The sequence below is a fragment of the Gossypium hirsutum genome, chromosome D02, assembly GCF_007990345.1.
Source record: "Gossypium hirsutum isolate 1008001.06 chromosome D02, Gossypium_hirsutum_v2.1, whole genome shotgun sequence".
In the NCBI taxonomy this organism is placed as follows: domain Eukaryota; kingdom Viridiplantae; phylum Streptophyta; class Magnoliopsida; order Malvales; family Malvaceae; genus Gossypium; species Gossypium hirsutum.
Window position 1 is genome coordinate 55,785,732 of NC_053438.1, and position 72,089 is coordinate 55,857,820.

At 33.0% G+C, this 72,089-nt stretch overlaps 1 protein-coding gene across 1 annotated transcript; it reads right to left on the bottom strand.

Moving 5' to 3' along the window:
• Window positions 1–20,114: 20,114 nt before the first annotated feature.
• LOC107908276 (uncharacterized) lies at window positions 20,115–23,518 on the bottom strand. Its single transcript, XM_016835503.2, has 6 exons — window positions 23,338–23,518; window positions 22,700–22,818; window positions 21,968–22,213; window positions 21,157–21,249; window positions 20,605–20,673; window positions 20,115–20,435 (listed from the first exon to the last, which is right to left on the bottom strand). The coding sequence occupies exons 1-6, from the start codon at window positions 23,516–23,518 to the stop codon at window positions 20,298–20,300; spliced, it is 846 nt and encodes a 281-aa protein (XP_016690992.2). The 3' UTR covers window positions 20,115–20,297.
• Window positions 23,519–72,089: the final 48,571 nt, after the last annotated feature.

Sequence of the window (72,089 nt, forward strand, 5' to 3'; positions counted from 1 at the left end):
GGGTAAAAAATTAATTAAGGATTAAAGTAAGAAAAGGTAGAAATTAAAATAGTGTATTAAAAAATGTCAAATTGTACTTGTTTATCAAGTTGTCAAAAATTCTAAATTTTTTTTTCCATATTGAAATATTAAATTTCAAAACATAAAAATCAATTAAATAAATAGTTGAAATTTTTTATCCCTTAATAATATTAACCGATTTCTTACTGTATTATTGAAATTAGTTGTCTACAAAACTTAATTTTCTTTTTATTACATAATCTCTAATATTTCATACTAAGCTAAAAGGAAAAATAATCATTGCAATTAATTAAAATATTAATTGCTTAATTAATTAAATTAATTGCTTTTTTTTGGTAAGGAAGTGATGAAAAATTTGGGGTTTTATTTGACATGAAATACAAAATTAATTAATTTAATTAATTGTAAGAATTTTTTTTTGCTTTTAGCTTAGTATGAAAGACTCGAGATCATATAATCAAAAGAAATTTGGGTTTCATGTACAATTATTAAAAATGATTTATTTGAGTTTATTTCAATTTGGAAACATAAAATAAAATTTTAAGATTTAAAGGAGACTAAATTAATTAATTTAATTAACTTCAATATTATAGTAACAAATTAGTTGAAACTATTAAGGGATAAAAAATTTTCAATACCTTATTTAATTGATTTTGATTTTTTGAAATTTAAAATTTCAATATTGAAAAAGAAAATAAATTTAGAACTTTCTGCAATGGGGTAAACAAGTACAATATGACAATTTTGAAAGCATTATTTTAGTTTTTACCGTTTTTTCACTTTAATCTTTAATTTTTTTTACCCTGATCAATATTTAAAAAATATTTGGGTGACCAAAATGAAAGCAACCTAAAAGTTGAGAGACTAAAATGAAAACGTGAACATGATGTGGCATGTACAAATTAACTGCATTAAAAATTTAATGGTTAAGTAATTAAAATGAAAGTACCCTAAAATTAAGTGAACTTATAAAATTGACTATTATCCATTAAAAACTACTTAATAAATGTACATGTTAGGGATAAACCCAATTAAGCAACAAACGATTAAAATAACAAAGAAATTGAAAAGATCGAACACAAATATTTTATGTGGAAAAATCCCTTCGAAGAGGATAAAAAACCATGAGTAAAGATAATTTCACTATAACGGAAAAAACAAAGAGTACAAAGATGTAGATAAAAAACTAAACCCCAAAACTCGAAATAAGAACCCTCAAAACATAAACACAAAATTCTCTGAAAGCTTGTAAAAGCTAATTCCTAAATGTATAATGGGTTTAATCTTTCTAGGGTAGAAAAGTGTCTTATTTATAAGCTAAATTTGTAGGTCAAAAATACTAAAAATAATCTACACTAATCAAAGTTTGACTAAAACAAATACCTAGAATTTAATTAGGAGAAGAAAATTGAGAAAATTGTTTCTACTTCTCCCCTATTTTCGTCGTCGCGACGCCGCTCTTTATTTGTGCCTAAATTTGATCGAAATGTAAGGCGCACTCCACAAATCCCCACCTTGACTCGTATTTTCATAATGCCTTCTTTTCCAAATCCCGTAATGAGCCTATCTCGAACTATGCAGGATATTAACTAAGTCAAAGTTGTGTTTGAACTTTGAAGCTGAAAGACTTCTAGTCTTCGACTTCTGCACTGCCAAATCAAAACTGATCCAAGTTTGATTTTCACGAACGCAATGCCCTATTTTTTCAAAATCTGCACCTAAAAGAGAACCTCTTTTATACAAAATGTGTTAGAAAATCAATTTTGAAAAACGCATCGAGAAAAAAATTAGGGAAAAACTAAATATTTTAAAAAAAATTCCAAAATAAGAACTTGGTTGTGATATCTAAAGTAATAAACACTTAATCAAAACTGTACCTTTTCGATTCATCTAGGATGAACGCTTCAACCGAGTAGTCTTCTCCACTAGCCTCAAGCTCACATCTGCCGAGTGTAAGCTTGCTTCGAATTAGAAAATTTTTCACAAAAATTACCAGTAGGGTAATTTCATAATTTCTCTAAACTTTTGTGCCAAGTTGTAGATAAGAAAAATATCTCTAGAAATTTTCTGAAATAAGTTCTTTAGAAAATTTTCTCTCTACAACTTTCTCATGAATTTAAGTATGTGTCAAATAATGACCCATGACTCTCTTTATATAAGGAGAGTTTAAAGAGTTCAATTATGATTAATGTTAATCACTTTAATATTAAATTAGTATAATACTTATAAAGATAAATATTAGATTAAATTTAATATTAAATCTTATTAAATTAGTAGAATATTTATCTACAAGATAAACATTAAATTAAATTTAATATTATAATCACTTTAATATTAAATTAATAAAATATTATTAAGATAAATATTAAATTTAATTTAATATTAAATCTATTAAAATAATATTATTTTTGGAATAGTTAATTTGAAATCAAATTCTATAGTAGAGTCTTAATAAAAGTGTACTTCTTCCACTGCTCAACCACAGAAGACCTACTGTCGCCGACCATTTGTCGGTAACCAGAATGCCACCGTGGTAGCTACTGGCACCCCAAGCTGGCTCGGTTGCTATCGGTTCGGCCTGGGCCAGTGACAACACAATCGGTCCGATCTAGTCATCGGTTGGAATGTTGGCCCAGTTTCACATTCTAGGCCCAATTCGACTAGTTTTGGGGTATTGGTCTCGATTTTGGGCTCCTAGGCCCAATTTATGATATTAGGTCCAATTTTCAAGTTCAATTACCCAGTGGGCCAATTTCTTACTTGAAAATTAATTTCCAAAAATATCATATTAAATTTAATTAATTTGATTAATTTAATTTTACTTGATCAAAATTAATTTTCCCAAAAATCACTTAGATTTTCCAAATTAATTTTTCAAAAAAATTCTTTAATCAAATTCTCTAGTTGAACAATTCTTATGATTGCCCAATTTAATTCCATATCGAATAAATTGACTCAATTAAATTATTTCCAAAGTCGTAGAATTTTCTTTTGATTCAAATGCAGTTCGATCGAGCTTTTGTTGAGCTAGCGGAGGTACCAATCAGACTATATAGTTAGGCTTTAGTAATTGCAATTATGTCTAGAAGCATTGTTCCTATAATTTGTAATTACTTAATCATGGAGTCAACCCACAAGAAGTACCATGATTGAAAACTCCTTATTGTATACTTTTTATGAAAGCAATTCATCTAACTATTTCGTCCAATGACCTCGTTATGTGTGTCTACCCTAATAAGATATTATCGATTCCTTTAAGTTAAATTCGTTCACTCAATACAATCATATTTTATCTCATTGTCGTCATTGTGTTTTCTTAATGATTAATATAATAATTCTCAACTAATGTTTGTGATAAATTGCTTGTGTGAGAACAAGAAACTTGTGACCACGTTCCATATTTATCATTCCACACAATGCCAATAAGAGGATATCGTTAATTCTTTAATTGAGCTATGAAATCCACTATTACTAGTAAAGCTATGCCATACACAAGTCATGTACCCAACATATCGGCTATCGACTCGATCATTTTTAGAGTATAAGCCTTCACTTATATCAAAGCACATGAGTTACATACGCATGGTCAGTGACTAACTCAGGAATTAGGTAAACACACCATAAATTTCACAAGTTGATTAATTTAAAAACGAATTTATAATTAACTCATCTTGGGTCTAGTCCAATGTATCATTCTGCCAATGAATACATCTATATATCTATATATGGAGTCAACTGCTCTAATAGCCAAGACTAACCATCTCCTCAATTAGAATTGTAAACAACATAATAATCATTCTTAATATTTGAATCAAATGCTCACTTTAAATCTTTTACAAGATTACTGACTCGTTTAGATTATCTACTGAAGTAAGTTATCTTTCTCATAATGTAAACATTTTTTACAGTGTTATTTATCATCAGTTTGAATTTAGACAATCAATGAGCTAATATTTGCTTTTCACAATTTTGCTATACTTGCAAAATATGAAAAACAAAAATAAAAAAGACGTAACAATGAAATGTGAAATTTATTTATTCATCGTTCAAATAAATGGAAAATAATTACATGTTTACTACAATATGAGCACATTTCCTAACAAAATGGTCATACCTTTTTCCCTCCTATGACCAAGTTACCTCCGCTTCAAACGAGTCGACTTTGACTCCTTAACAGACGAAGGGCGTTTTGTTACACCGGTCACCTTGATCCTTCTAGAACATAAAGACTGTCAATCCTTTTACCTTTCATCAAAATAAGAGCCCCATGAGATACTTTAATGTCACTTTATTCGATGTTAATTCTACAACCCTTCGAGTCTAAATTTATTAAGGAGATGAGATTTCTCTTTAAATCAAGTACACACCTGACGTCTGACAATATCTTTATTGTCTCGTCGTGCATCCTGATCTGAACAGTACCAATACCTATTACATTACTAGGTGAACCATTTACCATACGCACAACTCCACCTTCAATTGAACTGTGTGGAGAACCAGTCCCTATTGGGACACATGTGGAAATAACACTCCAAATCTAGAATCCACTCGGATGTAAGCTCGGACATCAATAAGAAATCATCACCCTTGTCATCAACCTAATTAGCACCAACTAAATCTTTCTCGTTGCTCTTAGCAGCCTTTTTATTCCACAGTTTGTAACAATCTACCTTGATGTAACCTAACTTCTTACAATAACGACATATCTTGTCTCGCTTTCTTAATGCTACCAAAACTGAGGCTTGCTTATATGACTTGCTATCCAAACCAAACTCATTGTCGAGTTTGTCTTTGCTCAACAAATGACCATTTACATCCTCGAACGACAGATTATTTATGCCACAAATCAGGGTCTTCTGCAAGACTTGTATGAAAACGGTAAAGAGTACAATAATAGCATAACCTAATATTTGTTGTCAATTTGAACCTTAACATTCTTTAATCATTTAAAAAAAGTAATAAATTGACTAATGTGACCTTTAAGGTGTTCACCTTCGTTCATGCAGAATGTGTACAATCGATGTTTCAACACCAATCAATTAGCCAAAGACTTTGTCGTGTAAAAGGGTTTCTAACCTTTTCCATAGGGTGTATATCATTTTCTCCATTAACAACTCCTACAATAAATTATTCATAAGGTACAACTGAATTACAGATAGGGTAGCTTTTCCCATTTTGATTGTTCCATATCCGCGGGCTTCTTCCCTATAACGACCTTTTTTAGACCATTCTGGATCAGTATTACCGTCATTCGAACTTGCCATAGATCGAAATTTGTGATACCATCGAACTTTTCAATGTCAAACCTTATTATTGCCATCTCTGAACGGGTTGAATGAGGAAATTGAACTAGCTTTGATGCCAATTAGTTGGGGATAAACCCGATTAAGCAACAAACAAGTAAAATAAAAGAAATTGAAAAGATCAAACACAAATATTTTACCTGGAAAATCCCTTCGAAGAGGATAAAAAACCACGAGTAAAGATAATTTTATTATAACGAAAAAAAAGAAGAGTACAAAGATGGAGATAAAAAAAACTAAACCTCAAAACCTGAAATAAGAACCCTCAAAACGTAAACACAAAAGTCTCTGAAAGCTTGTAAAAGCTAATACCTAAATGTGTAATGAGTTTATCTTTCTAGGGTAGAAAAGTGCCTATTTATAGGCTAAATAATATTAAATATAATGTACACTAGTCAGAGTTCGACTGAAATAAATACTTAGAGTTTAACCAGGAGAAAAAAACCGAGAAAATTGTATGATACGTCGCCATGTCGCGACGTCGTTTATGCTTCTCCCCTATTTTCGTCGATGCGACGTCGCTCTCTATTTGTGCCTAAATTTAACCGAAATGCGAGACATACTCCACAATACATATATTTATCATCCAATGAAGATTTAAAACTTTTCCGCACTTCAAACATTACACCAAACAACATTAAGATTTATTTATTTTCGAAGGTAACAACATTAAGATTTATGAATCTTAAAATTACATATAATTTTCATATAAATTTGATATATATAATTTTCATATAATTTTCATATAAATTTTAATTCAAATACAAATATTTATATCAAATTTTGATTTCGATTAATTTATATTCATAAAAAATTACTTTTGATTCAATAATATACATTAAAGGTAATAAACAACTTATTAAAAAAATTCAACTATTTATATATTAAATAAATATAATTGTTTGATCAAATTTTAACTATATAAAAATCAAATTAAAATAAAATATTTATATATGAAATTGGATCAAACCAATGTTTATTAAATAAAAATTTTATATGTAATTTTATATTCATCTTAATTTAAAATAATTATTCTTTATAGGAAGAAGCCTGAAATCATTATATAATAATAATGAGGAGTTAAAAATCACCCAATTTAATTGGACTATATCGTTTTAAAAAGAAATTTGCATTATGGTGATTCTAATCTAATCATACACTAATAGTGTATACAATTCATTCGTTTATATATAATATTTAAGTTTATTTATTATCTCATTTTATGATAGTTTAACAAAGATAGACGTGAAAGAAATGCTTTACCATGTAGACAGGGTAATAATAATAATAATAATAATAATGTAGGGGACAGGTTAATATTTAAGCAAGGGAATTCAGGGTGAGAAACGGTGTTAGGCAGTCTACGCGGTTCCTTCAAGGGGTTAGGCAGGTAGGTAGGTAGGCAGGCAGGCAGCAAATTCCCAATGAAATAATATCAAATTCTAACATTCTGCGCCTAGCTAATTTATGGCTCCTCCTATTTTCCTACCCCTATATTTGCATATCAAAGTTGGGTCAGGTCTAGAGGTGTACATAGGTCGAGCTGGACCCGACGGCCTGCCCGAAATATGAGAGGGTTCGGGTAAAAATATAGGCCCGAAATATGGACTTGGACAAAAAATAAGGCCTGTTTAGAAAACGGGCCAGACATCGGGAAATTTTTTTTAGCCAGGGCCCGGCCCGAAAATATCTTAAATATATATATTTTTTATTTTTAAAATATACTAGTTTTAGTTTTATTTTAAGTTTTAAGTTACAAAATGTTAGATTTTGTTACAACAATTAATACAATTAACAATTAATAATTTTACTAACAAAATGTTAGTAACAATTAATAATTAATAATTTGATATAATTTGACAATTTTAGTAACAATTAATACAATTAACAATTAATAATTTTACTAACAAAATGTTAGATTTTACAAAATGTTGACTAGTACAAAAAATATAATTTGATATAATTTTAAAAACAATTAATTTTAATAACAATTAATTTTAATTTTAATAAAAATATAATTTTAATTTTAATTTTAATTAAAAAATGGCTCGGGTTCCATATTTTTTCCCCGGGTCGGGCTTGGACAATATATCAAACCCATATTTTGGGCCTGGGTCTAGGAAGCAGGCTGAAAAAAATTTTGGGCCCAGCCCGACCCGGCCCATGGACAGTCAGGTCCTTAACCGACTTTCATTAGATTTACCATTGTTCAGCAATGTTTTTGATTGTCCAAAAGTTTTATAGTGAATTATCGGCTTCTTTTTTTCATATATATATATATGAAATAAAAATATTAATTAATTAGTGAAATAGATTTGGAGCATTCAACTTAAAAGTAAATGAGCTCAAATGAAAATTGGGAAAACATCATAAATAGTCCTCATATATTATCAAACTTCCATAATAACTAATTTTAGTTAGTTTCAATTGTTTTTTTTTTCAGTTTCAATACAATATTAATAGTTTTCAAGCCAAGAATTTGGTGAGAACCACAAGTAAATATGATATTTATTTTATTAATTTCTTCTTTTTTTTAAAGAATTTATCTTGAAAATTTGATAAATTATGAGGGACCATTTATGATATTATTTACTTTTAGTTCAAAGCAGGGAAACAAGCTGTTCTTACGCTCACCTAAAATAAAGGAATAATATAAAAAATGGTCCCTTATAATTTTATTACAATTTCAAGATAAGTTTTTTAAAAGAAGAAATTAATTAAATTAATGCCATATTTGCTTGTAGTTCCCACCAAAGTCTTGGCTTGAAACTAGGAAAAAGAAACAATTGGAACTAACTAAAATTAGTTATTATGGAAATTTGACAAAATAGGGGGCTCTTTATAATATTTGCCCGATTTTCATTTGAGCCCCAATATATAGAAGATGGCAGCTGGAGATGCCGACTTTGAAGTTGGGTTCTCCGGGTGCGGATTTCAACTATTTCAGTAATTAATCTACAATCCCATCTATTTTACTAATTAATCTTTTTATTTCATATATATGGAGAAAAAAGTTGTGAAATATCCCTATTATCATTAGGAAATGGGAGACAGTATTTAAATTCCTACAACTTAATCTGCACATCTCCTTGTTTGGATCCAACTTGGAAAAGTTCCATTTGAGTTATCTAGAGCTCTAGGGTTGAGCTACATTGCTATTGAACTTGGCAAGTCTTTGTACATGGACAGAATTACTGCCAATAAACAAAGGCTAGATTTGCCATGAGTGTGGTGTCCCCTCAAAATGCACCAAGTGAAAGGTTTTGGTCACACTCTCAAGAACTGCCTATGCTAACTTGAATTAAGCTTCTGCAGGCTAGACAAACACTTTGCTGATTGACAGTTATTATAATACTACTGTGAGGCAAGCAATGGAAGGATTTGGATGCTTTGCAAAAAGATTCGAATCCTATTGTTTTAGTGAAAACAAATCAATGTATCACATGTCACCTGAACCGGAATAATTCATCCATTTTCCTTTTATTAGCAGTGTGTTGGGGAAAATGATAGATTTTGCAGGAGGCCCCTTTGCTCTCACTTACAATTTATTGCTAGCATTGCCTACGAGAATGTAGGGATTTGAACAAGTGACTTCAATGTGGTGGCTAGACTATAGTGGCTTTCAAGGTAGCACTTCAGACATTAAATGCGAGTCTAATTGATCATGTCAGCTTGCTTGAAAACTCGAACATGTTCTAATTAATGGTATTAAAGCCATCTTATTAAGGGAACTATTATTGAGAGAATTTTTTTTTCATGGATTCAGAAATCACTTTCACTGCACTTGCACCACCTATTTTCAATGGAGAAGGCTATTATAATGACCCAAAAGTCAGTGGTGGAGGAAACGGTGATTTCGAAACCTCGTTCTCCGATGATTGAGTCAGTAAATGTTATTAATTAAAATTTACTTGTGAATTAAAGTATTATATTGAATTTATGTCTGATGAATTTGTTAATTGGATAGTTAGTTAAAGTACAAGTGTTTTGACCCTAAAGTTAGTGGTATTAGAAACTGAGGTATCGAGACCTCATTTCCGTAAATCGAGCCAGTAAATATTTTTATTAAATATTCAAGGAGTTATTATAAAGGTGAATTGAATTTTGAATAAATATTTTTCTGAATTAGTGACTAATTAATGTATAAGAACTAAATTGTAAAAGTGGTAAAAGTTAATCACTATAGATTTTTAATTAATTAATTGGACCCTTGTAATTATGATAAACGGTAGTGGAGATGAGCTAACACACTAATTTGGCTAATTATACATAAGGATTAATTAATCAATGTTTAACAATATTTATTCATAATTAAATAAGTTAAACTTAGTATAAAAGTTAAAAATAATAGAAAAAGTAAAACATTACCTCCCATTGTCTTCAACCTCACGAGCTAAAGAAGAAAAATTTAGGTTTTAGCTTTTGAAATTTCAACATTAATTAGGTAAGCTCAATTTAGTCATTTTCTTCTATTTTTTTATGTTTTTGAGGTCCTAAGAGCTTGATTTAGCTAATTCGTGTGTCCATTTGTAAAATTGTTAAAGTTTTCAAAAATTACCATTGTTGATTTCTTGAATTTATTGGTGTTAAATGATTGTATTTTAAGCTTAGATATGAAAAATGACTAATTAGTAAAGTGAAAATTGTTAGTTTTGAACATAGGGACTAAAGTGTAAATATTTCAAAATTGGCCTAAAACTTATATAATTATAGATAATAGAGGGCTGTAGAAGAATTAAATTGAGATTGATTTTGAAATCGATGCTCAAAATTGAAAGTTTTGGTAATTTCGGTTTTTGGGACTAAATTGAATAAAATGTAAAATTTTAGGGGAATTCAAATAATAAAATAGAGATGATATATGCTTGTAATAGGATGAAATAAGAGGATTGGAATTGATAAATTACAATGAATTATTGAATAGATAAAAAAATTGGACCAAATCGAAGATAATAAGGAAATGGAAAGATTTGCTAATTAGTCCCTAAAGAGTTGTTTGTTGTTGTTTTTACTAGGTAAATTCATATGGTATGGTTGTATATAAATTTATCTCTCTCTATATATTTAAATTATGAATTTTTGTATGTTTAATAGTAATTTGAATTGTTTGCAATTTGGTACAAAAGGTGAGATATGAACTAAATTGTAAAAAAAAATTAACCGATAATTTGAACATGATGAATTGCAATATGAAATGTTAATGAATTAATAGTTTATTATGACTAAGCAAATCATAATGGTATGAATTAGACTGATTACCAAGATAGAGGTTTGAATTGAATAGAATTGAAAATAGTGTAATTTAATGAAATTATAGAATTGACCTTGAATTGGTTTGAAATAGGAAATGCTATGTGATAAACTGATGATTTGAGATATGAATTGAATTTTTTAAATGCAAATTCAACAATGTGACGATTGAATAAAAGGTTACCCTATTAACTGTTCGGGCAAAGTCGAATATAGTTGGCATGCCATAGGATAGTCGAGTATGGGTTACTTTGACTACAAGTCGATGAGTGTTGGAAACATTTATACTTCACTTATACCGATGAGGCACTAGGTGCCAAACACATTGATGAGCGTTAGGCGCAAACTATTTAATTCGGCATTGTCCGATAAGGCATTGTGTGCCAAACTAGTGTGATTGGTTGGATCTGTGTATCCATTCGAGTCCGAGTCAGGTTAATAAGGATATAAAATGTAAATTGGATAAATGATATTAGAATTTAATTGATATTATGATTTGATAATTTATATACACATTGTGATATACGAATATTGATAACATGTGAAAGATCATACAAACCGGTTATACGAGCTCGAAGGGCTGATATGGAAATGTGACGAACTAATGAATTAAATTCAAAATTCAAATAATGAAATGAAATAGTGAATGAAATTATATTGAAATTGGATGTATTGTTGATAATAGATAAAAAAATGATATGGAATTGAATAAATGTTGGTTATTAGTGATTAAGGATGTTATATGCTTGATTTATTATAATATGTGATATATATTGATACCCACCTTGTTGATATGTGATTGTCATGTTTAGGCAAAACCATAAAGCTAGTATTTTACCTAATTAAGATGTAATTTTAGGTAAGTTGTTGTTTATATACTTGTGAACTTACTAAGAATTCGATATGCTTATCCCGTTGTTTCTCTTTTCTTTGTAGATCGCTAACTTGCGGAATGTGTCTAGCAGATCGTTGAGGGGCTCACACTATCTTGTTAATGATTCGGTAGTCTTTCTATTATTTAAACTCATTTTTATGGCACATACATAGGGTTAATATATGTGTTTGTTTTGAATATGGTTTTGATTTGAACATTATGAATGATTACCTTTGGAATTGTAATGGTTATATGGAAATGCATATATGATAGTAATGTGTATGGTGATGGCATGAAATGTGTAACAACCTTTGGATTTGAACATTATGAATGCTTACCTTTGGAATTGCTGTGAATTGTATGATACACATTTCAATATGATGAGATGATCTTAAATTGCATTCAATGGTAAATTTGAGCATGATTAGGCATGATAACATTATGGTATGGTATGGTGATGGCATGAAATGTGTAACAGCCTGATTTCAGTAGTGTAAAAGATAGTGGTTTCGTGACCACAAACCCGACGAGTAAGCCCGTATTAATTATTATTTAATTCGTATGAGTCAATAATAATTGATATTGAGTTTTGACTTGGTGGAAGTGAGTTAATTGATTAAATAATTAAATGTACGTGGTTGTTCCGAAAGTTAAGTGGTTTCGGAAAATGAGATATTAAGACCTCGCTTTTGAAAACCGAGACTGTAAGTATTTTTTAAAAATATTTATGGAGATATTATTTTGTTATGTGAAAGTTCGATTTAGCAATTTTATTGTTTAGACAGTTGATTAGTTGATTAATTAAAAAGGACTAAATTGTTAAAGTCGTGAAGATTAATTTCTATTGAATTATAATGATTAAATGGATTAATTAACTTGAGTGGAAGGTTTTTTATGGAAATTGTACCAGTCCTATTTAGCATGGACAGTTACGGCATGAAATATGTTAAAATTTTATGTTTAATTGAAGGGCAAACTTTTAATTAAATAAATAAAACTTAAATAAATAAAATAAAAATAAGGCATCATCTTCTTTAATGTTTCTTACCACCGAAAATGGAATTTGGAAAAACCATTAAAGACCTTGAGTTTCGACAATGGCAATTCCTTTTGCATGGTATGAATTTTTAGCCTGTTTTTTTTATAATTTTTATATTTTTAATATCGTTGTAACTAGGTTCAACTAACCCATACCTTCATTTTTGAAACTGTTAAAGATTTTGGATTTTACCATTAATGAATTTTAGTTGTTCTTGATGTTAAATGGTTTAGTTGTTGATTAAGATTATTTTGTAAAGTGATTTTTGTTAGTTTTAACTAAAGGATTCAATTGTTAAAATATTAAAATTGATAGGGAATTCTTGTGAATTTGGAATACTTATGAGTTTTAGTTGTACAAATAAAAATTATGTTAACATGAGAAATTAATAATTTTGATAAATTTGGAATTTAAGGTTTAGGGACTAAATTGTGATAAATGTAAAAGTTTAGGGAAAATGTGTAAATAATAAAAATTAAGGGTCATATGCATAAAATAAGTTTTAATATGTATTTTAATTTTATATATTGAATTTAATCATTATATAGATCGAAAATCAAATCGTACAGAGGTTAAACAGGAAAAAGAGAAAATTTTGGATTAGTCCCTGTGAGCCAACTGAAAACATACTTTAGGTAAGTTCATAGTATTTCAATATATAAATGTAATTTTTCTAATGAATTATATTAATTTTCTGTAATTAATTGATGAATATATGTAAATAGGTTAATTTAGTTTGGAAAATTATATATATAACTATGAATGTTACAAATATTTTGTATCATTGAAAGTAATAGAGAAAATGAGGAAATGTTAACTTTATATAAGAATGAAATGAATTGAATTATGTATTAGGAAATGAGGAAAATGTCTCTGAATGCACATACGTGCCCCTGTTTTTACTTCGGTACCCCTGAATGCAAATGCGTGCCCCTGTTTGTACTTCGGTATCCCTGAATGCACATGCATGCCCCTGTTTGTACTTTGATACCCCCAAATGCACATACGTGCCCTTGTTTGTACTTCGGTACCCCTGAATGCACATATGTTCCCCTATTTGTACTTCGGCACCCTTAAATGCACATGCGTGCCCCTGTTCTACATCTATGATGCCTTTGGAAATGGAGTAATGACCGAGTATGTGAACCGAGTATTAATGATTTGGACTAAATGATATGGATTGTTACATGGAATTGGTGTAGTTACTCTAGTACTCTAGTTAGATTACTAGTTCATCGGGCTATGAAATAATTGAATTACAATCTATTTATGTGCTTATATATTGTGGCATATTTATAGTATTGGTAAGTGAAAGATATTGTAACGAGTTTCTTAGTTACAAGTATTGTTTGTTACGTTGATTAAATGTGATTTGTGGTATGGAAAAGTCCTGTGAAATGGACTTTCTGTTGATGTGTTTGGATTGTAAAGGTAACATTTGAATTATGTGGAATAATAATTTATATAGTAAAATTATTTTCATGACATGAATGGGTAATTAAAATTTTACAGGGTATATAACCATATGAAATGATCTATGATTTAAAGTAAGAATATGGAACATATGATAAGCATAGTTAAAAGAAAATTAAGGTATACAATGGTCATATGATAGATGAACGGTGAAATTGAAATGCTTGATATGTTATATGCCTTGACCGGGTTAGAATTATATACGTATTGCGTCACCTACTAACCTTGTGAGGTTTGGTGTATAGGAAAAGGGAAATATAATTACTCATAGTTGATAAATTTATTACAACTGGTGAGTTTAACTCCTTTTATATGAACTTACTAAGCATTAGTTGCTTATATAGTTGTTTTCTTTGTTTTGTAGATCATCGGAAAGCTCGAACGGTTGGAAACTTCGTCGGAGTACAATCACACTATCTATAGACTTAATTTGGTAGCTTTTGAACATATTGAAATGGTTATAAATGGCATGTATAGGGTTGTGTGTCATTTTGGTATGATTTGAATGTAATAAGGTTTTAAATGTTATTTTGGAGATTAGTTTGTTTTTAAATGGTGCCAAGTTCATTTTGGTTTATGTCTTTTGATAAATGCTTGTAAACGATGTGTTTTCATATGAGATAATAGTAGTTATACATACTCTCATGTGGGTAGAAAGAAGAAGGTTGTTTGGTATGTTTTTGATATGGTCATTTGGTATGCATAAAGTATGCTAAATGATGAAAACTATATTGTTGAATAGGTTCAAAATTGATTATACTTGTGATACCCATTGTTGGTACACTGGTTAGAACATATAGGATGATTGATTTAGTATATTATGAGCAAGTTTGGAATGAGTTTTGGTCTTATGAATGCTTGTGGAAATGGTGTGTTTTAAATGTGTAAGTTTTGGCTTGATTTTTAGCTTGTTTAATGGGTTAATTTGGAAGCACACAGCCTGGGACACGGTCTATCACATGGCCGTGTGCCACACACGGTCACCCCACACGACCGTGTATGCTCTGTTAATTTTGGTGTAGGTTTTACATGGTCTGAAACACGGGCTGAGACATGGCCGTGTGTCTTAAGTCAGTAAGTTATACGGTCTATGACACGGGCTAGGACACGAACGCCTGTCCTTACTTCGAATATTCACACGGTTTAAGCTATGTCGCACGGCCTGGCCACACGACCATATGACCCCTGCTTTTGAACTTTTCAAAATTTTCTAAAATTTTCTGTTTTGTTTTGACTTAATCTCAGATTGTTCCTAAACTATTTTTAGGGCCCCATAAGCCCGATTCAAGGTCCATAATTTTATTCATACCATGAATAGATATTGTTTGTTATATGTTTATAAATTAATTGTTTAACTATTCTGAAATAAAGTGAAACATTCTGTTTTGATCAGTAACACTTTATAACTTTAATTCTGACAATGGAGATAGGATATGGATGTTACAAAATGGTTAAGTACATGTGTATTAAGTTGAATTTACTTTAAAATGATGCCAAATTAAGACATGTTAGGTTGTTTGAATTGAGTAGTGATAAATGTATGTTTGGGAATGTTATTGGATTGGTTTTGTGTAGGTTTAGATGTACATATATGAACCAAATGAGATAAAGGTTTGGCTTGACATGAAATAGGTGTCAATTGGTCAAATTTTACCAAAAACAAGGTCCTCGTCTCGACGTGAAATGTCGCTCGTCGCAGCATTGGTCGATAGATTGTGACATTGTAATGTCTTGTGGTTCGATGTTGTGATGTGAGAAACTGTTAGTGAATTCACGATATGGAGATAATGACACCATGATGTCGAGCCCAAATTTTCCAAACCTTACAATTTAGTCCCAATTCGTGCTCATGTCATTAAAAAAGCTTTCGGAAGCTTGACTAAGGTTTGAATTTGATTGTGTATTATCATGGCTAGATGTTTATGACATGATTGAATTTTTGAAAGATTTATTTATGATAAAATTGTTTTGACAATTTAAAAATGTTAAAAAATGGTCTGTATTTAATCTCAGGTTGACTTTAAAGCATTCATATGCTCGTATAAGACCCGAGAAAGAATGAACATGTTATTAAATGTTGTATTATTGATTTATTGCATGATTGATGAAGTGAAATGATGTTTTTACTGTGTATTTGTCAGTAGTTGCTTTGGAAATGAATGTGACACTTTGTTGCTCGGACTCGATGATCGGGTCAGGTAAGTGGTGTTACATTTAGTTGTATAAGAGCTACAAGTTTAGCCGATTCTAGGACTGAACGTAGCGTGTATTGAGTCTAGAAATACATGCCACAATAACCTATGATAGTGTGATGTCTTCAGATCGAAATTGACTTTGTTTTTCATATAAATAAATTTTGTTGGCTGAATCAAATTGACGCTTTTTTGATAAAGTAGAAAGTAATGTTCCTGCTTCCGATAAGAGAGCTATTTATAATGTGTCCCTTTCGTAAGGGCTAGAGAATGAGGCAAGAGATGCCTTCTTCTAGATGATAAACCAGTGGTCCACCCAATTTTTGGGAGCTATCTCTTTAGCTTCGCAATCCCAAATGCATCATCCTTTCCCGATTGTGCCTCTTGTGGCACTCCCTTTGTCCTCAAAACAAAAATTTGGTAAATATCAATTAACCCCCCATCAAAATTTTTTTTAAGTATGGGGCAAAGGAATTCAAAGGTAAAAAGGATGACAACCCGACGAGAGCTGAAGATTGGCTAGAAAATTGTAACCTCCCAAACCATTTTGAAGACTACATTGGCCACTAAAATGGCACAAAAAAACTTTTGAAATTCTGAACATAATTCAAAACCATTTCCTTTGTATTCAAAACTGGTGAAATTGATTATTTATTTTTATTTCGTAAAATATATTAATTTAAAAAAGAATCTCATATCTTTAAAATTTCATTTGTGAAGATTATTTATTTCAGAAAACTAAGTTGTATTTTATTAAAAACTTATTTTCAATATTGTAGCAGAAATTAGTGATAATATCAACTTTTCGTTAAAAAACCCATTTTTCATGCGTAATCATCTAAATATCAAATAATCAGTTTAAAACTTAAAATCATGCAAATCAAAATAAAAATCTCCAAAATAAAGTTTCATGCCACAGTCCATAAGGAAAATTATTACAGTCCCGAAAAAATTATTAAAAATTAAATTTAAAGTTCTTAAAAATGAAAACATCCGAGAAGTTTCTCCGATAATCGTGCCCAATTCCTAACCTTGGGGGTTATCTATAAAATCAGAAAACTAAAGAGTGAACTATTAAGCTCAGTGTGAGTCTTAACTCCAGTAAACAGTAATAAACAATAATTATAACATTCAAACCAATAAATATTCAATATATTATAAATAGTACAAAATACATATTTTGTGCTGTGCATGAACATGTTAATGTAGTGTTTAAAAAAAAAAAGGTCTTACCCAACTCCGCTACATACGATAATAATAGTTCCCTAGAACTCATCCAAACAATAACACACCAGTTTTGGACGAGCCACTAGTAATGCAGATAAATTGCCGGAAATGTGGACAAGCCACCAATATTGTAGACAAGCTGCCAGTAATGTGGACAAGTCACCAATAATACATATAAACTACTAGTATTTCAGACAAGATGCCAGTGTTGTGGACAAGCCACTAGAGTTGTAGACAAGCTGCCAGTACTTCCTCCTTACATAATCATCCCAACCCCAATGCAATATGACATGCTTTTAATGATAAAAAAGTAGTACAGTAAGCATCATTAAAATATGCAATCAATAGTAGAATTAGTAGGCATGATTTAGACATGCGATCAGTAATAGAAACAATGGCATGAATTATCATGCATTTGATAAAATAGTATAGTGGGTGCATTTAATGATGCTTTTCGTATTATCACTATCAAAAACCACATTTTTACCATGTGACTTAAATTTCAATAACAATATACATGATTTATCATGAAATCAGTCTTATTAACAGTAACATACTTAAATATCACATATTATGTGAAGCATCACTGAGTCATATATTTTCATACATACATATAAGACATTATTTATACTAAAATTTAGCATAATTAACAAAACTTCAAAATTTTGAACAAAATATAACTTAATCATAATTATAAGAAAAATGTATTCTGAAAAAGAAAAACAATTTCAATTTTTGCCCCCTACTTAAGATGAACAATGTCCCTATTGTTAAAAACAATAGAAAGAATGAAAATATAGAAGTGAATAGATACTGTATACTAGGTAGGACCTAGGGAAAAGGAGGTGAATCAAGTTTGACTGCTTAAATACCAAGCTTTTCCAAAGTAAATCCAATCCTAGACATGTACAAATCAATTGTCACACTTCTTATTTGCAATTTCTTCAATTTTATTGATGATTTCTACCTCTTATTTTATTATGCGAGAAATAAAAATATCCTAAAGAACCTAAACCTAAAAACTTAAAATATCCTAAGAAATAAAATAAAATAAAGTAAAGACAAGATCCCTCCTTTTTATTTATTTGCAGACCTATTAGAATTCGACCCATCTTTTGCTTCATCGTCCTTTTTTTTTTGCTCGAATCACCTCGTTCCTTCTTCAACATTGGAGTCCATGGATCGAATATAAATTCTAGAAATTTAGGCACAAAAACAAACAGTTTGTGCATGATTTTCTTAAGAGCATTGAGTCATCTCGTATTTTTGAGTATATTCAATGAGATTGTTGCTGCCACTGCATATGTTGCATAATAGCCTTTATAGCAGACTGTACACTTCGTGGAATGGTGCTAGACGAAGGGACTCTTGGTGCCAAAGTTAGAAATTATGTTAAGGGTGGTTTCTATTTTGGGTAGGTAGGTGAGTAGCCGATGGTAAGGCTTAGAGTTGGAAAGGGTGGTAGTTTTAAGGATAGTTTAGGTGTGGAGTTTATGGCTTCGAGTAAAGGTGTTTGGGGTGGTGATTTAGGGATTTAAGGCCTGCAACATTAAGGGGTTAAGAGAGATGCATTATGGGGCTACTTGGGAGTGGCAGTGGAGCAAGGTAAGGGATACAGGTTTGTGCAGAAAAGGGTTGAATATTTCCCTTCCTGGTAGTGTCTTAAGCCCAATGACAGTTTCTTTTTAGATCCTGAGATCCTGTTCTGAAAGTAAACTAAAAAAAACTCAAAGAAATTAGGGCACGTTTGGTTCGCTGTAATGGAATAGAGCTGTAATGGAATAGAGCTGTAATGGAATAGAGGCGTAATAGTAATTCAATTGTTTGGTTGAATGGAATGGAATAGAACTGTAATAATATTCTTGTGTTTGGTTGAATGGAATGGAATAGAACTGTAATAATATTCTTGTGTTTGGTTGAATGGAATGATGTTGTAATAGCATAAGGAAAAAAACTAAAATGACTGAAATACCCTTAGTAGAATTTTTTTAGGTAGATGATTATTGTTATCGTTATTAAATTTTAATAAGATTATTAATATAAATAATAAATAATTTAATCATATTTTAACATAATTATTATTAAATATAATTTAATAAAAATATATAATTTAATAAAATTCTTAATATTAAAAATTCTTATATGAATTTACTAAAATCATAATATATAATACTATAAAATATAATTTAAAAATAATTATTATTAAATATAATTTAATAAAATTATATAATTCCCCCCACGTTATTTGGAGATACAGGATACGAAACGAATTAATTGTTTGACTAATCAAGGTACTGATTTTGTTTAGCCATAAAATATATAAATATTTATATTTATGTAATGAGAGTTTTTCATTTACATCCGAGTGAAGTTATTTTAATTTTATATTTCAACTAACTTAACATTTTATCTCCTATATTCTTTTTGGAATATTAATTTTATATCAATCTTATACCATTCTTCTATATCATTTTGATTAAATTTAAGCTTAGATCTTATAAAAATAGCATGTTTTAATAATAAAATAAAACAAACTTATTTTATTAAATTCCATAATTTCAACTTAGTAAACTGTGCTTCTTTTAAAACGAAAAAGGAAAGCAGGTTATGATATAATTTGGTAAATTAAAATTAGTCAATATCCAAACTTTACAATTTAATCATTTGTGTCCTATACTTTTAAGCAAATATTCTCTCCATTGAAGGCGTAGTAGATCACTTCATGCAAGACAACAAATCAAAAAGCAATTATATAAAGTAAAAAATAGAAATCTCTAAGCTTCAAATCTGGGATTACCCTATTGAAATATTCTAAACTTTAAAATGACTGAAATACTCTTAGTAGAATTTGTCCTTCAATTTCAATAGAAGCAAGCTGCTTCAAATGGCAATCGAGTGCCAGGGCAAAAGACAGAACCTCAGCCAGATGCAACATCATGTCCAGCTACTTCACGGCCAACATCAACGCCTCGACATAAAATCAGAGGTTCTTTAGTTCCACCATCAGCATCTCGTAGAGTAACATACAAGCTAGGGATGTCTCGGCCAGTAAGAGTCTATGCAAATAACAAAATACAACAAAAGTTTTTTTTTTAAGATTAATAATGTAGATACTTGCTAAGAAAACATGGATTAAACAAATGTCAAGCATAAGCTTCTTCCAAAAAAAAATTTTCTATGAACAATCATAGATCAAGGGAAAAGTTATAAATGAATACGACATACCTCACCAGGGGTATGAAAACTAAGTTCTAGTAAAAAAGCAATTAAGTCTGCTTGATCTACACCATGCTCCTGCACAAAAACATGAAAGTCCGAGCATAAGATAAAGAGACGGGCTACAAAATGACAGAAAAATAGTTGCATCAATGCCTTCCAATTCAAGTAAAGAGGCCAAGACAAGGAGCCAATTTCTATTTTTCCTTCATTAAGCTTATCAGTATATGGATCCATCAATCCACAAACACTTATACAACCAAAAGTCCCATATAGGAAATGGCACCTTTTTGAAGTCATTGGACATCAACAAAGCAACATTAAACAGATAGAAAGTTGGATTACCTGCATACAAACGAGCTTCGAGTCACCTCGTACATGAATGTTTGTATAACCTTTTATAAGAGCATGTTTCAACCCTAAAATTATGGCGCGATATTCAGCAGCATTATTGGTTACTATGCCCAAACCCTCGCGCAATTTGCAGATATGTTCAAATAGCATATTATAGAAAGATTTACATGTGGAAAAGGTCTAATTTCTAAATGGTTAATTGCATACCACATTTCCAGCATCAGTTTTCAATACAGCTGCTGCACCAATAGGCCTAGGATTTCCTTTTGATGCACCATCAAACTCAAGAATACAAGATTGCTGCCATAAAGACACAAGTACAGGCATCAAAATTTCTTTTCCATAAGGAAACATGGCATTGGTTCAAAGAAGTTGTTGCAATGAAATTACCAGCCTTTCTAAATAAAGCTGAGCCATAAGCACGCACGTGTGGCAGGCAGTTCATGAGAGAGTAAAATTGCTCCGCACTGCCTAAATTTCTAGAGTGAAAACAAATATTATGGATGATAAGAAATGTGAATGGATTGATTTTTTCAAGGATTAAGTCCTTTTTCTAGCTAAACAAACAAGACTTTTTTTCGCCCTTTTTGAAGTTACAACTAACTAATTATATCAACAATTCCGAGAAGAATCAATCATTACAAGCATTGAACTGAATAACTTAATTCCACTCAAACTAACTAGGTAGTTAGCTTACACATAATTCTCACAGGGTGGCACTCGAACTTGGGCACTCAAGGCCTCAATCTTTGCCACCACAACCAGGCCTCATTGGCAGCTAAACAAACAAGTTTCGACTTTCGGTTTCCAAAAGAAAGCAATGTTTTTAGTATACAATTCCATCTAATATCTGAACAAGATTCACTACATGGTTATCACAGTTCTATTAGTGAATCTAACAATACAAAGTTCTTAAATGGCCCACATGCAAACCAAACTCCCAAGTAATGTTCTGATCATACATACATACATATGCCTATATATATACACATATACACAACAATCAAAACATCAGTACCTGTGTAATTATAACAGTACATGCCCCAGCAGCAACACCAACAATCAAATTTGCTTTAGTCCCAATAGTCTTGTTTCCAGTTTTCTTCAAGTACAGCCTTTTAAAGAAGCTATATCCATAAAAATAGATGAACTGTGAAATAAAAGACTGCAAATTTTTGGTCCCAAGACCTTGGTACAATGAAAGAACTTGACCGTTAGCTATAGCTTCCCACAAAACATCAGCAGTGTTCCTGTATGAACTAATTCATATATATCAAAACACCAAATCAAAGTAGCTCTGTAATTCTAGAACTGCAACAAATTATGACTAAATTACTGAAAACAAGTCAAACCCAAATAAAAAATTCTCAAAAAATTAAACTTCCCAATTCTAAATCATTTAGTCTTTCAATAAAACCCCAAACAACCATTTTAAAAAAATAGGTGGTTTAATTCTAATTATGATTAAATTACTGAAAACAAGTCAAACCCAAATAAAAAAATTCTCAAAAAATTAAACTTCCCAATTCTATTGATATTCCGAATTGTTTGTAGCATTTCATGTTTAATCATTTCTATTGATAAGCCCTCCCCCAAAAACATAATAATTTTGTCATCTGCTTTTTCAGCAATGGAGACTTTCATAGCAATAGCTAAAGGAGCGAAATAAACCCTAGGTAGGAAATCGAGAAAGAAAGCCAAAGACAAAAAAGGGAAGAGCCAAGGAATGAGATATATTGTTAAAACATACCATTACCAATGTAAGAGCTGGAAACAGAGATGAATTGGAAGTAGCCTTCTTGTGCTGATATTCACGCCGGAGAGATGGAAAAAAAAGGAAACGTAGAGATGCAGAAGCAGAAGATGAAGCTGAGGGCAAAAATTGAAAAATGAGAAAAAGAAAATCAGAACAGAGGGAAGGAATAACTGAACGCTGCTTTTGCAAGGGAATAGAAATCGACCAATTTTGGGAATACACACATAATGTAATAAGCCCGTAATAGGGAATTACACCCAACCAAACTTATGATTAGGTAGGGCCCATGGAATAGGGTTGTAATGGCATAGTCATTACATCCAACCAAATATGCTGTTAGTGCTTAGGTTAAAAATTGACCCTTTATTTAACAAAACAAATACTTAAGTTTTTTGGGCTACTTAGAAAAATAATTTTTGAAAGTTTACATTAAATTAAATTCTTAGGAAAGACTAGAGGGGTCACAGATGGTCCCACTTAAGTCTCAATTTCCTAGGTAAAATTTTAATTAATGTAATGACCTAATAATTTTTTTAATCTAGGTCTACCATTTTATTCAAATGAGAAAAAAACTAAAAATATACAATAATGATAGAGAAAGTGAAGAGAACTCCCTCTATTTTATTTAGGACCATCATTGACCATGGTTGTGTCAAATGGCAATTTGTCATACCAACCATACCCATATAGAAAGTAATCATATTCTTTCCCATCAAATCTGTCCAACATCTTATTAGGGAAAGAAAAACCAGAATGATATTTCCTAGTGGCATTGTTTAACTTCCTGTAATTCCTACAAATCCTCCAACCCATGACTCGAATATATGAAATAATCCATCCAATACCTTCTTTTTCCTTTCCAAAACCATAAGTACCTCTTCTTATTGATCTTTGGTGAACTCAATTGAAATAATGACAGATAAAGTCAAAGACAAACCCAAATAGTCATATTTCAAATGAGGAGACAAAATCTTTAGTTCCAATTCAGCTGGCTCTTCAATCAACAACTTTGGTTGCGTATACTCCCGAGATGATAACTTTAATGATTCGAATGGAACTTCTTGAGTGAATTCCTTCAAATTAGCTTCTAAAAAAGCCAAACATTCATTGTCTTCATCATCACTTGGCGAATCTGCTAGTAGAATATGTTCTAACGGATTGTTTAAATATTTGAGCTCCAATTCTGTAGAAGCCAGCGATTCCATCTTGGAAATAGAAGAGCAATCTTCAACTACATCTGGAGATTTAGTAGCATCGAAGTAATTAAAAGTTACCTCGTCATCAAAGATTTCTTTCAATTGAGTATCCTTTTGCTGCTTCTAGAACTGTTGAGGAAATGACAGTGGTGGAATCTTAGCTTTAACTGGACAACTCTTCTATGGAAATTTTATTGCATTTAACAAGGGTGTTAAATAAGTAGAACTAATTGGTTTAGAGTTTACCTCATCAAGGATCACTAAATCTGACTTCTTTAAAATAGGAGTTTCAACACTCGGTTGAACTTCCTCTTTGTCTTGAGCTACAACAGGCTCATCTTGAACCTCAACCACCTTGGGCTCCAATGTTTTTCCATTTGGCAAAGTGACTACTTTACAATGTTCTTTGCAGGAAATTCTTGGATTTTTTGTGTCGTTCGGCCAAATACCATGGGGTCTGCTTTTGAGCTCATTGGCTAGCTATCCCACTTGGTTTCCTGAATTCTTCAATGTTGCTGCTTGGCTTTGGATTAGTTCATCATTCTTCTCTATGTATGCCTTTAGCAAATTCTCAAGATTACTTGAAGATTCAGTTTGTGGGTGTTTTTGCACTTGTTAAGAATATTCTAATAGATAATTTGGTCGATATGGCATAGAAGAGTCGCTATGGTCCACCCATTGATTACTCCATAGAGAAATTGGATGATTTTGCCATGAGGAGTTGTAAGAATTTGATTGCGAACCATTCCAATTCTGATTTCCCATGTAATATTTTGACTTTTGACTCAATGGGCAATTTTCAAAGAAATTACCATCTCCACAATATTCACAAGAAATATTCTCGAACTGGTTCAGCTATTGACCTGTTAAATTACCATTAAAACCATTAACAATTATGTTCTTAAGCATAGAAGACAAAGAGGATACTTGGGCTACCAAAGAAGCAATTGTGTCTGTTTCATGTACTCCTGCTACTCGGCATCGTTATAAGATTTAGAAAGAAGGACTCCATTTGTCGAAGCATCCACCATAATTCTAGTATGAATGTTGAAACCAATATAGAAAGTTTCCATTTGAACACAGTAAGGAATGCCATGATAAAGGCACTTTCGTAATAACTTCTTGAACTGCTCCTATGCCTTAGATAAACATACTTTGTCAAGTTGCTGAAATGAAGTAATTTCATCAGAGATGGAAGAAAGTATTTCATTAAGAAACGTTCAATCAACTCTTGCCATGTAGTTTTAGAACCTGACGGTAGGGAGTTCAACCACGCTCATGCTTTATCTCTTGAGTAGTATGGAAATAATCTCAATCTCATGGTGTCTTCGGTCACCCTAAATAGTTTAAATGAGTCACTCACTTCCATGAATAGCAGAAGATGAAAATATGGATCTTCAGTAGGAATCCCACTAAATTGACTCATATTTTGCAACATTTAGAACATGACTGGCTTTTGTTCAAACTGCGGTGCCTCAATTTTGGGTCTCACAATACTCGAATTAAGCTTAGTGAAGAGAGGAATGACATATTGTCGAATGTCGCAATTTTGTTTAGCGGCAACAATGATCGGATTGTAAGTATTATAAGCGAATGCTCCTCCTTCATTTTGGTTTTGATTTTAAAAATTCATCTCTTCGGTCTTTCTTTGGTTCACTTGTCTTCTCCTTTGTCTGAAAGTCCTTTCAATTTGATGGTCGACGAGGAGTAAGTCAATAATTTGATAAATACTCATAAACACCTAAAACAAACACAAAAAGTATTGGAATTAAAATTTAATAAAAAATAGACCAAAATGCAAAATTAACAATTTCACAAACAATGTCTTTTAAAACAGTCCTCGACAATGGCGCCAAAAACTTGGAACGACGGAAATGTGCAAGTGTACACAATCATATCAAGTAATAAAGTGACAAGTAAATGTCAAGTTATTGTACCCACAAGGAATTTTGAATAAGTAACAACATAGTCCTATATTGAAACAATTTAATCACAATAATCTTGCAAGTTATGCAAGGTTAGTGACTGTTTAATACAATCGCTAGTTTAACCTTTAGCTACCTCAAAAGATTAAACATGCATCAATTAAATACTATGTCAATTAATTACAATTTCAATACGATTAATAATTAATTCATTTGTTACCTTACTATTATAATGTAAATATAACATAGGCATGCTTTTCTTTAATTAAACAAATTACCAAGGCATAATAACAACACGAACATGATTATAATAATTTAAGTGTACAAAATGCAATCAATGTAACACCCTAAACCCGGCCTAGACGTTATGGTCGAATTTGGAGATGTCACAAAGAAGGGTTTTGAAAATAGAGTTAATTCGATAAAGCTTTGTAATCCTTATTCGTTTATAGCTATTACTAAAAATGTTATTTAATCAATTCATTTTCCCAAAACATGATTTATAGTAGAAGTCTTAGAATTCGTTATATTTAAAAAAAATCCTGTTCGTACTTTCAGAAAACCTTTATTTTAGTAAAAACCATGTTTTTAGCCAACCATCAAAAATAAAGAATCCAAATCCAAAATAAACCAAATAGTCCAGAGAGTCCATTAATTACAAAACTCCCAGAAATAATCATTAACTAAATAAAAACCATTATTTATAGTCAGTTTACAAACTTGTGGTCACCGTGAGACTCCGCTGCACCGATTCGCCTAAGTTTGTGGATTACCTGAACAAAATAGACAAACGGATGTGAGTTTTCATAAACTCAGTGTAACCCAAAAGAAATAGACATGTTATACATAAAAAAATCACATATACGATTAGATTCGGATTTGGACTTGAGTCCTTTATAGATACAGGCAACATAATCAGATATGCAGAACAGATATACAGAATCCTACCTTCGTCCTCTACACACCAACTCCAACCATCCCATCACACCATGTGGGGTTAAAAACTCCCACCCATCCCAACACACCATATAGTGTCGATACGACACATAACAGGTAATATGCAGTCAAGCTGTCAGAATATAGGCGAAAGGTCGCTGTACTGATCACTTCCTCCACATATATAATTACCACCCCAAACATATATATACAAAATACAAATACAGAATATCATGCTTAACATGCTCACATACAAATAACATATATATTTAACAGAATAATCGGACATGGATAACGGTTTCCTACTCCGAGCAAACTATTAGAATATCAAATTACATATTTTAGGGTTTGTTTAGCCCTTACCGACCCTACGGTAGGCCCATAGTCGATCGGAGCGAACTGTGTGACCTTAGGGAAAATTTTAGAATTATGGCCCACCTGCCTGTACGGCCAACATGCCCGGATTTGCCTTACCCATGTGGCCCACTCTACCTGGCCCAAAACCCACTCGTCCGTGTGACCCATACGACCTACTTGACCTAGTCCATGTGGACCACACGGACACACCCACACCTCTACACTATCGTGTCTTGTGCACGGTCATGCCTTCGTCAAACACACGATCGTGTCTAGTACACGGCCAGGCACACGCCTATGTGGCGTCGACAGAATGCTTTTTTGGCTTTCGTCGAAGCTCGGTTTTCTGCATTTTAGGAACACACTTGTTACGGTTTTGATGCAAAACCAGCCCCGAGACCACCAGTAGCTAAAAACAGAATCCCAATACCTTATTAGTAAATGATTTACAAAATCAAGAAAACTAAATCGAGCAACACTCTAGACTTACCACCGCAAAGACGACTACATGCGAAAGTTAAACCGTTGAGGCAAAAACCACAGATTCACCGCCTTCACCTACACAACCATTCGTAGAATTCAGATTCCCTACAATTACCGTCACATTATAAAAACGGGAATGAAACGAAAAACTTACCGAGATCACGCGAAAGACAGAAAAGAAAAAGTAAATCGATTGATAGAAAACAAAAAAAATAGGAAAACAAGCGTAGATGAAGAACAAGAGAACCAAACGGCAGAACCAAAGAAGGATGGTAGAAAATTGACGTCAGAAAACTTGGAGGAGAGAGAACCGAATTTTTTTTGAAAAAAAACAAAAAAAATAAAATTAGATAATTCCCAAAATCCCAACTCCCCACTATCATCTCAACCACAACTACCCACTCACTTAGACTCTCAATCCAATCCAAACTCTCTCAGTCAATTGAGGTAAAAACTAATGCCCGCTCTCATGCAGGGACTCGAACACAGGACCTTCCACACACCAGCTCCCTACCACTCGAACCAGCCAGGAAGCTCATTCTTATATGGATTAACAGAAAATTTTATAGAAACCCACTCAATAAAGATAATGCTAGGATTAAAAAAATATCAAAATTTGCCAAAAGTAAGACTTGAACCTAAGATCTCATACAAACACCCATAACACTTAACCACTGAAGCAGATACACAATTGTGTTAATTTTTACAAAACAGACTTAAAAACATTCAGGGCGTTACAAATCTACCCCCTAAAAGAAATTTTGACCTCAAAATTTACCTGATCAGAACAGATGAAGATACTACTGATGCATTGACTCCTCAGGTTCCCACGTGGCTTTCTTAGTGCTATGATTCCACCACAGAACCTTCACTAACAGTATGGACTTCCTTCTCAGAACCTTAATGTCTTGATCCAAAATCTGAACTGGCTCCTCCTCAAAAGTCAAATTCGGTCTAACCTCGATCACCACAACAGAGATAATATGAGATGGATCGAACCAGTACTGCCTTCACATTGAGACGTGAAACACATCATGGATACGATCTAACTCTGGAGGTAGCTTTAACTGATAAGTAACCGGTCCCACACGCTTCAGAATCCAATACGACCTAATGAATCTAGGGCTCAACTTACCTTTAAAACCGAACCTCAAAAGTTTCTTCTAATGAGAAACCTTGAGAAAAATGAAGTCACCCATAGAGTACTTGATATCTCTCCTATTTAGATTTGCATAGGACTTCTGTCTATTAGAAGCCGCCTTTAGATGATCCCGAATCAGTCTAACCTTATCTTCAGTCTTAAAAACCAACTCAGAACCCAAAACTTGATTCTCACCCAACTCAGTCCAACATAGTGGAGTACGACACTTATGACTATACAAAGTCTCGTAAGGTTCTATCTTGATGCTAGACTGGAAACTGTTGTTGTAGGCGAACTCAGCTAGCGGTAGAAAATCCTCCCAACTACCTCGAAAATCAATCACACAACTCCAAAACATATCCTCTAGTATCTGAATCATCCTATCAGATTGACCATCAGTTTGAGGATGGAACGCAGTACTGAAGTTTAATCTTGAACCTAGAGCCTCATGCAGTTTCTTTTAGAACTGAAAAGTGAAGCGAGGATCCCTATAAGAAATTATCAAAGTTGAAACCCCATGCAGTCTTACAATTTCAGAGATATAGAGCTTCACTAACTTTTGCAGAGAATAGTCTGTCTGAACTGAAAAAAATGGGCAGGCTTGGTCAATCGATCCACGATAACCTAAACAAAATCCTTCTTAGTGGGTGTCAAGGGAAACCTACTAATGAAGTCAATTGTCACTCGTTCCCATTTCCATAAGGGAATCTTAAAAGTTTGGAGCAAACCCGAAGGCAATTGGTGCTCAGCCTTAACCTGTTGGCACGTTAGACAATGAGTAACAAAATTTGTCACCTCATGCTTCAAACCCAGCCACTAGTGCAACTCACAAAGATCGCGATACATTTTATTACCACCGGGATGCATAGCATAAGGGTTACTATACACCTCCCTCAAAATCGACTGTCTCAGATCAAAATCATTCGGCACAAAACTTGACCTTAAAAACACAGAACCCTATCTTTTTTCAGCCCAAAATCAGATGTGCTGCCACTCTCAAACTAACAAAATTGTAGAATCAAAGACTCATCCCCTAACTGCTTTTCTCAAATCTGCCTAATCGAATTTAACTTATCTTGCAACTTAGCCAACAGACCCCCATCATCAAACAGTCTAAGACAAGCGAACATCGCTCTGAAGCCATTCATCACTCTACGACTAAGAGTATCATCCACCATATTGGCCTTACCAGGATGATATTCTATCGTGCAGTCATAGTCTTCAAGCAACTCTATCCATTGATGCTGCCTAAGGTTCAACTCTTTTTCTGAGTAAGGTACTTGAGGCTCTTGTGATCGGTGTAGATGATACACTTCTCACCATACAGATAATGCCTCCAGATCTTTAACGCAAAAACAACAGTACCTAACTGAATATCATGTGTCAGATAATTTCCCTCGTGTGAGTTAAGCTGACCGGACGTATAAACCATAACCTTACCATCTTGCATTAGTACACATCCTAAATCGACATGTGACGCATCACTATACACTATAAACTCTTTACTAGATTTAGGTTGTATCAGAATAAGAGCCTGAGTTAGAATAATTTGAGCTTCTCAAAATTTGATTATTGCGCATCAGTCCAAACAAAAGGAACACCCTTGCGTAGTAGCTTAGTCAAAGGAGTTGCAATCAGAGAGAACCCCTTGACAAACTACCTATAATATCCCGCAAGACCCAGAAAACTACGAATCTCAGATACATTCTTAGGCTATTTCCAATCAAGCACCGTCTCAATCTTTTTAGGATCAACCCAGATCCCCTCAGCAGAAACCACGTGCCCTAGAAAAGTTACCTCTCACAACTAGAACTCACACTTGCTCAACTTAGCATAGAGCTGTTTCTCTTGGAGTATCTGAAGCACTACTCTAAGATGTTCATCATGCTCGTCCTCAGTCTTAGAGTAAACCAGAATATCATCGATGAAGACCACGACAAACTGACCTAGATATAACTAAAAAACTCGGTTCATCAGATCCATGAATACAATCAGAGCATTCGTCAAACCAAATGGCATAACTAGGAACTCGTAGTGCCTATAACGAGTCCTAAATGTCATTTTATGAACATTCATTTCCTTAAATCTAAGCTGATGATACCTAGAACAGAGATCTATTTTTGAAAACATTGAAGCCATTCAGAGCTGATCAAACAAATCATCAATCTTTGGAGGTGGATACTTATTCTTCACAATTAGTTTATTCAACTGTTGGTGGTTAATACATATCCTCATGGTACCATCATTTTTCTTTACAAATAGAACTGGTGACCCCTACGGAGACACATTAGTCTAGATGAAACCAAGATTTAGAAGCTCTTGAAGTTGAGCCTTAAGCTTTATAAGCTCTTTCGGTGCCATACGGTATGGAGCGATGGACACCGGAGCTGTACCCGGTAGAAGCTTAATGTCGAACTCAACTTCTAATTTAGAGGTAAACCCAGTAACTCCTCAGGAAAGGCATCTAAAAATTCCCTCACTGTTCTGATATCCCCGACAGTAGAGTCCCCAAAAACTTAAACACTAATGAAAGTCATATACGCCTCACACCCTTTTCAAACCAATTTATCGGCCACAAGAGTGGATATCATATTAGATAGATAATATCGACGCTCTCCGATCACAACCACCTCCTTATCATCCTCGGTCCTCAGAACGATCCTCTTAGTCGCACAATCCATGCTGACTCAGTGCTTAAATAACCAGTCTATACCTAGAACTAATTCGAACTCCCCAAATGATAACTCCATCAGATTTTCCAGAAATACAGCCCCTTGCACTTTTAACAGAACATTCCTATAAAGTCTATTAACCCAAATAGTCTCCCCCAATCGACTCAGTACTGGCTACATAAGAATTTGTAGAAATCCCCAACAGACTCATTAGAAGTACACTCAACAGAAATCCCCAAGTTTTCAGAAACAGTACTGGCTACATAGGAATGTGTAGAACCTATGTCTATTAGAGTAGTATTGGGAACATCAAAAATAAAGAACGTACTCGTGATCACATCAGAGGCATCTCTGTCCTCTAGACGTCGAGCAGCATAAACCAGTGCAAGCTACCTCACCTCAGTTTGATTAGCACATCAATCCGGTGCTTTTTGTCCTCGACCCATACCATTACCACCCTTAGCCAATCCACGGCCCCTAGGTGGTTGTTAAACTGCCCTCTGAGGCTATACAGAACTCGATGTTGAAGCTAGCATCTGATTAGCACGCTGATTAGCATGCTGTGGACACTTTCTAATCTGATGCTACAAAGACCCACACCTCAGGCAAGACCCTAACCTCCTCCAACACTCACTTGGATGGCGCCTACCACAATCATCACATGGCTGAATCCCAATAGGAGTAATAGGAACCCCCACTCTAATAGGCCCATCATGTTTGGCCCATTTCTTAAGCCTCTGAACAGAACTGGAGGGCTCCGAATCCCACTTATTCTTGCCTTTCTCACGATCCCTATTTTGGAGCTCAACATGCTTAACCTCCTCTACGATCTTTGCCTTATCCACCAGAACTGTGAACTCTCGCTCCCTCTGGGAGCAATCAATACCCTTAGATTATCCTTTAAGCCATCCTTAAAACGAACACATTTCTCATACTCAGACGTCACTATGTCTCGAGCGTAGTGGCTCAACCTCAGAAACTCAGCCTCATACACAGCCACAGTTCTATCACCTGGCGTGAGATTCATAAACTCACGCTTACGAGCATCCACATAGCTCGCCTCTACATATTTCACTTGGAAAGTAGTCTTAAAATAGTCCCAGTTTAAACGATTCGGTTAAGTACCCTCATCAACCTACAGCCACCACTAATATGCCTCGTCGCAAAGCAAAGAAACTGCACCCTTAAGTTTCTACTCATGAGTACAATCGATGTCATTCATGATCCTCTCAGTGGTCTCTAACTAATACTCGACCACAGTAGGGGCGACTCTAGTGACACCCCTAAACAGCTCAGCGCCATTGGACTAGAGTCGTTTAGTTATCGACCCATGGCCCTCAGATCCAGAATAGGATCAAGCAACTCTCTCCAACACCCTCAACATGGCTCGGGACAATGCGTCGTCCCTAGTCGACCGACTTTGAGACCTAGTTTTAGTAGCAGGTGAAACTAGTGTCTCACTCGTATCTAAATTTATCATACTACGCAAAGAGGAAGACTCAACTCGAGCCCTCCTACGGCCTCTACCGTGCCCACGAATACCACGATCACGAGTTCCACGAGTGCTCATCGTATATTTCAAATTTGTCTACATTATAAAATTTTATGCATCAGTTCCAGTATTTATTAGCAGATATTTTATGCTTAAATTATCATAAGTTTAGGAGTATTCCAAAGGTTTTAGTCTCTAGTTAACTCAGTATAATTTCAGAAGGTGCTAACTACAGTGTTTTCAGAATATTCTTGTAACATCTTATTTTCAGTTAAATCAGAACAGTGGTTTCGGGACCACAAATTTGAGTCTAGAAGGAAAATTATTTTAATATTATTGCATGCTCTACATTATGATAGGAATGTCGTATGAAAATTTCGTTAAGAAAATTTTACTAATTACATGTTCAATTAGATGGAAATGACCAAATTGCATAAAACACAAAAGTTGAGTTCTAGTAGCTATAAGTATCAAATAGCTATGAAATTTACAATTGGAGGTCCTTATATGGCAAATAGACCATTAAAAGGAGTTAGTACATAAGTATGATGATTCATCAATGGAAACTTGAGAAAAAAAAGGATAAAATTGGAAAGATGAAAAATAGAGATGATACATAATAAAATAAAATAAAATAAAATATCATCATTTATCATCTTTCCTAAAATCAAAAGACATGGAAACCCTATTTTGAAGCTTGAAGAGAGACAAATATACTTTGGCTCAATTATGTGAGTATTCAAGTCTCATTTTTAGTCATTTGTATGCTTCCGATATCATAATAACTTAATTTAGCTATCTTAGGGATTAATTTGCAAATTTATCAAAGTACTAGGGTTTTTCCATAGATGAATATAGTAGCATTACGAAGTTTTATGGTAGAAAATGAAAGTTCATTGATAGATAAACAAATTTTGTAAAGGGAATTTTGATGAAATTATGATTTAGGGACTAAATTATAAAGATATAAAATTCATGGAAAATTTCTAAATTTTATGAAATACATGGGCTGTTAATGTTACATGTAAAAATCGGTTAGGCTTGGAATAAGGATTAAATTGCATGAATTTCATTTTCCGAACCTAGGGACGAAATTGTAATTAATCAAAAGTATAAGGGAAAAATGGTAATTTTGCCTAGGATGTGAATTGAATTGAATTGGTTATGAATTGTATGAAATTGAGTTAAATTTACTCATATAGATCCGGATAGACTAAATACGGAGTTAGATCATGGAAAAGAAAAAGTGCTGGATTAGTAGATTTTGCATACACGAACAATTGTTGAGGTAAGTTCGTGTAACTAAATTGTGTATATTTATATGTTTAAATTGAATGTTATGTATGTATATTTTATAATTGAAATTTATGAAAATCAGTCACATATCTGATAATGCCCGATAAGAATTAAGTCTCGTTTGAACAAATAAAATTCAATGGATACGGGGTTTCCGTATTGGTTGTGGTCTTGTATATGTTGCAGGCACACCACAGCTCGAAAGAGCATCCCATTGTTAGCCCTCTCGAGCTTCCCATTGTATGGTTCTTGTGAGCTTCCCGTTAGTAGCTCTTCAGAGCATCTCGATTGGTTGTGATTCTACATGTGTTGAGACACAACACAACTCTTATGAGTGTCTCGATATATAGCTCTTTGTGAGCTTCCTGATTAAAGGCTCTTTGTGAGTTTCCTGATTAATGGCTCACCGAAGCTTCCCGATATTAGCTCGCTTGAACTTCTCGATATAAGGCTATCCGAAGCTTCCTAATTAAAGGCTCTTCGGAGCTACCTATTATTAGCTCGCATGAGCTTCCTGATTATGTGCTCTAATGAGCATTCCCGAATATGAATTGACGGATTACAGTTTTGTACACATTAAGTGTACTACCTGTGTATCTATGGATATTTCAAATAAATTCAACGGGCAAAGTTCCAACATGGAAAAATCTAAACTAGAGATGAATTATCATGGATATGTATATGTTATATGAATATATGATGTGGAAAACATATGTATATGAAATTTTTACGTGATGAGCTCATGTTTGTTTCTTGATATTCACATGAAGTACATGACTAACATGTTTCTTGAGATCATATGTGTTTAGGCAAATTGCCAAATTTCATTTGATGAATTTTGCATGCTTATTTTAAATGTAAATGAATGGTAAGTTAATTTCCCGTTATACGAACTTACTAAGAAATAAATGCTTACTCTGTTTTATTTCTCTTATTTTATAGTATTGGAAGCTCGCAAAGGTTGGAAGTTGGTCGGAGCTACATAACATTATCCATAGGCCAATTCAGTATAAATAGTAAATTACTTTTGGATATAATGGCATGTATAGGTTAACTAGCCAATGATAATATGAAAATTATTTTGGTTGTAACTAGCCATTGGAATGGCTTGTGATGATCATATTTTGATATGTATGTAAATGGCCTTATCATGTTTAATGTGTGCTAGTATGGTTGAATGATGAATAATTTATAAACATGTTGATGGTTGGTTTGAAATTGGTAAATTAGGTACAAATGAGATTATATATATGTATACGGTCAAGTTGGTAAGTAAAGATTCCTGAATGAATGTGGTAAGATGTTAAGTATAAAGCTAGATTTTGGTTGGATTTGAATGTCTTGTATTGGCTTGAGATCATATCTAAGTGTTTATGTAGGTGGAAGGCAAATTTTGGTGAGAAATAAGGCTTGGAAATGACCTTATTTCGTCCACACAGACAGAGACACGGGTGTGTGTCTTAGTTGTGTGTGACATACGGCCTAGCACATGGGCGTGTGGTTCCGCTATGTGTCCCCTGCATCTTAAAAATTTCAAAATAAAATGCTCAAAATTAATTACAAGGCCTGGCACACGGGTGTGTGGCTTGGCCGTGTGACCACTGCACCTATTTAATGTAAATTTTCATGTTCACATGGCCTATCACATGGGCGTGTGACTTGGCTGTGTGACCTAAGTCAGAGAGTTACACGGGTACGGACACGGGCTGGGACACGGTCTTGTGCCCTATTTCGAATACCCACACGGCCTGACCACATAGGCGTGTGTACCCGGTTTAGTCCCGACTTGTTTCTAATGTATGTTTTGGGCCTTGAGGGCTCTTATAAAGGACATTATGATTGATTTTTTATATGAATGCCAAATGATATAAAATGCCTATTACATGTTCTATAAATTTTTGTAATGTTCTGTAACCCTATTTCGATGACATATGCGGGTTAAGGGTGTTACATTTACTGGTATCAGAGTTACAATTTAGTCAATTCTCGGACTAACATAGCGTATATGAGTCTAGCTATACATGCCAGTATATAACTTCTGATAGTGTGATATCTCTTGACCATTTTAAACATGTTTTTCATATAGCAATGTCGTCCAACTGAGCTGAATCCAAAAAAGCTAAAAGCAATGCTCAAGCTTCAATTCAAAGAGCAACTTCAAGCAGTAGAAGAATCGTATCTGAGGGCCGAGGAGGAGAGCTAAAAAAGCTTTCTTCCAAATGATGAATGAGTGGTTTACTGAATATGTAAGAAAAAATCTGGCTATACAGCAACCTCTACCCCATCCTATTTCCCAATTGGTTCTCGATATGACATAAGGTATAGAACTTATTAGAGCCGGTAAGCCACCTATTGATAAAATCCGTAAATATGGTGTTGAAGAGTTTAGAGCTATAACTGATGATGATCTAGAAAGAGATGAATTTTGGTTAGAAAATACCATCATAGTTCTCAATGAATTGTCTTGTTCACTGGATGAATGTTTGAAATGTATTGTATCATTGCTAAAAGACTCAACATACCAGTGGTGGAATACACTGATTTCTGTTGCACCGAAGGAGAGGGTTAGTTGGGAATTTTTCCAAACTGAATTCAAAAATAAGTATACCAGTCAGAGATTCCTGGATTAGAAATAGAAGGAATTTTTAAAGCTTAAACAGGGGAATATAACAGTATTTGAGTACGAACGAGAATTTGTCAGACTGAGTAAATATGCCAGGGAGTGTATCTCGACTGAAATCTCCATGTGTAAGCAGTTTGAAGAGGGTTTAAATGAAGACATCAAGTTGTTGGTTGAGATTCTCAAATTAAAATAATTTGTGGTACTAGTCGACCGAACTCATAAAGCTGAAGAACTGAGTAAAGCAAAGAGACAGGCTGAGATAGAAGCCATAACTTCGAGTAAAAGATTTATGGAAAAGTCACAACAGTCGGCTTCAAAGAAGTCGAAGAAATATCATGACCATTTTACCACTTCTACGGGGTATTCTAGGAGAGACAGAAGTATTCAGCGCTCTAATCTGAGATCTCAAGCTACATCTGTAGCAAGTGCAGGCAGTGTTGGAAATTCCAAACCTAGATGTAAACATTGTAATAAACTGTATTTTGGTGAGTGTCGTATAAGAAGTAGAGCATGTTTTAAATGTGGTTCCTTTGACCACTATCTTAGAGATTGCCCAGAAAATCCTTAGAAAGATACCGTATGGACTTCAAGGCCAAGTAACCCTGCCTTGAGAGGTAGACCACCTCATAATTCTGACAATGTGAGTGGTAGCTGGGGTACAACAAAAGATTCAATCATTAAATCTGAAGCACGAGCACCGACTAGAGCATATACTATTCGTGCACGCGAGGATGCCTCTGCACCTGACATTATTACTGGTATTTTTTTCTTTTCTTTGTACTGATATAATTGCTTTAATTGATCCTAGTTCTACCCACTCATACATCTGCATGAATTTAGTATATTAAAAATTTACCTATCGAGTCTACTGAATTTGTGGTTAAAGTTTCAAACCCCCTATGGCAATATGTGATGGTGGATAAAATTTGTAAGAATTGTCCGTTAATGGTACAGGGTTACTGTTTCCTAGCTGATTTGATGTTATTTCCATTTGATGAATTTGATGTGATTTTCGGTATAGATTGGTTAACTCAGCATGATGTCATGGTAAATTGTAAACAGAAGCATATTGTGTTGAAATATCTAAACGGAGAATTACTCTGTATTGAATCTGATTAATTGGATGGTTTGTCTAATGTGATATCAGCCATGTCAACACAAAAATATGTCAGAAAAGGGTATGATGCTTACCTTGCTTATGTGTTGGATACTAAAGTATCTGAATCAAAGATTAAATCAATACTAATAGTTTGTGAATATCCTGATGTGTTTTCTGAAAAGTTACCCGGGTTGCCGCCAATCAGAGAAGTTGAATTCTCTATAGATCTTGTAGTAGGAACAACACAAATATCTATATCACCCTATAGAATGACTCTTATTAAATTAAAAGGGTTAAAAGCACAGTTGCAGGAACTGACTGGTAGAGGCTTTGTTTGTTAAGAAAAAAGACAGATCATTGAGATTATACATTGACTACCGTCAACTCAACAAAGTCATAATTAAAAATAAGTATCCATTACTCCGTATTGATGACTTGTTTGATCAATTGAAAGGTGCTACAGTATTTTCAAAGATTGATCTCCGTTTTGGTTATTATCAGTTACGAGTGAAAGACTCAGATGTTCCAAAAATAACCTTCAGAACTAGGTATGGGCATTATGAATTCCTTGTGATGCCGTTTGGTTCAACTAATGCACCTACGGTATTTAAGGATTTAATGAATAGAATTTTTAGACCGTATCTAGATAGATTTGTGGTGGTATTTATCAATGATATTTTGGTATATTCTCGAGATGAAACCGAGCATGCTGATCATTTAAGGATTGTTCTACAAACTCTACGTGAGAAACAATTGTATGCTAAATTTAGCAAATGTGAATTTTGGCTTCGGGAAGTTGGTGTCTTGGACATATAGAATCTACTGAAGGCATCAGAGTGGATTTGAATAAAATTTCAGCAATTGTTAATAGGAAACCACCGAAAAATGCATCAAAAGTCAGAAGTTTTGTGGGATTAACTGGTTACCATCGGAGGTTTGAAAAAGAATTTTCGATGATAGCTTCGCCGATAACACAACTATTACAAAAAGATGTGAAATTTGAATGGACTGATAAATGTCAGCAAAGTTTTGACAGATTGAAAGCCTTATTGACTGAAGCACCAGTTCTAGTTCATCCTGGATCCGATAAGGAATTTTTAATTTACAGTGATGCATCATTGAATGGTTTAGGTTGTGTTTTGATGGAGGAAGGTAAAGTAATAGCCTATGCTTATAGACAACTTAAACCACATGAAAAGAATTACCCGATACATGATCTTGAACTAGCAGCTATTGTATTTGCTTTGAAAATTTGGCGACACTACTTTTTTGGTGAAAAATGTCAAATATTCACCGATCATAAAAGCTTAAAGTATTTGATGTCGTAGAAAGATTTGAATCTGAGACATCACAAGTGGCTTGAATTATTGAAAGATTATAATACGGTTATCGACTATCATCTGAGAAAAGTAAATGTGGTTGCAGATGCTCTGAGTAGAAAGTCTCTATTTGCTTTGTGAGCAATGAATACCTAATTGACATTGTCTGATGATGGTTAGATTTTAACTGAGTTAAAAGTTATACCGACATTTCTACATCAGATTTGAGAAGCCCAGAAAAATGATGATGAGTTACAAGCTAAGCGAGTGCAATATGAGTTAAATCTCGATTCAAAGTTTCAGATCCGCCTAAGTCTGTGGATTTTCAAAACAAAACAGACAAACGGATGTGAGTTTTCATAAACGCAGTTTGTAACCCAATAGAAATAAACATGTTATACATACAAAAATCACATACACAATCAGATTCGGATTCGGACTTGAGTCCTTTACAGATATAGACAACAGATTCAAATATACAGAACAAATATATAGAATCCTACCCCTATCCTCTACACACCAACTCCAACCATCCCATCACACCATGTGGGGTTAAAAACACCAACCCGTCCCTACACACTATATGTGCCGATACGACACATAACAGATAATATGCAGTCAAACTGTCAGAATATAGGCGAAAGGTCGTCGTACTGATCACTTCCTCCACATATATGATTCCTACCCCAAACATATATATACAGAATACAGATACAAAATATCATGCTTAACATGCTCGCATACAGATAACATATATATTTAACAGAATAGTCAGACATGCATAACGGTATCCTATTCAGAGCAGACTATCAAAATATCAGATCACATAATTTAGGGTTTGGTTAACCCTTACCGACCCTATAGTAGTCCCACAGTCGATCGGAGCGACCCGTGCGGCCCTAGAGAAAATTTCAAAATTATGGCCCACATACCCGTGTGGGCCCACACTGCTTGGCCCAAAACCCACATGCTCGTGTGGCATACCTGTGTGGGCCCAAATGCCCTACTTGGCCTAGCTCGTGTGGCCCACACGGCCACACCCACACCACCACACAGTTGTGTCTTGCGCATGGCCATGCCTTCGTCAAACACACGACCGTGTCTTGCACACGGCCAACCAAACGGCCAGACACACACCCATGTGGCGTCGACAGAATACTTTTACGAGTTTCGTCGAAGCTTAATTTTTTGTGTTTTGGGAAACACTTGTTACAATTTTGATGTGAAACCAGCCCCCAGACCAGCAGCACCTACAAACAGAATCCCAATACCCTATTAGCAAACAATTTACGAAATCAACAAAACTAAACCGAGCAACGCTCTAAACTTACTACTGTAAAGACGACTACACGGGAAAGTTAAATTGTTGAGGCAAAATCCATAGGTTCACCGCCTTCACTTACACAACTGTTCACAAAATTTAGATTCCCTACAACTACCGTCACACCACAAAAACGAGAATAAAACAAAAAAATTACCGAGATCGCACGAAGGATAAGAAAGAAAAAGTAAACCGATTGAAAGAAAATGAAAGAACAGGAAAACAAATGTAGATGAAGAATAAGATAACCAAACAGTAGGACCAAAGAGGGATGGCAGAAAATTGATGTCAGAAACTTGGAGGAGAGAGAACCAAAATTATTTTTGAAAACAAAACAAAAATAAAATAGAATCAAATAATCCCCAAAATCCCAACTCCCCACAATCATCTCAACCACAACTACCCACTCACTCAGACTCTCAATTCCATACAAACTCTCTTAGCCAATCGAGGTAAAAATTAATGCCCACGCTTACACAAGGACTCGAACACAGGACCTTCTACACACCAACTCCCTACCACTCGAACCAACAAGTTCATTTTAATATGGATTAACAGAAAATTTTATATAAACCCACTCAATAAAGATAAGGCTAAGATTAGAAAAATATCAAAATTTGCCAAAAGAAAGACTTGAACCCAAAACCTCATATAAACACCCAGAACACTTAACCACTGAAACAAATACACATTTGTATTAATTTTTACAAAAAAGACTTAAAAACATTTAGGGCATTACAATCAATCTAACATAGATTAATTTTAAGTAATTTTAATTAAATCAAGAATAAAAACAAAACAAATATCCATGTTCATGATCACAATAGAAACAAGAAAATTAAAAAGAAGGAAACTAGGAAGCAAATCTAGTATTTTTCTAAAGCCAGACTCGTGCGCTCCTCTCCTTCTCTGCTTGCTCTATCGATCAAAGGCCTTCATGAACACTTGAATGCTGCTACTCCAAGGTCGATGAAATATATTTTTCAAAAGGGAAACCGAAAAGGGAATGAAACAAGAAAAATGGGAAAACAAAGAAGGGAATGGAAGAGAAAAGTGAGTGAAAGAGAGAGATGTGTGGGAATAAATGGTGTGTAAAATGAGGAAGGGAAGAGGGGTATTTATAGGTAGGAATGGTTGCTAAAAATAGAAAATAAATATCATCCCCTCCCTCTCTATTGGCCAGCCATGCTTTGAGTAAGGGTTGATTGTTTCAAAACTTGTTATCTTTAGCTTGGGGTTAAAAATAGAAGGCATGGAAAGAGGAGGGTTTTGAATAGAATTAAGGTAAAATTCAAGGGTTTTTTTGAAATTAATAAAATCAGTTAAATAAGTTGTTTGGGTTAGCTATAATGACAGTTTTGGGATGCCCAATCCTTGTTGGATCAGTTCTCTTCACTTAGCACAACTTCGCCACTTTCTCTTCTTCAAACTTATAATTAATTTTTAACCCAATTAATGTTGGATCAAAATTAAATATAAAGTTTGGTCAATAAATATTGTTGGACCATTCATGGCTGGAAAATTAATTAGTCATGCTCTTGATTCATTTGATGCAAGAATTGCCCCCACGATTCAAGCCTTTTGAGGTGACTGTTGAGCCGATTTTCACCCTTTGTGCAAAACTATCAAAAAATAAATCAAATTTGCGTAAATTTATCATAAAGATAATTAGAATTAAATATGTTAATAATTTTAGTGTAAATTAATTATTTTATAATTAAAGTATGAATTTCGATAAAAATTACTACGAAACTGCATGAATTAGAGATTTAAAAGTGCTGAAAAAGTCAATATAATTTTGTGTTTCTAGCATATTTGATGAGAGAAAAGAGAGACATAATTGAATCAAATGGCCAAGAAAAGATACTCCCAAATACACTCGAAAGACTTTCACTGCCGGACGAGGACAATGAAGGAAGAGGATGATGATGATGATGATATTGATGAGGATGAGGATGAGACCTTGGTCGCGCCACCGGATTACGAGCAACCATTTCGACTAGACTGCTGAGTGACGAAGGGCATGGTGATTCACGACTTGAGCCATCATAGCCCAGCCTAGACTTCGGGAAGGCGGGCTACTAAAGCGTCCGGTGGCACAAGAGGGGCAAAGTACCAATGATTGAGGAGTTGGAACTTAATTTCTACTAATTCTAAAACATTTTTTTTTATTTTGGATTTATATTTTTAAGAGCTATTTTTATTTTTGGTTGATTTTTATTTATTCAGTTTAATTAGGATTTTATTATATATACATATTATATGTTTAGTTTTTCTTTGTAGGAACCCCACATTTTTTACGATACTACAATCTCGAGCCAAAATCAAAAGGAGGACTACTCCCACCAATTGCATTGCATGTATCACGGTAATCGGGTAACCTCTTTCTTTTATTTTTTATAGCACATTAGGGACAATGTATCGAATAAAGTATGGTGGTGACATAGGAGAATTTTTAAAATTTTAAAAATCTCAGTTATTTTGTTGTTTATAGTCATTTTTTCTTTTTTAAATTTTGTGTGTTATATGTGTGCTTGAACTTGTAGAAATACAAATGACTGGTTATGAGCATACCTAGACTGTTTGTTTAATTTGTAAATTTAGCCTAAAATTAAATAATTTAGGTTGTTTATATTTAGACTAATTAGTTAATTTTATTAAACTGTAAATAGGAATAAGGGATTAAATATACCAAGTGATAAAGTTAGATACAAATAAGTAATTAAATTTGTAAAAGTATAGGATGTTCGAATTAAAAAGAAATTACTCTGTAGAATCTATGGTTATTGAAACGATGCAATATGACTAGTATAACCCTTATTAAAGGTGCCCGAGAAAAATATATATCATATTGGCACAAATAAAAATAAAAATAAGAAGAAAAAAATGAAAAAAATTATAAGAGATTTTCGGGAAAATATTACTGCATTAGAGTTCAAAGAATGAATAAAAATAAATCGAGTATGAAAAAAATTTGAACTGATTATACCCTGCAAAAATAAATACTATATTCATATATACATTTTGATGGAGACATATATTTAATTTTCTTTAACTCGTTTACTTCGTAATTTATTGAACTAATCTGTTTAGATGTAAATAACTTTGAATTATTTAAATTTCTAGCTAGAGTTATATATTTAGACAAATCTTCCTAGTGTTGATGATCCGATCCAATCTCGTGTACCAAGCTAGCTCAAGTAAATTTTATTGCATGTTTATTTTCTGTTTTTAATTTTAGTGTCGGTTTTAATTTTGTTTAGTTTGCTTTTGGATAAACAAATACTTAACTATGGGGTAAGTGACATTACTTCACTTGTAGTAGTATTTTTAGGTCATTTCTACACTTAACAAACTTGTTTTCTTGGCATTTTATATTTAATTATTACATTTCCAATATTAGTAGGTTAGGAACTAAAACTTAATAAAATAAGTGTTTCTACGCATTTTCTGCCACTACGATGACTTGTACGGCCGACTCCAGTCTCGAGAAGTTCTAATAGGTTAATTAAGTGTGCAAGAAGTCATTTCAGGCCCATGACTGCAAGGAATGAAGGTCGTAATGGATACAAGCATCCCGTGGTGTGACACGATGACGAGAAACATACCAAGTTGAAGTAACCCGCAACATCCCGATGTGAAGACCTTCCACATCCTGACGAGGCGTTGTCCCGAAGAGCTTTTCCTTGGCATGGCGACGATGGCAGGCCAAAATGAAGCTGATTTCTTTGGAAGACAATTTTTGGAAATTTCCTTATTTGAACCCTAGCTTTATCATAATGTTTTATTTATTAGAATCCCAAAGTGTATCTAGGTTAAGTGGTCACCAAGGAACTTGTAGCCTATATATAGACACCTTAGGGTCACCAAAATTGTAAGCAGACCTAGATAAATAGTTTTCTATTTAGTTTTAGTTTTCTTTTCTTTTAATGTTCGTGTAGTCGGAGCTTTTCTATTCCAACATGAAGACAATCGCGAGTGTAGATTGCTCCAGTTCCGAGCTGTATTCATATCTTACATGATTTGCTTATTGAACTGATTAGTTCATCAAGTCGATTAATTAACAAAAGAATAAAAGTTCATAATAGGATTAGTTGGTATAAATTATGTATTCTTAAACTTTTAGGCTTGAAAACCTAATAAGTTATCATAGGCTAGACGAGGTTGGGAGACGCTGAGTAAATTGTAGTTTATCCTGACGAAGAAACTGAGGTCAGAAGATAAGCGAGTATTTGTCGATTAATTAATTAGTAGAGGTCGGGAGGTAATACTAGTTAATTAATGGCTAATTCACATTAAAACTTGAATTTTGGAATTAGTTAATCTTCTATTTATTAATTAGGGATTTAATCGATCATAGGCTAGAGGCTCACGTTGTCGATACTAGGTATAGAAAAGTCCATTAGGTTAATTTAGGTTAATTTAATTTAATTAGTTTAATTGAAATATTAATTTGGATTTGCACTACTAATTTGTGACTCAATTATATTAGTAATTATTTTCTGTAATTAATTTAACATTAATTTCTCCAATCTACAATCCCTTGGGTACGGTCTTCAGAATACTTATCGGTGTTCCATTGTAACACAATACTATATTACAATTTGACCCATACGCTTGCGGAGATCGTCGATTTAATTTAGTAGATTTTTGGTGTGATATTTTTACTATAAACAATAACATGTTTATAGGCGGTCAACTATCCTGTGTTTACTGTTCCGATGAACTACACTGTGTTTATTGTCCCGACGAACTCCCTATGTTTACTGTCTTAACGGGCTCTATTGGTTGCCATAGCCGAGCTATGGTCTTACACCTTAAACCTCTTGGAGGTATCACCCCGAAGGACCATACCGCCATCGCGATGTCGCCCTATAGAGCTTGCTGACCGCGTCGCAGTGTTGTTTTATGGAACCTTATAACTATCAACATCAATTCATCTCATAACTACCTTGATGCTCGAACACCTAAGTGTCCCCCTGCAAGGGCCAAAGCTTCGCACATCACAGTTTCCTCCCAACAATCCCGAATGGCTGTATCTTAAAGGAATTTCATTCTCTATTTTCCCTTCCCTTCGCCCATTCCTCCATTCACCGTCCTAACCTTGATGCTTGAACATCGCAGTGTCCCTTCCGCAAGGCTCAGATCTTCGCTCATCACAAGTGCACTTAGCAACACCATTTGGCGTTATCTAACAAAATTACTATTTCCTAATCTTATATTCATCTAACTCATTGATAGTTTCCCTTCCATACCATACATACAATAATCATGCATACCATACAAATTATCTCTATGCATACGTCATGCTAGATGACCATTCAACTGCTATCTATTATTAAATGATCAATAAATAGCTGGCAAATTCACACAACAACATTTATTAGCCAGAAGGCAAAGTGTAGGAACTCACCTCGTTTCCTTATCCTTGTCAACTTAGCTTGTCCAATTGCCAGAGTCTCCTTTGTCCTGATAGTAGTTCTTCAATTTCTCTACTACTAGACTTCAATTCATGCGACTGAACGACGTGCAGAGCTTCCTTCAACTGCATCCCCTTTTTCTTCAGAACGACTGAAGAAAATGATGCTATGGAGAGGAAAAAAGTCATAAACAAAATTGATAAAATTCTATCTCCACTCACACTTATATATACTCCTTAGGCATGATCCTCAATGGCCTTCCCAACCATCCATTCTTAATCATGTTGTCTCCCACTACGGAACCAGTCAATTTTAATCTAACTAAACTAGAATTGGAATCCAACTAATCACAATTCAGCCATAAAATTTTTAATGTCTCGACAGGGTTCGACAATTTACTAATCTTTTCAATTTAATCCTACCTTTCCCAAATTACGGGTCAATAATAGTAATTGTGTGTTACAAGACCTTTAGACAAGAACTTAGCTACCAAGTAAACCTCTCTTGCTAAGGAGTTTCAAGACCTATTCAGAGACAAGGAAAGCTTCCATTGTAAAAAACTCAAAGATCTAGTCTTATTAGCTTCATCAAGGTGACTAAAACATTGATTTCTCCTTTAAATCTCCAAAGGTTTATGTTAGGCTTGAAAAACATCAAATGAATTGATATTTAAAAGTTTAGCAAATGAAGGCTAGAAATGCTAAAATAAATCCATATAATGGTCTATAGTGATCCAATATTAATTTTTTATCTCCACTACGTAAACCCCAATTAATAAAGAATTTTAAGGCTAATGTATAATCTTTGCAACTCCTTATCTTTTACTAAGGTTAAGATAAAACATTCTCCTCTAATGCTCAAGGATAAACTAAAACCTCTCTAACTTTTCAATGTTAAACTAGAAATCCTCCCAATTTACAAGTTGATGAAATTGTGTAAACAAAGAAACCTAGGTAAGTGTTTACAAAGTGTAAGCTCTAACAAATTAAAATAAACACTTGAATAAAGAAATGAAACTAAACTCAATAAGAGTTTAGGTACAATCAACACTCTCTATAATAGCCCTATTTGTCTGTCAAAATTTTAGATGTTATAGAGAGGTAGTTATTATACACTAATAACAACATTTGAGGTTTAAATCATATTTAATTTTTTAATTTGAAAATTAGAAATTAGAAATTAATATTATTAATAATTAGTGAGATTTATATTATATCTTTAATAAAATTTACAAATGTAATTTTATTTGTTAAATATTATTTTCATTTAATAAAATATTATGGTTGTTATAGAAAAGTAATTTAATAAAGATTGAATTTAATACTTTATAGTTGTTATCGTCATAGATGAAAATCTATAATATAAGGTAAAAATAAAATATAAAAATGGATTTTACAAAAAAAAAATTGGCTTTTATAATTAAATGTTATTATATAAAGGATTCGTAGTATAAGTTATGACTATGAGAAGAATAAAAGAAAGAATTTTGAGTTATGAGCTCATGATTTTTGAAATTTGTTCTCTTATCTTCATTGGAGAGCTCTTGAACTCTCTGCAGTGGCGGAGCCACGTTGAGGCCCCGGGGGGCCATGGCCCCCTCAAGTTTAAATTTTTTTCAATTTAGTTTTTTTTTTTGTAAATTTAAATTATGACCCTCCCAAAAATATAAGTAGGCTCCTTAAGGTTTAAGATTTTTACAATTTTTCCCTTTGTATATATATTATAGCCCTCCTAAAAATATAAGTAGACCCCTCCAATATTTTTATAGGATTAAAACTAATATTAAAAAAAAATTATTCTTGATAAAAACAAAGAGAATCTTCTTGAAGAAGCTAAATTACCTATGATGACTTTTGAATAATATTTTTGTTAAATAATAATAAAATGATGTTTATTTAATAGTTTACTTAACATAGTAATATTTTATAAGTAATATAATAATATATATAAAAAGAAAAGAAAAGATGAAGAGACTTTTACATCTTTCTTCTTCATATTGGTGCTTAGCAAGAAAAGAAGAAAAAAGAATTTCTTTATCATTTTTCCTCCAAATTTATAGTATAAGGTATGTTCTTCTTCAAACTTTTCATAAATTTTGAATATTTGAAACTTATTTTACATATATGTACCAATAGTTTTTTGTTTTATCAAGTATATTAAAAGTTGCCATTAAAAGATATTGATAGAACTTGGGAGCTTATAAAATTAAGTGAAATGTGTATGTTTTTGGATGGAAAATGATTAGGAGACGATTTCTAACTTGTTAGAAGTGTAAAAATGAAACAAAAATAGTTAGATAATGTTATAGTAAGTTTCGGCCAAAGTGAAGGGGAGAAAGAAAACCTTGGTCACTCTGTTTAAAATAATTTCAAATGGTAGCTTGTGAAGCAGTGAGCATTCTTGTGAAAACAAAATAAAAAATAGTTAACCGAGTAAAATGATAGTTATTTTGTCTTAATTGTTGGAATACTGCTTCTTTTGAATATATTTTTTTTTATGTTTAAATCGATTGTTATGTTGGAATATTGCTTCTTTTGAATCGATTATTTATATGTTTAAATCGACTGTTATATAGCACTTTTAATTTTAACTTGGCCCCACAAGATTAATATCCTGGCTCCGACAATGACTCTGTGGCATCTTTTTTATTTCTATCCTTTTGGGGCAATTGTAAGGTAAAATTAGCCAGGAGTAATTAATTCGAGCACTAAAGTTACCTTGTAACCTATTGTACCAATACATATAAAGAGGGTATTAATATAATGAAGCCAAATATTGATACTCTTAGGTCAAATATTGATATATTGATACCTCAAGGATAGGTATTTGACTACCCAATGTATGGATACTAACTGTGGGGTATCGATATTTACTATACTAAAATACCTAAAATAAACTCCAAAACACTTTAAAGGAATTTGAGTTGTTGAAGGACATAAGATATTATTGAAATCAATGTCCTTGCTTGAAAACATTTTCTAAAATATTTCATTTATTTTCTAATATAAATTATTTCAGGAATAAAATAGAAAATTAGTTTTTTAAATAAAATTAAGACTTCATTAATAAAATAAAATGAGGGAAATAGAAAACTCCAAAGAACTCCGAGGCAACTAAACCAAGCCAATAGGCTCCTCCAATACACGTGAACCTAAACACCCTCATTAGAGATATCCAGATCTATCACGAAACAAATAGTTGAAGGATGACTATCCCAAAAAGCAATAGATTAAGAAAATAAAGTCGCTCGAGCGAGGGAGTGAGTTCCTTTATTTGCACTGTCGGACCCAACACAAGACAATACCTTGGAATTTAGCTTTTATCCGTAAGTAGTCGCGTATCATAGCACCAAATTCGGAGTTGTGCTCAGCAGGCGTGTTTAGAGCTATTATAGCTTCTTTGCAATCGGATTCGACCACCTCGTGATCAATGCCCATAGAACGAAGCCAGGAAAGAGCTTCCCATATGGCAACGACTTCATCCAAATGTGGTTCCTATGTAGTAGTAAAAAAACTAGAGATGCCCTTCAGAAACATCCTGTTATGATCACGCAAAATTATCCCAAAGCCAAAAAAATTCCATACCCGGAAATAACCAGCCATCGACTTTACATTTGACCCATGGCTGAGTCGGCTTCACCCAAGCAGACTGTCGCAAACAGTTAACAGCAGGAGGCTGCTGAACTTGCATAAAAGTGGCTTGGGCGTCCTTCCTGTCCAGCAGGAATTGCACAACAAACGCCACAATCGCAGGAGCCCCCACATCAATCGCCTTCCAGCAACGTATATTCCTGTGGAACCATAAGGACCATGTAACTAGCAAACCGTGATCCCTACGATCAGTGTCCAACAATTCAAACAGGTTATCAATAAAGTCCTGAACAGTACTGAAAGACATACCGAAACCAACTAACTTTCATACCTCAACAGCCTTTGGGCACCACATACGCACGTTTAAGGCTCTCAAGCGTACCACACCGAACATACCCCAGATCCATATTACACCCTCTCTCAAGTGGCCGGCTTTTAGACGGGACGAAACCCTTCAAGCATTTCCAAGTAAACAGCTTAACATTTGGAGGCAAAGAAAGCTTCCATAGCCGATCCCAAGGGCCATCAACCGCATGAGTGAGAATAGGTGTAAAAGGTGATACTGCTCGCTAGTAACTGGAGTAGACAATCAATCGGCTTTTGCCACGTTACTGCGATCTTGGGAATTTGGGACACATCACTTGGCGCTAGAATGCCATCAATAAAAGCTTTATCCCATGCCAAGCCATCACCAGTAAGTAACTCGTTAACACGCATATCCTCTAAGCCATCAAGAGGGTCCAGCTGAACAAAAAAAGAATCATCAACCGCCAGATCATAAGGATCGACAAAAACACAAATGTCAGTACCATTGCCAAAACGCCACCGAGCACCCCTTTTTAAGCAATGCCTTAGTAGAGAAAATACTCCTCCAAATTAATGAGGGATTAGCACCTTCATTGGACTCAAGAAAGCCACACGAAGGGAAATATCTAGCTTTGAAAACTCTAGTAGGAAGAGAATCGTGGTTAGAGAGAAACCTCCATCCCTGCTGGCAAAGCATTATCAGGTTGAAACAGTGAAGATGTCGAAAATCGAGCCCCCCGCCACCCCTCCCCCCAAAGTTTCTTTGGGTCACAAAGTCGGTCCCAAGAGACCCAACTAATACCTTTATTATTAGCACCGCTCAATCCCCACCAAAACGAATTCATCATGCGCTGCAACTCCTCACAAGTCCCCAATGACAGTAAAAAGACACTCATACAGTACACCAACAGTGCTTGAGCTACTGTTTTAAGAACCACATCCTTGCCCGGTCGAGACAATAATTTATTCTTTCAGCTGTAAAGTCTTTTACTAAGACGCTCATGGATAAAAGAGAACACAACCTTCTTATTTCACCCTACTAAAGACGGCAGCCCCAGATGCCAACCATGATCCACGGGAGCCGTTACCCCAAGAATCAACCAAGCTGCTTGCTTATCCGAAAGTTTTGTGTTCAAACTGAACATAACCCTCGACTTCTGATAATTAACAGCTTGACCCGAGGCAAACTCATAAGCCCGTAAGATATCTTTTATAGTTTGGCACTTTGAAGCCGTCGCACAGAAGAAGATAAAACTATCATCCACAAAGAAGAGGTGATAAACCGAGGGACTACGTCAACAAATAGATATGCCATGCAAAGCACCCTTAGCCTCCACCTGACTTAATAAGAAACTGAGACCCTCGACGCATTAGATGAAATAGAAAATTGTTCTTAAATGTTGTTATATCATAAGCTTTATAAATCAAAACTAATAACCTTTCTTTTTTTATACAACAAAAATTTAAGAAAGAGTTGCTTTGAAAAACTACTCCTAAATCATTTACACATATTCAAGTCATGAAGCTCGGACAATCCCTAAACAAATTTGAAGACTAAATTAATCTTGCTTAACAATGCAAGAAGCATGAATGAATTTCATAACGTATGTCATATATGCACATATGAACTTCAACATAATATCATTTGATAAACATGCACAAGGATACACAGATATAATCCAAGCATGATGTTAATAAGCTCATTGATACCAGTTAATATAGAAGAAAGATTTCAATAATCAACAATTGCATACTAAGCATTAGAATAATAGGAGCAATACGAGCATATGCAATTTTAGTAATTGTCCCCTTTACTACATATATATACACTTAAGAATTCAATAATCGAGCATATGCAATATCAGAAAAATATGTGGAATGTGAGCATATGCAATTTTAGTAATTGTCCCCTTACTACATGCATATATACCTCTCTACTAAATAAATGCATCTTAAGTTTCTTATATCTTTCTCCCGTTTTGATATATCAAAAAGTATAAAATAAGCATAATATACTAAAAATTAAATATAAAAAAATCAAAGCTACCTAAATATGGAAATCTATACAAAAAGTAGCTTAGTGATACTAAAAGCAAACATATACCAAATGTAAACACAAATGATACAAACTTGAAGAATAATCGAGAAAAAAAATCATAAAACATACATCATTGAATGAACAATATATATATATATATAATCAAAGTGTACTCCATTCAATAAACATGCTTAACATCATATATTATCACCATGTTTGGTACCAAAATTTTATGAATTACCAACCATGGGAATAGCAACCGAGAACAATATTACAATATGAAGGAATACTGGATATCAATATGAGTGTGATGTGTGGAAATTATGATATAACTGATATATTTGTCCAAGTCAAATATCATGTGGAAACTCAAATAGCTTCCAACACATGCAATGGTAAAAATCTTAAAAAGATTATCATTTAACAAACGTAAGATACTAAAAAAAGTAAGCTTATATCCTAATCCAAGTCTAATGCTCAAACCTATATGCAATTTCTAAATATATGCAATCATATTATATGCATATTAAGGAAATGGGGGTAATCATAGCTTTGCTTATAGATTTCAAACATTTAAAAAACAGTTTTTACTTTATAAGTGATCATCATGATAGTCAAAATAAGACAAACATTTTGAATCAATTTGAACATTTTCAACGATTTGAGTGTAAAATTTGTGGAGTTAAGGCTGGCCATGTAAACTTTGCACTTCATACTGCATGGGGTTTGAACACTACTATTTTCGCTTGGTAGTTTGTCTTTGTAACATTGTAGCAGTTTATTTGATTTTTGGTTAAATAGATATATTACTACTTATCCAAAATATTAAAAAGCCTGATAATCGGTAAATTGTTGTTTAATAACAAAAGTCAAAGCAACAACGAAAGATGTTTTGAGTGTATAACTCTTTTCACACTCATTAAATAATCAAATATTTACATATTGTATTTTATTTTAAATATAAGACTTTATTCACTCGTGATATATTTACCAGTTCCAAAATTATTAAAATAAAAATTTCGTTAGGGTAATAAAATAATTCTATTTTCTTATTCAAACAATATTTTTTAATTAATTTTCAAAATTAATTTTGGTAATATATTATATATTTTTAATACTATTAGTTTATTCAATTATCATTAAAAATAATGTGATAATATCGTTTTTAACATGACGTCAATTTTAGACATTTTATGTCCTCATAATATATTTCTTAACAATGTTGGAGACTAAAAAAATCTCAAATGTTGATTGAGTTTTAGTTCAATTGGCACTAATGCTATGCAATAATTAAGAGGACGTGAGTTTCAGTGCACGTAAGTGTATGGGGCTAGAACTTAAGTCTGGAAAATAGTGTGGCGTTAGGCGATTTCTTTGCTTCAAATCCACCTAAGTCGGCATTACTCTTGCAAAGTGATAATTTTTACTGAAATTCTCTAAGGCGACGAAAACAAAACGGAAGCAACTAAAAAGACAAAAGAGTGACGAGAGAATTGAAAAGCCACAAGAAAGCAATGCACGCCAAGTGTTTAAGTAAATACTCTCAAATATATTCCTTAATCCAAGAATAAAGTACAATGTAATGATTACAAATGAAGAGGGAGACCTCTCCTTATAGTTGAGCTCGCCCAGATCCAACGGTACAAATTGAGTTACATCAACAGTCAAAATTAGAGCATATCTACAATTGAGAGTCCTAAGGAATTTACACACTATATATCTTTATCCCATAAAAATTTATATTAATTACCCTAATGTAACACCCCTAACCCGTATCCGTAGGGGTGTGCATTCAGTTAACCGACCCAAAATAGCTAAAATCGAATTAACCGACCTTCAAAATTTTTTAACCGTTAACCGAACCGAATTTTTTTAAAAAAATATTAACCGAACCGAAAATTTTTCGGTTAAACCGGTCGATTAACCGAATTAACCGAAAATCATATGATTTTTATTTTTGGTTAAAAATTAACCGATTAACCGATTTAACCGATTTAACCGATTTAACCGATTTGCTATATAATGTTATTTTATTGCTATATAATGTTATTCAACCGATTAACAAGACTTTCATTGTTATATAATGTTATTTTATTTTTATAAGTCTAACATTTGCACCCCAAAATTCATATTCTCCAAGCAGAATAGGGAATATTAACAATAGCACAAAACTTAAATGTGTACAAGAAACAAGATTCTTTAGACAAAACAGAAAAATCTGAAGCATGATGTTCAAAAAACATAAAAGCAGTTTCAGATTTTGAAATAATATATATATTACAAGATGAGGGGAACCAATCAATCTTGAAAACCAAAAAAAACATGTAAAGAAGCCTGTACATAATACAAGTAAAAGCATAGATATGAAACAAAAAAAGACATGAAAAGGCAAAGATAGAGGAGAACTAAAGATTCATAGAGAAAATTTACGGGATGAAAATGGAGATTTATTACCTTTTTGGAAAGTTGCAAAGAGTTGAGTTGAGGGTTGACAAAGTTCCAGAGAAGAACAAGAAAAATTAGAGAAAAAAAAGAACAATATGGAATGGAATGGCAGCCGAAATTGCCGAATGGCAGGACAGCAGCAGCAGGGAGCACTAGAGCAGCAGGCTATTATTTGGTTCTGTTTTAGTTTTAGGGTTTTAGTAATTTTCAGCTATTTGTTAGAGATTTAATCTTTAGTTTTAGACTTTAGTTTTATTGGATTGGTAATTGGTAATTGGGTTTGGGTAGACTTTAGTTTATTGGGTTGGTAAATGGTAATTAGGTTTGGGTAGACTTTAGTTTATTGGGTTGGTACTTGGTAAATGGTAATTGGGTTTGGGTAGACTTTAGTTTATTGGGTTGGGTAATTGGGTTTATTATTTTTTTTTCAGTTTAACCGAAAAAAATCGGTTAACCGACCGGTTTCGAACCGAATTAACCGTTAACCGAAAAATATAAAAAAAATTAACCGACCCCCGACCGAAAAAATTCGGTTAACCGACCGATTAACCGAATTCGGTCGGTTAACCGAATTTTTTCGGTTTTACCCGAATTATGCATACCCTTACGTATCCGTCGTCGAATTAGGGTTATGAGGCATTACCGGACAAAACACAAATCAATATAGTCATTTATCATTTTTATACACATGGTTATATCAACTTCTATACCATATAACTTCTAAATCCAATATCAATCATCTACCAAATCATGTTAATTAAATACAGTTTGATGTCCGAACCACATAACTTTAATATTAATGGCATTCATACAATTCATTAGATAAATCAAACATAACATTTCGTAACTTCTGTACAATCATACAATAAAGCCATTCAGACTAAATAACTATAATTATTATGCAATCACATATGAAACTTTAGTAATAATGCAACCTGGTCGAACATATTATTGATGTATATATATGTATAATGCGCATGCCTATTTTAAAATTTAACATTATCTTGATACTTTTTAAACTATCCTTTTAAGCTACCCAAAACATATTTAAATCATAATCATCATTTATCATTTAGATCTGTACCAAAACAATTACCAAAACAATCATGAAACATATTCAATACTTATCATTTAACACCCGAACTTACATGACTAAACATTCAAACATTATATATGTAAATATATATATTTGACACCACAAACCGAATCAAATTAACTAAGCCACAAATGATCATATCAATAGTATCTCAAATTCACATGAATTAAAACCAACCAAATAACTTATGTTCAACCGAATCATTATTTATATTCGGTTCCCAAATTCAAACTCATATGACCAAACCAAACTACCATAGGACATAACCATAAGTTACTATCTCCATTCACATCTAAATAATCAACTAAAAATAATGACATAACCATTATTTAACCTATGTTTCGTATACCATAAACACACTTTTAAAGAGAGCTACTTTCATAGCCGATTATAGACCAAGCTTTTCATTGTCCAATATCGAATTATATTTCAAAACGTCATAAGCATATATTTATATATATAATGGAACATTTCTCCATAATAAGCTCAAGTAATAAGCAAATACCAAAGTGAACTAATCATAAGCCACATATATGTATATCATTGCTTCATACTGCAATCAAATTCTAAACACACCACATAATCTATACCATGACTAAAAATGCATTAACATGAACATCATTAACAATCAAAACACATTTATATATCAAGATTACTATACGCATATATCATGACCAAAATTACTTAAGCATTAGAACATTAACATGAAGATTGAGCCATTTTCGCATGACTAAATATATACAAATTTTTGAGACCAACCAAAACAAATACTAGCCTATACATGCCATATGTTCAAAGTTTCAAGCTTTCAAAATACCGAAATAGAGATCGATAGTGTGACAGACTTCCTTGACGATCCCCGAGCTCGTAACTAACTTTCCAAAAATCTAAAAAAAATAACGAACAAACACACGCACAATAAGTGTAGTAAGTTATAAGCAAATAAATTATCAAATGAACATTAGCATAGTTATATCAATATGGCCGAACATGAACAAACTCATGCACATATTAGTCACACCTTTAACATGTATAATTCATATAATCATATCAAGTATTATACTTACCTATTTTCATGAACATTTAATTTCGCACATACCTGAGCCATTTAACTCGATTTCACACTCAATCTTAGCTTAACATGTCCGTTGAACCATTTGGAATCAATAAGGATACTCGTATAACTCAAAAAGCTCATACAATGCCAATGTCTCAGACGTGGTCTTACATGTAATCAAATAACGATGCCACTGTCTCGGACAAGGTCTTACACGTAATCATATACGATGCCAATGTCCCAAACATGGTCTTATACGTAAATGACAAATCGATGCCAACGTCCCACACGTGGTCTTACACGATATCACATAACGAAATCCAATGGTTCGTACAGGCTTTCAGATGTCGTAATTTAATCGAATTAAGCTCGTAAACAATTTTACCTTACTTAAAAACAATTCGGCACTTACACATATATTTATTAAAATTCAATTTGACATTTATAATACATATACATTCAAATTTAACAACATTTATTTACTTACGAACTTACCTCGGACGAAGATGAACGGACTAGAACAGCTGTTTGACCACTTTTGATTTGCCTCGATCTAATTCCGTTTTCTTTTGTTCTTGATCTATATAAATTCAAATTTGGCTATTTAATAACACATTTCATTCCATTCAAACCACAAACACATAATTAGGTCATTTTGCACTTTAACCCCTAAAATTCACATTTTTGACAATTTAGTCCATATTTCATAAAATCACAAAATACACAAAATTTCATATTTCTCATGCTTGGCGGAATATTCATATAGTTCATATAAGCCCATATCTTTCATTTATTTCACATTTTAACCCTGTGAAATTAGTCCATACTAAGCAAATTCATCAAAAATCACAATACAAAATATATTTATCAATCATCAAGCTTTCATATTTCACCATTTAACATCACAAAGCTCACAAAAAAATAATGGCATAACTCAAATTCATCATTAAATTCTGAAATTTAAGCATGGGCTTGATAAAACACAAAGCAAAGATCTCAAAAACATAAAAATTATGAAAAACCGAACAAATTACATACCTAATTTAAGCTTCCAAGAGTGCCGAACTATTTAAGCAACCATGGTTTCTTTTTCTTTCAACTTTCAGCCAAAAAAGATGAGAATGCATGGCTATTTTATGTTTTTTTATTTAATTCATAATAATATATCATTTACCATTTTGTCCATTAATTAAACATTATAAAATCATCAATTATAAGCCCAATACCGTCCATGCTATTATTCAATGGTCAAATTTCAACATAAGGACCCCACATTATAAAAGCCATAACAATATAGCGCTTTAACAAAAAGCATGCTACTTTTTCATTTTACGCTATTAAGTCTTTTTATAAAATCAAGCACACAAACGATAAAATTTTCACACGAAATTTTCACACATATAAATTAACATGTTGTAGACACCAAAAATAATATTAAAATATTTTTTTGACTCGGATTAGTGGTCCTAAAACCACTGTCTGACTAGGGTCTAAACCGAGCATTTACACCTGATAACTCTAGTTTTATTGGAGTATTTCACTGGACCACCAAAGCTTCAAGTCGATAAGCTTATTCTGGGTTCCACGAATCGAGTCAGTTCATGTGGGTCAAATGAGCTCCATTTAATAACTTGACCTCCATGGGACGTTCTGTGTGCAATAGTCACAGGCTTTGATCTGCAGCTCGTGACATAAGTACATTTTATCTTTTGATTTAAGAGTTTGAAGTGTTTATGACTAGTAGTAACAATTGTATTAAAAATATATTGTTACAAAATAATAAAGAGAACAATACTAACAAGTACATAGGAGGTGAAAACTACAAGATAATTTCTCGCATTCCACTTTCACTTTAAGGGGTTTTATTTATAAACTCCTTTGCATTCAATGAAGTATATGTAAATGAAGCCTTTTTTGTTTCTTAATTGAAACATCTAATTTGCTCTCATGGTCATAAATAAACCAGAGGGTTTTATCTTATTACTTTAATGTGGGCTTAAAGGTGTTATAGACATCTATTATTTATGTATTTACAATACTCTCTCTTGGATGTCTTTTAAATAAAAATGTGCCTCCTTAAAACTTTTATTAGGAAAAACCCTGTAGGATAAAAACCTAATGAAAGAAAAAGAGTACATAATCTATTATTACAAGCAGGCTCGTTAAAAACCTTTACCAGGAAAACCGAGTGGGATAGAACATTAGTTAAAGGAAAATAGTAGAACGTGTTTTTTTCTCCCCCTAATGGCAATATCACATTACATCTTTTAGTTGACGCATTCCAATCTTGTGCAGTGGTCTTTCAAACATTGAAGTTGCTAATGCCTTTGTAAAAAGATCTGCTAAATTATCACTAGAACGAATTTGTTGAACTTCTATGTCACTTTTCTTCTCAAGATCATGAGTGAAGAATAATTTTGGTGAAATAATATTTCATTCTATCACCTTTGATATAACCACCCTTCAATTGAGCTATACATTTTGCATTATCTTTGTATAAGATAGTTTGCATCTTTTCCTGTAAAGACAAATTACATATGTTCTGGATATGTTGGGTTAATAACCTTAGCCAAACAAAACTCTTGGCTTGCCTTATGCATTGCAATTGTTTCAGCATGATTTGAAGAGGCAACAACTAATGTCTGCTTTGTTGAATGTCATAATATGAAATTACCTCCACATATAAATAAATATCTTGTTTGAGGTCGGCCGTTATGTGGATCCGATAAATATCCAACATCAGCATAACCAACTAATAGGGATTTTGAATCATTTGAATAAAATAACTCCATACCAATGGTCCCTCTGAGATATCTAAATACATGTTTAATTCAATTATAATGTCTACGTGTTGGAGAAGAACTAAATCTTGCTAACAAGTTTACAACAAAAGCTATATCAGGTCTTGTGTTGTTTGCAAGATACATCAATACCCCTATGACACTTAGATATGATACTTCATGACCAAGAAACTCTTCATCATTCTCGCAAGGACGAAATTGATCTTTTTTCACATCTAACGATCGTACAACCATCAGGGCACTCAATGGATGTGCTTTATCCATGTAAAATTTCTTTAAGATCTTTTATGTATAAATTGACTGATGGACATGAATTCTATCATTTAAATGCTCGATCTGCAGGCTAAGACAAAACTTTGTTTTTCCAAGATCTTTTATCTCAAATTATTTCTTTAAATAATTTACTGCATTATGAAGCTCTTCATGAGTTCTAATAATATTTAGATCATCAACATAAATAGCAATTATCACAAAGTCTAACTCAGACCTTTTTATAAAAATACATGGATAGATTGGACCGTTTTGTAACATTCTTTTAACAAATATTCACTAAGACGATTGTACCACATACGTCTAGATTGTTTTAATCTATATAAACTTTTCTTTAATCTGATCAAGCAATTTTCTTGAGAAACTCTATATCCTTCTCGATTTTAAATCTTTTAGAGATTTTCAAATAAATTTCACTATCAAGTGTACCATAAAAATAGGCTGTAACAACATCCAGTAGATGCATGTCAAGTTTTTCACGTACTGTCAGACTAATAAGGTATCTAAACGTGATTGCATCCGCCACAGGAGAATATATCTCTTTGCAATCAATGTTGGGCCTTTGCGAAAATCCTTATGCTACAATTCGTGCTTTATATCTTACATGATAAAGAATGATACGACACATGTGCGGAATAGGATCATAGCTTGTCTAAGTTGCGGTTTTATCCTAGATATCTAGACAAATGTAAACTTAAATGAGAAACAACGAAAACAAATTAGTTGTCACAAAAGAGAGTCAAACAAAATTAAAACAAAAAAAGATGAACCGGATGGTAAAGAGTCCAATAGAGAATGAATTATGGTTTCTTGGATGGAAAGAAGCCATCCTTGGACCTCAAGAAAATGCACTAACCAGATATGGAGAAACAAAACACAAACAAATTTGCTAGAAGTGACTTTAAGGACAAAAGCAAATTGTTTTATGCAAGAATGTTTGAAACAACAAGAAAAGATTAAAACCCCTAATTTTGATGTGTTTCTTGATGGAGAAAGATAAGAGAATGTCTCTCTTGAAGCAACTTTAACCTAGAATGAAAATTAATATAATCAGCAAGCCAAAATAGTAAGAACTAACTTAAATAAGCAAGAAACGATAAATTAAAGATAGAAAAGAGATGATGACATCCTAAGAAGCCTTGTAAACATTAAGAATCCATAATTAATTTCAATAGCTCTAATTCCCCCTTCAAGAAAAAAGATCTTGTCAAGAAAAAGCTTGAAGATGATTCCCACAACCTGAAAGATTGTTAAAACAACTTCTAAAATAAACTCAAGAGCAATTCTTGAAGAAAAACTCAAAGAGAATTATTATTAAATAAAAAAACATAAACCAATTGTTTGTGTATAAGGGTGAATGTCCATGCTACTTATATGCCCCCAAAATAAGTTTTCCTAACCCTAATGGAATAACTAACACGACAACTCATCAAATAAAAAAACAAAATAATTCTAAGTGTGAAATTTTAATAGGAATTTAGCCAAATGAATTAAATGGGCTCCTTGGGATGAATTCTTACATGATGATCAACCTATTAAAATAAAATTGGACCTATATTTTAAATATTTTACAATTTGGGCCACTTTGATAATTTGGCTTGATATTCAATTAAATTACTTTCCAAACTCCAAGATGGGCTTATAGAAATCTTAATGGGCCATTTTTTTTAAGAACTTGATCTTATGATCCGTTTGCTCTCGAAATTGGCTCGTTCAAGCTCGTACATGAAATTCAATGCGCCTTGGCTGCAAGATTTGGTTTCTTGGACCAAAATTTCTAAGATTTGAAATCTTGATTTTCTTGATTCTTGAAATTGTCCGAAACAGCAAAATTGGACAAAGATTCGATTTCTTGATTTTCTTGAAAAAAAGAAAGTGAATCTTGGTTTTCCTTTTCGGTCGTGTCTAGGGCTTCGTAATGAAGTCTTGGATGGTCTCATTCAATCTTTCTAGAATTTGCTTGGCCTTTGACCTCATTATTGGGCCTTGAGGAAATTTGAGTCCATCATGTTCATGAGCCTGATTTTGGGCCTTGAGACTCACATCATTACAACTTCATTTTTATCACTTCGTTTTCGCACAAATATCCATTTATATCCAAACAGCTTTACATCTTTAGGTGTTTGGACTACATGTCTAAAAACCTCATGTTTAAAAAGTAATTTTAATTTTGCTTGAATTTTGTCTTTCCATTTTTCCCAATATTTTCTATTTCTACATTAGTCAATATATTTAGGCTTATAATCCTCATTTTCTTTTGTTATTTCAATAGCAAAATTATAAGTAAAATTGTTGTCGACAACTATATTTTTTCGGTTCTATCTTTTTCTCGTATTGACATAACTTATCGAGATATCTTTATTTTCATCATTTTCATTTTCAATTTCATGTACCTGAATCTCTTCTTGAGTTTTATAATTAGTTATGCCATGCGTCGCTTCTCGAACCCCTACCTCCACTATATGACCAACTTGAATGTTTGCTCCTTTCCTTTTACAAGGATTTTTATCTTTAGAACCAATTAGTCTTCCACGCTTCAAGCATGTATTACTTTCTTTTGTACTAAAAGTTTTCCCTATTGTGATATCAATTTGTATTGGAGAATTTTCAGCTGGTATGTGAGATTTTGTAATTCTCTTTAGGTCAGTAAATGAATTTGGCTGTTGATTTGTAAAATGAATTATTTGTTGAACTTCTTGTTCACATTACCTTGTACGATTATATTAGATAATGATAATTCATTTCAAGTATTTTATTCATCCAATTATAATGGGGAGTATTTGTAATTTATTGACTTAATATGTACAACATGTAAATCAACACACTCTCGTGTTGAAATAGGAAGCTTTGTTCTTATAAGTAATGGTTTAGATATTAGTTAGAGGCGTTTGATAAACGAGTCAGCTAAACCGTTTTATGTGTGAACATAAGCTACAAGATATTCAACTTTTATCCCAATTGACGTACAATAATTATTGAAAGTTTGGGACGTAAACTCACCAGCATAAGCAAGATGAATTAGTTTAATTGCATAATATGAAATTAATCATTTAAACAATAAATCTTGCAAATGACAGGTTGCGAGTTGATAACACATGTGGTTATTTTGTAGATGCATATACCAAAATCATATAATATCAAAACCATCCACATGGTGGGTGAATGAGCCCATATTCATTTCAGAAATTAAATCTCAACTTTAGCTAGTGAGTTTGGAATAATCAATTATCATTGTGAACAATCAACACATGAGAATTCTTTAAATTAAAGAAACTTTTGGTTCTTTAATGAATGTCCATATGAATTATCAATTAATTTTCGCATTATATACGACCTAGAATGGTCTAACTGGTCACGCCAAGTAGTAAATGTATTTGTATCAATAAACTTCTAGTTTACTTTCACATGCTTTTCAATTGTACTAATAATGTCAATATAAATTTTGACAATTGATAATTTTATTGACATTTCTTTTACTTTGTATCCTGATTGCAAGCATAAACCAACTAAACATCCGACAAAGGCAAATGCACCTATCAATTAATAGTATAGCTACGGTGAGCAAAGATATCATTCCCGCGAAGACTAAAAGTATTAGTAATTACTGTCTTTCTATTATTTAACTGATAAATTCGAGTGGTTGATTAAAACTAAAATTAACTAAATTAATTAATTACGAACGTGACAAAGAAACAAATCAAGAAAACAATCGAATAATAACCAAGAAGCGAAAGAATACCCAGGAAAGAATTCACCTAGACTTCATCTGTCACCATCAATCTAAATTACGCAATTTCTTCACCTAGTATCTTGATCCATAGAAATCCCTAAATTATGCTAATATCTCTCTTCAAAACTAAGGGCAACTGACTCTAGGTTGATTAATTGAAATTTGTTTCTAATTAAAACCCCTATTAGATTTAACACTAATCTAGTAGATTTATGTCGTCCTATTTCTAGGATTGCATGCAACTCCACTCAATTATGCTAGATCTATTCTTAAATAGGGTCTATTCCTCCTCTGATTTAAGCACATAAAGCATGGATTAATAGTCCAGAAATATTAAACCAAGAATTAAACACACATAATTGAGAACAAGATTCAAGTATTTTTTGCGTAAAAAAGAAATCAAAAGACAAAATTCATCATAGGGTTTATCTCCCTTACGTATCTAGAAAATTACTTCATAATCGCAAATAAAAATATCTCAAATATATTATAACAACAAGAAATAAAGAAACTCATAATAAACTTTAAAGAAATCAAAAAGAGATCTTCAATCTTGATGGAAATCTACTTCAGATTCAGTTTCAATGGTGTTTTCGAGTCATTTTCTTGAGTATTCTATGACGGCTTCCTCCCATCTTCTTATCTCTATCATATATAGGTATTAAAATACACGAAAAACCTAAAAATTGCATTTTTTCATGTATTTAAAACACGATTCGTGATTTCCACATGGCTTGGCACATTGCCATGTGCCAGCTCATGTCTCTCACACGGTTGTGTGTCCAGCCCGTATGACTCTTGAAACTTGCTTCGATTTTTCAATTTTCTGATTTTCGTTCATTTTGCTCTCAAATGCTCTCTTAAATATAGAAACATGAATTTAAAGGATTAGGATCATCATTTTAAATTGAATAATCATACAAAAACACATTAAGAATGAGACTAAAACATATTACTTTTGGTATTTATCAAATATCCCCACACTTAAGCATTTCCTTGTCCTCAAGTAAAATCCTCAATCCACATTCAAATTAGCTTTTCTCAATTTTTCATTTTCATCAATAATGTTTCAAGATAATTCGCAAACAATCATGTATTAGGAATTCAACCAAAAGGACACTAAAGATTCAAGTAGTTCAAGCTGGAATTTTTAAGAACAAAAACGTAAGTGTCTCCTCTTATTTAAATAATTACCTTAAATTCAAAATCAACAAGATTTGACATCCTTACTAAAGATCACTCAAAGCACTCAGAGTGTTTAAGGTTCAAATATTATGTACTCAACAATCGAACAAGAAATGCTATTAGCATAAGCTTGCTTGAAAATCAAATCTCCACCACTATAGAATGAGATGACATGCCAATCAAGAGGTTTTTTCAAGGTTGTAATGGGGCTTAAGTTAAGGGTATGGGAATGATCAGAAAAGTTGGTTATAATCAAGAATCAAGTTGATAAGTTGCCAAACTAGAAAAATCCAAATGTTGAATTCAAAGAATTCACATAAAAAAGAAATAAATAATAAAAATGAGTTTTTCAACACAATATGAAGCTAACGACTCAAGCTCAAAATTTTTATATTTCTTTATTTTTTTCTCTTTTTTTAGAACAAAATAAAATTCAAAAATTTGAATAATGAAACATAGTTAGGCAACTAACCAAATAAAATCTCGACGAAAAGAAACTCAATAAAAAGGATAATTTTACAACATATATATGGGTTATGGGTTAACATTGACAGGTTAAAAGAAAAAAAAATGTGTTAGGATCAACGGGGTTCACTAAGGGTTAATACAAAAGATAAGCTTTTTATAGGTTAAGTGGGTTAAATCCTAAGTACCTCTATCATCTCAGTATATCAAATCAATAATGTGGTCTCAACATGCATAATCGAAGCAAGTTCTAGAATAATAAATAAAGTTGAAAAACTCACAACCAAAAAGAAAATGAGCACGAAATAAAATATATGCTCTTTAGGCTCAAAGGCTCACAAAAAATTATGGTTTTGATGTTAAACATGCAATTTCAAAATTTCAAGATAATAATTTAATTTAGGGAGGAAATCTAAAATATTTATTTTTGAAAAACAACTTATCATGCTTGACTCTCTTGTATCTTAAAGTATAAATCAACCAATACATAAAAATCTACAAATTAATTCAAAACAACATCAATAAAAATTCTAAAAAAATCACTCTAATGGAGGGTACGAGAAAATTACTAAAAAACAACAAAAAAATCATTTTAATGGAGGGTATGAGAAAAGTACTTAAACACAACAAATAATTCAGGGATTTTATCGCAGATATACAAATAACCTCCCACACTTAAGATGTACATTGTCCTTAATGTAGAAACAAAAATAAGCACAAAATAAGCACAATATCAAACGAGAGGGAAAGAACTGAAACTACCTTGAATTTGGATGAAATTGCCAGAATAGTGAAAATCAGCATTGTGGGCAAATCTAAATATAGTGCATGTTTTCGAGGAAACTAATAAGAAGATAAACAAAAATAAATTAGAAAATAAAGAGATTACAAACTCGAATAAAAATAACCATCAAAATAATAAAGTAACAGCATAGTTCAAAAGAAAAATAAAAATAAAGAAGTTTTACAAATCAGGATAAAAAAACTAAAAATAATATAAATACAACAAATAAAACGACACAGATCAGTGATCATCGTCGTGAGAGGCGTCAGGATTGTGAGGCGCATGATCGGGTGGAGAACTAAGGAAATGCTTGTAACACCCCATACCAGGCCTAGAAGTTAGGCCCGAATCTGGCGTGTCACATTGAAGTGTTTTTTGAAAACCATGTTTTCATTAAAAACCCTTCTTGAAAACCTTATTGTTGCGGAAGCTTAATTTTAACCAAATGATTTACGAAAACGTGATATTTAAAAATTGAGTTGCGGAAACGTAGTGTTTGAAAATAGTTATTGTTTTGGAAAACTGTGTTCTATTTCTAGTAGATATAAATCACAATCACATCAAATCCCAAATTTAGAATCCAGAAATTATAGAGGCCTTATTACAACCCGAATCAAAATCAAAATGCTTTAGTAAATGAGTAAAATAGAATAAAACATGTGCAGTTGTTCGGCTCTCTCCGAGTCCCTCGCAGCTTCGAACTGTCTAACAGTGGGGATTACCTGAAAGGTTGAAAATGGGGTGAGTTTACGAAAACTCAGTGTGTAATCCCCTTATTAAAGAAACAACCAGTATACAGAAATAGAATCAGTCTAGGCCTGAGCCCTTTCACAGTAACAGTACAGTGCTGGCCTTAACCCAAAACAGTAACGGTGGCAATTGGGCCTTAGCCCCCATTAGCCTCGGTTGGGCTTGAGCCCATATCAAATGGCATATATCACATACATCTGGGCCTAAGTCCATCTCAATATCGGAATCAGTATATGCAATGCATAAATACCTATACCAACCTTGCACTCCATCTCCTGTCTAACCCTACACTCCTGTGGGGATTTAATCGACCCACCCATCCCTACACTTCTGATGTAGCACCGGTTGCCACACTAACCATTATTGCAGCAGAGCTGCCAATCACATAATCGGCTAAAATCCATCGGTGGGTCCACAGTCGTCTCACGTAACCCGTGCGACCCTCACATATCAATCACTTCCTCCAATACAAGATCCCCACCCCATGCAGCATGTCGTGAATGCAGTATGCCATGCCCAGAATCAGTCATATCATTCACAATTAAGTTAATTAAACCATAACACAAATCAATCATTTACCCTCTAGGGGCATTATGATTATTTTACCTTTCTGGGGTGTTTCAGTCATTTAACAACCTTTTCGAAGGTCTACAGTCACCTCGAGCGACACAGATAACCTAAATGGTCATAACGATGTAAATGAGCCCAAGGCCCATATTCGGTTCAAGTGAGCCCACACACTCGTGTGGCCCATTTAGCCCAAATTCAGTCACGACTATGCAAACTGTATACCCTAGTCCAATATTTTTCACTTAACATGAATTTTATCCGTATGGGGCCCGTGAGCCCATTGGGCCCGCACGACCTATTTCAGCCCAACGAGGCCCATAACGGCCCAAAAGCACGAGAACGCTCGTGGTGGCCTCTATAGTCTAACGCCATGTTTCGTGGGCTCAGTCCACCACACGAGCGTTTGCACGCCCATGTGGCCTCAATTACTGTATTTTTAGCTTTTTAGGTTTTACCGATTCACAGAAGAGACAGTGTGATTACACACACTCTTTCGGCTTTACAATAGTAATGATTTACGGTATTCAAATACACACATGATTACGTAGAGTACTAAAAATCCACGAGCGCCAGAACCTTGACTAGATCGGTCGATTGTGATTTGCTTACTTGATCCAAAGCTCGGTGCAGCCACCCTTCTATATCCTGGTAGAAAATCCCAAAGAGCCGGCACTTTACGCCAGTTAAACATGGGAGTAGAGGCTACACGCTCAAACTCAGCTTGTACCTTTGCTATCACTTTATTACTAGCACCCTCTTCACCCATCGGAAGTTCTAGAACCCAAAAGAACATACACATAGGAGAAAATAGAAGAATCGGTAATAAGGGATCGCACCATTTGACTTAAACAGTAAAAGAGAGAACTGAAAGGAATCGAGAGACTTACCGATTAACAGAGATTACTTGCCAAATCAAAAACAGGAATGGAGAGAGTACAGAATGTAGGAGCAAAGAATCCCTTCAACCAAGACTAAACCGTCAAGGGTTTGAGAAGGGAACAGAAAATAGATTTACCAGAAGTGAAGAGTATAATCACTTACTAAGTGACAAGGTATTCAACCAAGATATTAAAAAGGAAGATGGTGATAGAGAAATTGAAAAGAATGAATAAAGAAGGGAAGAAGGATGAATTCGGTCACAATGGCTAAAAGATGGAAAGAGGAAGAAAGCGCATAAGCAACCAAAGAGGAGAAGGAAAAGAATCAGTTCACAAAAGCCAGTAAGAAAAGGGAGATAGGAAGAGCAGTAAGCAAATCAAAATACAAAAGCCAAAACCCAAATGGATGAAAAAGAGAAGAAAGATAATTTCGGCTCCTAAAGAAAAGTGACCAAAACGTGATCAATAGGCACAACCAAGACCAATTTCCTGAAAAATCAATCCCCTAGCCGAACAAAAAAAAAAGTGTCTTCACTTACCCATTCGACACCTAAAAGCCTATGACCGAATTTGCATAATGGGAATCCTCTTTTTCAGCCAACTACTATCACTCCCCTCAACCTCACATAACCCACTCCTACAATCTCTCAACCTACATCACTTTCAAACTCCTCCAACACCAACCTTCATCCATATCCCTTGAATCTCTCCTCCAAGACCAATTCAAACTTCACATTGCAGAGTTTCAGTCTAGCTCCACTTCTCAAGCTGTAGGGAAATAAAATAAATACTCCTTGCAGGCCAAGGGATTCGAACCCAAGCTCTCGCATCAGCCAATTCACGCCACTTGCCTCTTTTCCATAAGCTCTTTTTGTCACATTTTAGCTTCAATTAAATAAAAGGTCTAAAGGCCAAAGTCTAGGTTCCTTTAAAAGAAAGACCAAAATAAATGGCAAGAGCTAAGACTTGAACCCAAGCTCCCTTGCAACCTTACCACTAGACCATATGCTTCCCTATCACATCTTTTTTAACACAATAATTTAAAAGGCCTACATCCAAGCATCCAGGGTTTTATCCACTTAAAACCAAAAGTTTTGCTAAAGCCTAGGTTTGAACCCAGGACTTTTCCAACTCCTCTCAGGACCCTTAACCACTAAAGCAGACATAATTTTGTGCACAATTTCCTAACCGTTCCCTTGCTCAAGGCCTAATACTTCTAGCCCAAATTTTGGGGCGTTACAATGCTGGCAGATTCACTGCAAATATGTCTCAATGGTATCGAGTCGTGCTGACTAATGCTACTGAGTATGATAAATATCGTCGAGTGTGATCGAATGTATAGGTCCAACAGTAGAGTGGCTCGAAGGAGGAGTAGGAATGGGTCATGGTGGTGGAGGGATCATTGTCAATATGCTCATCATCCTCATGCGACTGAGTCACTCGTAGCAACACATTGATCACCAAAAGGCCCAATCTGAAGAGCGATCATCCTCACGTGTTTCATAATATTTAAACCATATGGTGTCATGTCCCCAACCAAAGTAAGAGTACACAATTTGTTTCTAATTAAAACCCCTATTATCGCATTAACTCGATCTATGGATAGTTATGCCGTCCTATTTATAGGACTGCATGCAACTCCACTCATACTCTTAAACAGGGTCTATTCCTCCTCTAATTTAAGCACAACCATGGATTAATAGTCTGAAAATATTAAACCAAGAATTAAGCACACATAATTGAGAACAAGATTTAAGTATTTATTGCGTAAAAAAATCAAAAGACGGAATTCATTATAAGGTTCATCTCCCCTAGGTATTTAGAAAATTAGTTCATAATCGCAAATAAAAACTTCTCAAAGACAGTATGACAACAAAAAATAAAGAAACTCATAATGCAAAGAAATCAAAAGGAGATCTTCAATTATGATGGAAATCTACTTCAGAGTTGGCTTCAATGGTGTTTTTTGAGTCGTTTTCTTGAGTATTCTATGACAGCTTCCTCCCCTCTTCTTATTTTTTTCATATATACGTCTTAAAATACCCGAAAAACCTAAAACTCGTATTTTTTCGCGTATTTAGAACACAATTCGTGATTTCCACACGGTCTGGCACATGGTCATGTGGTAGCCCATGTGTCTCACACAGCCATGTGTCCAGCTCATATGGAATGGCCTAACTCGTGTGGCTCTTGAAACTTGCTCTGATTTTATGATTTTCGCTCGTTTTTTACTCTTTTTGTTCCCAAATGCTTTCCTAAGTATAGAAACATGAATTTAAAGGATTAGGAGCATAAAATTTACCATTTTAAATCGAGTAATAAATCAAAAAACAAATTAAGAATGATGCTAAAACATGTTACTTTTGGCATTTTATCATATCCACATGTTTGCAAAATTATGACATTTACTTTTGGAAATGTCTACATCAATGTGAAGTCCATAATGTCATTAACTCAATAAAAGAAATATAATTTACAAACAATTATTTACAATATTTACTTCAAGGAATATGCCAAAAGTTGTAAATGTCCATATTGACTTTAATGATCAAAAGTAATTATAAAATTTGTTATATTTATTGCAGACATTTATTTCAAAAGATGTGCAAAAAATAATTCAGGCAATAATGTAAGTGTATATCATATTCTTTACCAATAAGATTATATAGATATCATCCGCTTCAAGGAATGATTGATTAGTATAAATCATTGATCATTATGTTCTAAGAATGAACATGTAGCAACATTTTGAATCATCCATCTTTTCTTTTAATCTATTTGTAATGACAATAGGTTTCATTTTTATAATTGTTATGTATTGCTACATTCACTTCAGGGAATGAAGCAAAATAGTGGAATGAATAACTCATTATTTTGTTTAGCCATAAGAAGGCATGAGAGTAATTCAGAATACTCAAAAAACCCTTTCCACAAGAGTTTTGCATCTTTAATTAACTAGAAAGAAATAGTCATTTCATGCATAGAGTTTATTGTAAATCAAATGTATGAATAAAACTGACATCTAAAATATCAAACTTGATATAATGCTTGTACTAGAAAAATTTCATAAACCATTGTAGACATGCATGAAATTTACTTCAAAACAATACATTTCATGTTCAGTAAAACACTTCCATTTATAATTGTTCATATTATTTCTTTAAATAATTAACCAATGGACCAATATAAAGCATATGAACTACCTTTAACATTTTTGGGTTGTATACTAGGAAAAATACAATGCATTTACAAAATTAAACCAAACAACCTTTTTTCTTTATGCTTCTTATCAAACAACAATCGGTTAATACAAACAAGGTCCATAGAAATGCCAATGATCAAATTAATATAGTAATTCTCATTTTTAAGTTTATAAAAATGTTTCCAACCAAAATAATTCAAGAATTAAAAATGACAACAACTATACTTGAAATTCTATATTAGAATTAACCCAAAAATAAATTTAGACATTCCTCAAAATTTGTCACTAAAATGACTTTAAATAAACATGTATGATGTAAAACAACATTTGATTGTTTGGTGTGAAAGAATCTTAATTTTATTAATATATGTAATAACTTTAAGCATTATTGATTAAAAGAATTTTAAACAATATCAAAGCCTAAAAACATATGATGTCTAGAATTTAGAAAACTTATATATATAAATTGAAACCATCAAATAAACATATAAAACAACTAGTTTAATGATGACTGACAACGGATGTAGGGCCACATATTATATAGTGAACCTTAGGCCTTAATTAATAAAAATGATCGATAATATTATGAATCGTGATTTAAAAATCCATCAATTTATAACATTAAAATTAATCTATAACCATTTAGATATAATTGCCAAGTAATTATCAAATATCATATAATTAAGAAAAACAATTTTTTATGAACAAAAATATAGGTACATATACGCATGTAATGTGATAAGTGAAATTTACCTCAATTTCTTTTCTTCTATTAAAGTTTTAATAGCAACTTTCTTGTTTAAGGTTGAGTCTTGATAATTTTTATCAAAATGTAAGAAAATTCAAAATTCATCAATAGAAAAATTTTTATTTCAAAATAACTTATATGATACTAAGACACGCCAATGTCAAGAGCATCGAATGAAAATCCATACCA

Excerpts from the sequence above, each read along its gene's own strand:
- LOC107908276 (XM_016835503.2), bottom strand. The coding sequence starts at position 23,518 with ATGGGTTGGAGGATTTGTAGGAATTACAGGAAGTTAAACAATGCCACT. Across the intron at positions 22,214-22,699 it reads CAGCTCTTACATTGGTAATG|ATTAGTTCATACAGGAACAC; the intron begins GTATGTTTTAAC and ends TGATATATATGA. Across the intron at positions 20,674-21,156 it reads AAACTGATGCTGGAAATGTG|GAGCATGGTGTAGATCAAGC; the intron begins GTATGCAATTAA and ends GTTTTTGTGCAG.